Source organism: Zosterops lateralis (genome assembly GCF_965231275.1).
Source record: "Zosterops lateralis genome assembly, chromosome: 6".
Classification (NCBI taxonomy): Eukaryota; Metazoa; Chordata; class Aves; order Passeriformes; family Zosteropidae; genus Zosterops; species Zosterops lateralis.
Window position 1 is genome coordinate 30,772,753 of NC_139761.1, and position 70,445 is coordinate 30,843,197.

Genomic DNA, 70,445 nt, shown 5'->3' on the forward strand with positions numbered 1-70,445 from the left:
AGTGAAAGAGACAAGAATGTCTGTAACACATGAAGCTGCTCCCAGTGAAGCCCCACCACTTAACTTCTAAGAAATAATGTCAGTGTAAATCATGATGTGATGAATGCTTCACTGAAATGATTCATGCCATATGGTCTGAAGAGCTAAATGGGCACAGTTTATTTTTCAAAGAATAAGAAATATGAACTTGGAATATTCATTGCTTTGTCCTGCCAGGCTGAACATTTGCTGTAGCAGGGGCCAGACTTACTGCAGGTCTGTCTTTTTTTGCTCACTTAACATGTTGCACTAGTTTGTGGCTTCAATCTCATTCATAACTGAACAATGTCTACCAAATTATGACCAGCCTGCAGCCTCTTTTGCAAACAAATGTTCACTGGACACCTAAAGGCTAAATCATCTTCTCACTTTCCCTTTAAAAAAAACCCAAAAAACCAACAACAGAAATTTTAGATGTAATTAGTCCTCACAGTATAATTACTGTCTTGGTAGCAAGAAGACAATTAAGCTGAGTCCCCTGACAGAGGTGAAAGGTGCTGGCAATACCATGTGTTACTCAGCTTTCCCTTTTGTAAAACTGCTTATGTTCAATGCCTTTCTTTCCGTATCACTGTGTATTAATATATTCTGTGTGAGACTCCACTTAAGCAAAAAGAAATTTAGGTTCTTTAATAGTCATCATGCTTCTCTTGCAATGCACCACTAGGAAAAAGAGAGAAGCAAATTATTCATATCTATTTAGTGATGCTGAAAGGTGAGAGCACATCTCACTGAAATATTTACGCCTCACACCTACTACCTCAAAGGTAAATGACAAAACTCAGTAACTTAACTATGTGCAATTAAGTCTATAACCTTATAAAGCTAGACTGCCTTATTAATTTTATTCCAACTCAAGGACAGTGAAAAGCCACCACTTTCTTAGATGAGTACTGGAAAACGGGTACTAGTGGGTATGTTACAGTCATTGTGCAAGGTGTCAATGGCTGCCTGGTTCTGCCCTCTCCCACTCTTCTACAAAGATATGTCACAAGAAAGTAATTTGAGAGCAGTCAATTTTCAAGGAACTGAACTTTGTATTCTGCAGAATTTATTACTGTGCATAGTTCCTTGAAAGAATTCATCCTGGACTGAAAACTTTGACGTTACTGCTTCAGGTGGTTTGATTTGGTCAGGAAGATGTTAGAAAGGTGATTTCTAAATCAAATATTTATGATGGGATGTCAAGTTCAATTTCAGCAGGATAGCCAGTAAATGGATGGGCAGGATTCTTATAGCTGGTGGAGATTTGTTCAGGTTCGACGGCATTGATACCACATCATTCACATTGCAAATACTTCATTTGTGAAACTGATGTAATTAAAATATATAGATCAATGTCAACTTGCAGTCTGATTCCACAATGATGTAATGAGGTTCATACTGCCTGGAGTGGCTACTCCTAAACCATCCTTAAAGATAAGAACAAACTTATGGAAGGATTAAAAGCAATTGAACATTAGCTTTTAAACAAGCAAGCTACACATGTTTAAATGACAGCAAGTCTGAAGAACAGAACCTGTTTTTTTAAAATAGGTTAAAAAATTATTAGCATCCTTTTACAGATGGAAGCTGAACAGACTTATTCTCGACTAAGTTAAACTGATGAAAAAATATCTGTGTAAAGAAACTATTTCACTGTAACAAGTAAACCTGTTATTGATGTACTTAAAACTTAATATAAGCTTCTTATATCAATCTAAATACACACAGAGTGCTGTCTCTTCTCAATCATTTTTAAACTGTGCACGTACAGTACAACATTGCACGTAGGCGAGCTTGGATTAGGGGAAAACATTTATCATGTAGTACATTCAACTCCTTCTCCACTCCTATGATCCCCTCTAGTGGTCAATTAATTGTCTGCTAAATGTTTCTTAGTACTACAAATTACTTGTACCTCTCCTGCATTAAAATGGTGCCTGGCTCCATTCTGTTTGAATTCAAGAGACCTCATTTTTTATTCCTGTAGTGCATACGAGAAGGACAAAGCAATGAATCTTTTGAAATGGGCAGCTGGTGCATCTGTGGGCAGCTCATTTTTCCCTTCTAGGAGCAGAGAGCTTGTGCCCACCACATAGAACCCACTGGCACTCTGTTGGCAGTGCAGACCAGGAGGTGAGGGCCCTGCTGCACCATTGCCATTAGGCTGTCTGGGAATGCCCATTGCAAGCCCGGCAGCAGGAACTCTTATCAAGCAGTTTTGCACAGTGTAACAATTTGCGACTTGTCATATTCATTCAAGGAACTTCTTGAGGTTTACCTACCTCAATAGAAAACTGAGTCACATATTTTGGTTTTTAGCAAGATTACAGGCAACTTGTAATGGCAGATACTTCATACGAATTGGCAGAAGACCTATCCCCAAAATTCCCATCTTCACCTTGCTGCGCAGACAGACACAGCCACCATTTTCTATCAGTTCAAGCTGATCCAAGTCAGTGCTGATCCAGTGCTATCTTCATTTTCCAATCTTAGCTGTGCTCCTCTCTTTCTTCCCTGTGCTAGCAGCAAGAGTTACCTGACTGCGAAGGGAGATGGCTAACTGGCAGTCCAGTGAAATTCTGACAAAAACTGAAAAGCTGTAGGGCATTGGTGACCTAGCTGAAGTCGCATAGGCCTTCTCTTGGAAAGTAATGGCTGTGGAGTGCCAAGACCTCTTCTTTTGGTGTTCTCACTTGTGTGCTTGTGGCTTTATGTTTGTGTTTGTATATTGCTAACGGCATAGGGCAAAAGTAAAGTCCACACCCATGGGTATAGATGGTTACAAAACGTGTTTTAGCCAGCATTCTCACGATTCTTTTTCCCTTCCCCAGAGATGGGAAACTCAGGAATGGAGAAAGCTGTGGACTGCATGAATGGTAATACTATGAGTGGAGTGTAAGTATGTAACCGCAACCAAAACTGTCTTTCAATCGTGGGTGTCAAGAGACAGTTTGAGAAATTCAAACTTGTTCTCCTTCATACACAAAATATCTCTAGTATACAGAAAAGTTACAATTTTTCAAGAACACCCTGTGGAATTAAAACAGTGACTGATACACATGCTTGGCTATCCTATATATATGTGTGTGTGTGTGTGTGTGTGTGTGTGTGTGTGTATACACTATCCAAAGACAGAGGGAGAAATTACTAATTTAGGTATTTTCCTGTAATACAAATCAGCAAAATACTTTTTTTTTTTTTTTTTTTTTTTTTTTTTTTTTTTTTTTTAATATTTACAGAGAGAGCCGCTGCTGCCACCTACTTGTACCACACAGTATCTCTTAAATTACCAGGTTTCTTTTTAGTTTTGATAACGTTATGCTAGTTTCACTTCTAGTTGTTCCCGGTTCTTTGTCTTATCCTGCATTATTGACCGATAGGAAAACTTCCCAGTTTTGGAGAAGAGTGTACAGCGATGAATCACTCTGGGTGGCATTGAGATACAGCTTTTAAAAAGAAAGGAAAAGAGAATTGGTTATTTCCGTCCAGTTCTGGGTATCTTGTTTTCTCATTCTACTAACTGAATGTTAACACTTTAAAAAGAGCAAGAGTTTATGCTCTGAATTTCTGCTCTCACATGTGTGCTCTTTCATTTAGAAAAATTATGTTAACCTATTTGAAACAAAAGTCTATTGAAAGTTCAGTCATATGGTACAAGGCAGTTGAGAGCTGTGAAAGAGATGGCTGAGGTACTGACACTGATATGCACATATGGTCAATACAAGTGTGTCAGCCTTCAGGGTGCTCTTCCTTCCCCTGACTGCCATAAACAATGTTTTTAATTTCTAGATTTCTGTCTGAGGGTGTGGGAGGATGTCATAGCTGTCCTGATTCCCACTTTTTAAAGCTTAGCACTCAATATAGCCATGTCTTCTGTTAAACAGAAATAATTTTAAATAGTTGTTTCAAAAATTGTGGAGATTTCACACATTAAGAACATATATGTTGTAATTGCTTCCATCCAATTGTATGCCTTTCTGGTCTTCATCACAGATCCAGCCACTGAATTTTCTGGAGGTCCATATAAGAAAACACTGGTTAAAAGAACTTCAAAAGGGCTCTTGTGGTTTTACACCACAGGGAAACCAAGCAACACACAACCATTCACCCGCTCCCCCACCACTGGGGCTGGGGAGACAATCCAAAAAAGTGGGAACACACGTAGGTTAAGAAGAGCAAAGGCTAGAAAACTTGTGAGTTGAGATAAAAGACAGTTTAATACATAGTGCAGAAGTCGTGCATGCAAGCAAAGCAGAACAAGAAATTAATTCACTGCTTCCCATGAGGCGGCTGGGAGTATTCAGCCATCCCCAGGACAAGAGTCACCTGGGAAGACAAACGTCATCACTCCAAACATCCCCCCTCCCTTACTCCTTCCCCTCCCAGCTTTATATACTGATCATGCTGCCACATGCCTGGAATATCCCTTTGGTAGCTGCGGTCAGTTGTCCTGGCTGTGCCCCTCCAGCCTCCTGTGCACCACCAGGCCCTTCACAGGTGAGGTACGGGAGTACGAGGAGCAGAAAAAGCCTTGTGTCTCTGCCAGCTCTGCACAGCAATAAAAAAACCATCTCCGTATCATCAGCACTACCCCAAAACAGTCCCACACTAATCCTAGTGAGGAGAGGTCACTCCACCCCAGCCCAGATCAGCCCAGCAGGGCTGAGGCGCCCCACAATGGAGAATGAGGTGCCCGGGAGACACCGGCCTGCACCACCTCAGGCACAATTTATCCTTCTGAGAAGTCCCAGATATAACGCACAAGTACAGGCCTCAAAACCTGCTTTTCTGAACCCCATGGCAGAGGTGGCTCGGGGGAAGGGCAGCAGAGCTGGCTGCCCTGGCAGGGGCCGTGTCCGGAGCCCGGGAGGTGGCTGTAGCCGCTCCAGGCCGTGTTTCCCCGCGGTGCAGCGGGACAGGCGGCGGGCAGGGCTTGGGGCCGGGAGACAAACCCAAACCCCGCCGGGGGAGGCGGAGGGAGCCCGGCGCTCCCCAGCACGGGGGCACAGGCAGAGCCGGGCTGTACGGAGGGTGACCCCAGCCACCGGTGGCTGCCCCCGGAGGGGAGGCGGCCCCGAGAGAGGGGCGGGGGCAGCCGGGGCCTCCCCCGGGCGGGCGCGGGGCGGCGGCAGCGGAACGCGGCGGCGGCGGGCGCGGGTTGCGGAGGGGCCGCTTTGGGGCGGGCACCGCTCGGCGCGGCGCCGGCATGAGGGACATACCGCCGGGCCCGGGGATGGAGAGCGACATCCTGGACGCCCTGGAGGCCTTGGGGTAACCGGGGAGCAGCGGCGGGGCCCCTGCGAACGGCGAGGGGCCGGGGGCGGGAGCGAGGGGAGGAACGGGCCCGCGGCGCGGCGGTGCCGGGGAGCCGGGCCTCGGCCGGAGCGGGGGCAGAGGGGCCCGGGCGCTCCGTACGGGGCCGGCACCGGGCAGCGGCTCGCTCCTGTGCCTGCCCGCCCCCCGCGCTGGGCCTGCCTCGGGCGCTGCGGGACGGGAAGGTGGGCGAAATTTAATTTTCAGTTGTGTTATTCACAGTACTCCACGGCAGTCACTTATTACTGTTACTGAACACTTGAGTCCACACTTGAGTTCTTTTCTGTCAGGCGTGTGTTAAGAGATCAAAGTCTGTTTTCACATGCACGTGTGAAAGTGCATGTCTCATATGTTCTTTCAAGCTGTTTTGTTTATAGATGACCAATAATTTTTTGGTGTGTTTAAAAAAAAAAAGTCCGAGTTATTCCTTGACAAAAGTAACGTAGAAAGATTGATTCCTTTAAGTGCAGTTACTGACCAGCTTAGAGTAAAATAATTTGAAAATACGTGTATTTTATGTTACCCTTACTTCTTATTACTAATGTTCATCTGTCTGTGCAGGTACACGGGTGCCCTCTTGGAGGAGGAGGCCCTGAAAAAAGCAGCAGAAAATGGATTGTCTTCACCAGAATTTTTTGAGCTTTGCATTTGGTTAGGTTCCCAGATAAAGTCACTTTGTAATATGGAAGAAAGCATCACTGCAACAGATGGTATATGAATGTTAATTTAATATTTGCTCTGTGGCTTTAGACCCATATTGTTCAGCTGATAGTGAAATTGCAGTGTTGAAGTTTACAAGAAACCTGAAAGGTAGCCAAACTCAGGCTGATGATATTTGTGTATATGTGGCTCTTAGATTAAGATTAATTAACAGTCTTGTGTTTTGAAGACTGTTTCAAAAGGGAAAAAGAAGGTGATTTGGGATGGTTTTAGATATACTAAATGTAAAGACTACATCCATGCCTGTAGTCATGTTTTGATGGCATAAACTGCAGTGGTGGGTATTTCCTGGCTGTTGGTCCAACGCACTGTGGGGATACATGAGGGGCTTGGCAGTGCTGCCTCATTATTTCTGTCAAGTGCTGGAGCTTGGATGAGATTTTATGTTATTTATGTTTTTACCAAAAAAGTAGTGGAACTAAAACCAATCACTGAAAATAATGACTCCTGTCACTTCTTCGTAAGAAAATTAGTTACATTGACACACTATTTAGTGACATAAACTGTTCACTTCCTACTGATGTTCATTTGTGTCCCTGTCTAAACAGACTGCTGTAGCATTACCTCATTCAAAGTATGACTACAAGATACTATTAGAAAGCATGTCTGCTTGTGTGTGGGACATTTTTTAGAAAAATGTTATTGGGGTAGTAGGTAGTTAGTCTTTGGGCTGTTTAAATCTGCAATATAAGTGTATGTTAAAAAAATTAGATTGTAGCTTGATGTTTCTGTAAAAAGCCATTAATTATGCATTTATTTCCATAGGTGTAAAAGATGTAGAGAGCTTCCAGCTTGAAATTAGTGGCTTTCTGAGAGAAATGGCTTGTCCATATTCGTCACTGGTGTCTGGAGACATCAAAGACAGATTAAGAGAGAAAGAAGATTGTCTTAAACTCCTGTGTGAGCAATAATAATTTTTCCCATTTCTAATACAGTATTTTATGTGCATGCTTTATCATAACTGTACAATGTACACTGAAGACTTCTTTATGTGTTTTTAAGTTGACGTGTACAGTCATTATATACCAGCTCAATATGCATCAACTCACTTGTGCAAAAGCTGTTTAACAGAAACTAAAATTTCTTTTAAAAGTATGGTGCAACCTTCTGAGGCCTCCTGATCCCTCTCTTGATCCAGTTGTTCCAGCTCACCTAAACTGAGACCTTGCTTCCTGTGTTTGTGAGAGGTTTCAGGGCAGTTTGAACAGAAATGCTGCCCAGTTTGAAGGTGCTGAAAGCAGAATTGAGAGAAACAATGTCTCAGTTTAAGTTGGACTTGGACAAAGGAGTTGCAGCAGGAACCAGTGTGATAATATGAAACCAGGCAAGGATCTTGGGGTCTGGCAGCAGAAGGGAGTTGAACAGTTAAATGCAGTGTGTAGACTGAAGGTAGGAAGTCGGGTGAGAGGAAATTGAGGTAAAGAATAGGAAATATACTGACCTGTTCAGGAGACAACTGAGAAAGTCTCCTTTTTATCATGCTTATCTTACAAATGTATATACTGTAGCTGTATTGAGAATGTCAATGCAGAAATACTTAAGTGTCTCTAAATCTGCCATTATGATGTTTTTCTCTCTAGTATTTCTAAGCACAGAACTTCAGGCTTTAAAGATACAGCAGAGCAAGAAAATGAAAGGCTGTCATTCAGAAAAGCACAGTGAAATTATTCAGGAAGTGCAAGCTATTTGTGATGCACTGGGCCTGCCAAACTCCACATCTTCTGGTATTCCTCCCTTGTTAACCAGTGTGGAACAAAAGGTATGGGCTTTTACATCTTCTCTCTATTGCTAACTGTGAGCACTGTCTATGTAAGCATTCATCTAAGAGTTAAGAGCCCAGCAGCCTCACCCATAAAAGCCCTATCTGACAAGTGCAAAAGAATTTTAATTCTGAAAGTCAGCTTAGTGTTTCAAGTTAAACTCTTTTAGTTGTGAGGTGAAGTATTCCTGCATTTCCCTGAGGTTGCAGTGTACCTGATCAGACATACTTTTCCATGCAAATTCAAGGTAGAAGTTTTCCCCTTACCCATTCAAATGTGCTGTAGCAAGCAGAAAACTTGGGGTAATGACTGCTTGTGCATTTATATACCTGTAGTCATTTCTGGGATGTATTTAAATTGAATATCCAAAACTTAAATTAGTTCTTTTTAGTTTATTTCTTAATTGCAAGTATGAATTCATTGCTGGTATTGCCTTAGCTGCAGAAGAGAATGAAAATGCTTGAATTGCCAGTATTCAGGGAATAGACCAACTTAAACCTTAGTCTGCAAGATAGTTCTTTCTGTTGTGAACCTCCAGGTTCTAAGTCATTTCACTGATGTAATCCTTAATCTGATTTCCTTACTGAAGAAAGTAAATAGGCTCTTGAGGTGGAATTTGCCTTCTAATTCGTCAGCTAAAACTTTTGCTCTTTATCTCTCTCTAGTGTTTGGGGAGAGAGTGACTGATCCCCCCCTTAAGGGTGGAATAAAAACTCCCTTTGCTTCTGAGTCTTTGAATTTAATAATTTTACATGATTGTGCTTGTTTTTTTCCTTCTTCCTCATCAACCAGTGGGCAGTTGAATATTCAGAGATTTTGAGGAGAGGGCCTGTTACTTGCATGATTTTCTTGCATCTGTCTTAAGCATGACGAGACAGAACCTTTAGTAAGTTAATTTATAAAAGACATCACCCAAGTGCAAATGGAACTGCCCATTCCTACACTCAAGCTGTGCTTGATCTATTTAGTTCAGAGGAAATCTTTACATTCAGTAAATATTTTTGAAGGGATGAATAAACAATTCTAGCACTGTTCTGGGAATGAAAATGTCGGAGTTCCAGCTGATAACTAATAGCCTGATTCTGCTTATCTCTCTCAGTGTTAGCTGTGTTTATACTCATGTGTGTTTATAGGCTGCAGCCATCACCAGGGGCTTTCCTTGCTCAATTCCTTGCTTCACTTCTCAGGTACAGATTTAGTTTCATCCCGTTACAGGGAGAGGACTCCAGTTCCACAGTTGAGAGACACAAGACAGACCTGGAGCACCACTTCCTTCATACACACGTAGGGATACTGGAATGTTTGCTCTGAATTATTAGACACCTGGTGCCTGCCACCTTTTGCAAAATCCAGCATTTCCTATCAGACAGCATCACAGGCTTGAATTGTGCATAGTGTTGCCATCTCAGTTTGTATAAACTGTTACACTTCCAGAAGTACTAAAATGAGCCGAATTATAAAAGCGTTTTATCTTTAATTTTGGTGGTTTGTTTTTTTTTTTAATAGTGCTGTCTGGACTATTTTCCAGTAGTTTTTAGATTCTGTCAGTTCCACAGTGGTTATACCACTTGTTCTCATTTCAGAGCAGAGAGAGGTGACAAAAAACTTTATTCATCTTCTGTGACTCCAAATTAATAGTGTAATTTGTTCTCTGTGTGTTTCATCCTTTACAAAAAAAGAATTTTTTTTCTTACTTTGCAGGAGATTTCATAGAATTTCTGCTATGTGTTTACTTGTCTGTCATCCATTACTTTAATATAGGACAAGTTTGGAGTTATTTTGATAGATGACAGAATTAGAGATCTACACTTAAAGGTATAGCTTTAGAAAGGTGGTGCCACCAATTAAAACAATTAAAGTTCATTGGCTTCATAAACATTTTTTAAGAGCGTCATTTTGTTACTTTTTTTAACATACTCACAGAAATTCACTTGAAATAATTCATTTATTTTTCCAAATATTTTTTGTCTTTTGATTTAATTAGATTCTGCATGAAATTGCACTGTTGATATTTAGTATAATACAGACTGATCTAGTATTTTTATTTAGCATATCTTCAAATGTATCTGCAGCATTTCAACATGTCTACTCTTTGTCTCTGTCTAGCATCTTCAGCATTGTCAGTAGCTGTGGGAGTAGTTCTGAGAATAGTTTGGCTGTGCAGCAGCAACCTACCAAAGGCCAGATCACACATTGTATTTTGGTATGGAATATTAGAATGTTTATTGTTTTAAGTGATTTTTCCAGTTTATTTAGGAGACTAGTATGAAATCAGGATTGCTGTCTTCATTCAAAATGAGTTTTATAGTAGCTCAAACTTTGAATGTACAATCGTAGCAAGTATCTTTGGCATCTCCTGTAATTACCTAGGGTAGTGGTTATCAATATACCTAAGAAAATGAGAGATAAATTGACAGTATTGCAGCCTTCTACCACTCAGTATATCTTATTTTATTATATAGTACTGAAAATATAATAGTAATTTTTCAGTTGTTTAAGATGCTGTTCCCTTGTAAAGTGTATTTACAAAGGGAGAATCTAGGAGGCAGTCTGAAATTTAGTGCTAAAACCTCCATAAATTCTAAAGGAACATGGATGAAAGATTCAGAAAAGTTCATGCCAGTGTTATGCTTTGTAGCTAGTGCTTACATCTGGCTGTTATCCAGTCAAGATAGTGTGAATTTCACACCTAATTACAAAGTGACATTCTCATACTGTTTATTTGAAAAAGCTTTTAATGTGATATTATTCAAAAGACTTCTGAACTTTTTTTGCCCACATTATTAAAAGTACTCCACTACTTTTCACATATCAGTAGAATGAAAAGAAACTACAAAGGGCTGCTGAACAAACTAAGGCAAAATTAAGCTAACATAAAACTTAAGTGAAATGTGAGAATAATATTTTTTTAAATATTTGGGTATACATCCTAGAATTTATGAATATTTAAATTAATGTGTTTCATTTAACTGTTGATCTGTAGTAATTTTAGAGATGTAATGGTGCCTGGACAATAAGTATTAATGTAACTGCAGGGAACAAGATCTTAGAGTTGTCCTGTTCACCAGACATCAGGGTCAAACAAAAATGTATTTAAAGTTAGATAAACACTGAATTTATCTGCAGGTAATGAAAGAGAGGCTTAAAAATATTTTGTGCTTAAGATTTTAGGTGATCTCTCTGCAACTGTACAGTACACTTTATGACTAAGTAAGGCAACATTCTTTCCTCGAAGTGTTGCTATTTAAAATTAATAACATGACACCTTTCCGCAGGTCAAATTTTTCCAAAATCTCAAAAAACCCTGGAGGTGCATAAATATCTGATGTTTTTCTGTGCACAAGGTGTTAAATGTAAAAATTACAGCTTGGTTTTGATGGAAGATGAGGATATTTAATAAATACATTGAATATGGTAATGAAATGCAAGCTAAATTATGTTTTCAGTAGTAAAATTACAAAACAAATGAGAAATGTCACTTTCAATAAAGATATACTTTAGATATACTGTATTCTACTTTAACAGTAGAATAACTGTTTATTTTTATACAGCAGATTTGAATTTGGTATTTTTGTCTCAAGGAGATCCAACGGCTTATTTGTTTTCATTTTATATTTAGAGAGTGTGTGAACTCCCAAAGCAATCCCATAAATTCTTAGTGTTACCAAGGTCATTGATTACACAGTATGTCAAATAGTCAAATATACTTGTCTGCATCTAGTTTTAATTATTTGGTTGGCTTTTTACACCTGATTGTGTAAAAATGTTAGGATGATTTGGCTGTTACAATTTGGTTTATGTTTCTTTGGGTATGTTTTCACTGCTCTTTTTTTCTGGGCACTGCCTTTGTTTTTTGTTCCCACTTACATGTGCAGACTTCTTTCTGGGTTATGGTGGGTTTTTTTAAACTCCTGCATATCCTTCTCAATCCAGGGCGACTGTCATGTGTGGGAATATGGGTTATAGCATAGATTCTCACATCCATTATATTCTTGTCCTCTGGCAGAGCCTTGTGTGTCAGAGTTTCTGTGCTCATTCCTCTGTGACCAGTCATGGCTGGACAGTGTATTCTGCAGCTGTGGGGCACCTCAGCTTATTTCACCATTATAGCTGTAGGATTTCCCCATGAGCCCTGCTGATGGGAGTGAGGAATAAGTGGAGATTCACTCATCTGAATATGGCTTTACAGTATGTCAAAAACATAGACCAGTTCATCAGTGAAGAGATTCCTCCTTAACTGTTACTGATTAATAAAGCTGGACTGGATAAAAATTACACAGGTAGTCTCTTTAACTTTGAAAGAAAATGTTGCAGAAATTCGGGGGCAGTTTCTCAGTCCATAAAGGATTGTTTCATTTAGCTGCTCTTGTTTCTTTTAGTTCTGATTTTCATTGATTATCTTCCTTAATTGTTCTTTCTAAATTTCCTTTCACTTCTCAGTTCCTGGAAATCAGCAGTATGCAGCAGTGATTGACTAGTGATGGCAGAATGTGTGGCTTTTGTATGTGGAGCCCAGTGTTGCATTTACCTCTTAAGCTGCACACTTACAATAATTCACTGGTTTTCAGATCTTCTTTGACACTCTAACTGTAAATAACATTGAGAATTTTTCATTTTGTTGTATTGGTTTTTGTTTCAGCAGCTGGTCTCATTTTGATAGACTATTCCTTTCAGCCTTTGAGGTAATATTTGTGACCTCAATGGTGTATGAATAGACACCTCTTGCCCAATAGAATTTTTACTTTGTCTGCTGTTCATTCCTTCTTCTATACTGATTACTGATCTGTTCATCTCTTGCTGTCATGCTGATCTTATTCTATTGCTGATTATTAACTTTAGCTTTTGATTCTTCAGACATTTATTTAAATTCAAACATAGTTTGTGCTTAGTTACATTTGCATTTTGCAGTGGAATATGGCACCATGTACGTGCTTCAGTAAAAAAAAACAAACTTCTAAAAACATTTAGAAGACAGACAGCCTTGGAGTGTTTTTTGTAAAGAAAAAGGTTATAGAAAAGCAAGAATTATCAGAGAAAGTGGAGTGTTGGGGTTAGTATGGTATGTGGAACTGAACTTCACCCCTTATTGTAACTTCTTTTGGTATGAATGGAAAAATAATAATAATAAGGAGTATTATAGGAATTAGATTGCCACTGTTCAGGTACTACTAGGTTGTTTTTTCTAATAGAGTCAAAACAGTGTTTCCCTTAATTTGGTCACTGCACAATATATTTACCTCAAACTTTTTCTGGAATATTGTGTTTTTAGCCTGCCAGAGTGCTGCCTAGCGATGATGTAAAAAGAAAGAACAAAATACCTTGGTTTTTACACAAAATTTGAGATCGGATTTTTTCTTCATATACGCAAAAAAAATAAAAAAATTGAGATAAATACAAAAATCCTAACATATGAGAGTTGATTTTCTAAATATTTCTTTTAACAATCAACTAGGTGCTCTAGAATTTGATTTTTGACTTCTGGAAATTTTTTTTAGAGCAATCAGTAGAGATGATATTTCTGTAACATGTGAAGCTCAGAACTGAGCTTTGAGCCGTGCCTTTATGACAAATGTAATGTAAATGCCTATGTGCCCGCATGCAGTCTTACAATCCTTGCAAATATATCCAATGGCAGTCCCCAGTTACAGGTTTTGCTGTAGATCATGAACCTTAATCCTTCCTTTGCATATAAAAGAAAATTAACTCTAGTTTTACTCATTTTGCTTGGTTCCCCATGCTTATTTACTAAAGCAAATGAAGATGTAGTTCTCTCCATCAGACTGTACAAAACTCGGAGGAATAATAAATAATAAATGCATGCAGTCAACTCCAGCTGAAAAATCGGTTGGATTATGTTCAAGTCATGTACAAGTGTTGTGGACATTCATGGTAATGATTTTAGAAGAGCTTTGCTAAAGGAAGTTCACTCAAGAAGAGGAGTCGAGGTTTCTTGTAATAATGCAGTGGTGTTTGGAAGGTAGAGAGAGCATATTTCATCTCTAATCATTGAGGGCAAGAACTAGTGGAAGAAGTATAAGCAAATTTGATTTGGAGTGAATGCAAAAGTCTTAAACATAATGTTAGCTGGAACCAATTATAGGATTAAAATAAAAGGTAATGACATACCTATCATCCTGCCTTTCTTAATAGCACCCATCACCAGATTTTTTTGTAGCCCAGTTCTGTTGCCAACATTTGGCAAACTCCAGATTTCCAGTTGTTGTAGGTACAACAGGTAGTAGTATCTAAAATGAGTAATTTAGCTAGTCCTGCTTGCTGTATGCACTTAATAAATTTGCTGTATAACTATTGTTCTCTTAATGGAAAGAGAAGTGATGTGCCATAAAATATTTTTGTATAGAGGCTGGTCATATAAAAGTGTTCAGGAAATCTTTTTATAGTGGATCTTAAGCCAGAAGATGTGTATCTATTTTCATGAGTCTGCTAAAACAAATGTGCTGTGTTTAATCTTCCAAGTAGCAAAATGAGATTGTAACAAATTATACTGAAATAAATCTAAATATCATTTGTGTTCTGAGATGTATGTGTTTTTTTCAGATAAAGGACATTCTCTCAAAAGTTAAAAATAACTATGTGGGGAAATCGCTGCTAACAAAACCTCTGAACTCTGACCAAGTGGTAAAGAAAAGTTTTTCCATTTCTTTCAGTATTTAACAAGATGGTCAAAATAAATGCATATTGCTTCATTTAGCTTTGCCTTTTTACAGTCACTGCTCTGTTGCTGAATATTAATATTAAAATTCAATTGCTAAATACTAACAATAATAATCAGATACTTCCAGAACTGACATTATAAAACAGACCTTGTGTTGATTCGTCCATTGTTCACTTTCAAATCATTTTGTATATTCATACTGCTGTAGCATTACATAGATGCTGTGTAGTTTATAGTGGTCACCTCGGGACAGACATCTTAGTTGATGGATGAATTGACTTCCATAACTTTATATATTTGACTGTTTGAATTTCTTATTGTAACACTCCAGGAAAGATTGGAAAAAATCAATGATGCTCTTTGCAGTGAGTATGAGTGTCGACGGCGGATGTTGATGAAGAGGCTTGACGTGACTGTGCAGTCTTTTGGCTGGTCTGACAGAGCAAAGGTAAACTTGATGTATTTTTTGCTTCCTGTAGGTGGGAGTCTGCTACTGTTCCTCAGAGTTTCCTACAGAATATGTATACCATGTAAATATACAAATACACTTCCATCACTGTTACCTTTTTTCCAACCTGTTTCTCCAAGTTGTAATATCCAAGTCCTAGGTATTGAGGAAGGAGATGAATTTAATCAGATGGCACAGTCCATCCTTTGTGACTGTTTATAGCTTCACAATTAGAAATTCTAGCATCTTTTGTTGGGGTTTCTCACTTTAATTAAAGTTCCTATCTCCCTGTTTTCTCTTCTGTATCTCACACCTTCCAGTGAAGTAAACTAGGGGGGAACGTCAGCACTTCTCATGCAGATGCAAAAATAAGACAAACTTTGGGCCTTAACGTAGATTGGATGTAAAAACTGACTTTTGATAAAGTCTCTGAGGTTACAGTGACTGCCCCCTATCTTGGATTCAGTGCTACTAGATGAGCACCTGTGCAGTCAAACAGGTTATATGAATAGTAGCTTGTGTGAGAAAAATCACACAATTGCTTGTAATCCTTCAAGTCACTAAAAATTCCAAAGCACTTCTCTGTATTTGTTCTGCTGGTATTGCTTTAATTGTGATAATTTTATTTGTACTATTTCCTAGAACTCTGTATTATTAAAAAATAGTCATGATATTTCCAAGCTGGAAATAGATCTTGTTTGTATCCAAAAGAGTAGGTAGGATACATGAAGTTTGTAATTTGATGAAAACACATGTGAGAAGCTGGAGGCAGATGTTTTTGTTCATAAGCTGGCAAGATCAGCTTTCTTTCCAAAGGTTTCTTTAGAAAGCTTAACATGGATAAATCTTAAAACTTGGAAAGCTTACTGAAAGTATGGATTGTTACAAGTCTTGGTGATGTCACAACTTGTCATTGACACATGCAGGATCAGCTTCATGAAGTTCACAAAGTATCACTGGAAGCCGCGAGTCTAGGTGTAGTCTGTGCTGCATCAGAATAGCTCACTGTTTAATTTCTGAAGGGGCTGTGAAAGCTTTTATGCTGCAAGAAAGGAAGAGGGGGGCATTTAGCTCAGAGAAGCCAGGAGATGTCCCTACTTGTATAACTTCCTTACAGCTGTGCCAGTACAATTATGTATCTTCAAATTGAAACTTTGCTTCTAAAATGCAGTTGATGTGACTGATGACTAACTTAAGCAGACTAAAACTTTGTCACTTGCTGTTCTTCCATTCAAACAATGTGAAAAACAGTGAATGCCCTTTTGAAATAGAACAATAGTTTAAAAAGATTTTTGGTGACAAAGTAGTCAGTTGATTCATTTTCCTGTCATATAAAGGCTGTTGATGTGAAATATATGCAGTTACAGAAGTAACCAGGCTACATACTAATTCAAAATTACATACTGTTTTCAATCTTTTCTTTTTTTCCCCTATTTCTCTTGAAGGGATATTCATAACTTCTTTGAGAAGGTTTTGGGGATCGGAAATGTTCTGGCATTGATGTAATTTAGAGATTTTTTTTTTTAAGCCAGAAGACAAATTGCTGTCTTTTTACAATTTGTTTGCTTACCTTTTTTTCCCCACCATTTAATAGATATTGATAACGTTTCTCTGCTTTTGATGATGTGGTATTTTGGGGATTTTTTTTTTGGTTTTCTGTAACTTGTTCAGTCTCCAAGACAGGTAAGTTTGGAGACTGAAATGGGTTCACAAATGATGGAGTAATTCCCTAGGAAAACAGTCTTGTAAAGGTTCAGCACATATTGTCTGATCTAGCCAATATCATTTGTTTTATTTCACTCTGAAGGTCATTCTAGATTTTCCCAGAAAGTGTATTTATTTTTCTTTTCTGCTAAATAAATGAAGCATCAGAGCATGTGTGGAAAAAAACTAATGTTGTCCCCTGCTCAGCCTCACTCTTTCATGGCTTGCATAAGTGTTTTGCTGCATTGATATATTTTCAGTTTTTTTCCACAAATTTACCCTACTTGGAAGCTGCTCTGTTTTCATCATGTTTAGAAGCAATCTGTTGAATATGGTTATGTAAAGCTCTTGAGAGATCAGTATGGACTCCTTAAGTTTTAGTCTGTAAACATGTTGGAAAACATTAAAAGAATCTGTTTGATGCCAGTGGATGCAGGCCTTTGTTTTGTACTGGTGCTAAGTTTCAGCATCAATTAAACATAATCAGCAGTGCTTTCTGTGTAATAGCTCCACCAGCTGGAAGAGAACTGGTGATAACTGATGCTATGTTTTGCATATAATTTGTATTTTCAGAAGCTACACCTTGTGTTCAAAGTGAAACTTACTGAGACCACCACATGGTTGGTAGTCGGTCTGTTGGTGTGTTTGATACCTGGCAAGTAAGTTGTGTTTGCTGTTATCCTTTAGGTAAAAACAGATGAAATAGCACGGATCTATCAGCCCAAGCGCTATGCCTTGTCTCCAAAGTCCACCATTACATTAGCTCATCTTCTTGCTGCTCGTGATGATCTGTCCAAGATCATAAGGACAAGTAGTGGATCAACACGGGAGAAGACTGCCTGTGCTATCAACAAGGTATGCTTTTCTGGCATGTGATAAATGGACATGGGCATTTACAGACCTATCAAAAGAAATCCTGCAATTATACTGGTTTTGCTTGGCACTTCAGTTTCATTTTTTCCATTTAAGAAAGGAAGGTTTGCAGTATTCCAGTAAATACTGCAGAAAATCCTTTTTTTGTCTTCCTAGACTGTCAGTCATGCAACAGGATGAAACAGATAGATGAAACATGTAGATGGGGGGAACAGTGTGGGGGGTGTACGTGTGTGTGTAAATGACCTGTTGAGATCAGTGGAACTGCACATCTCAAGGATATATGTAAGCATTTATGGTATCAGTTCCTGGGCTACCTTGCCAGGATATTATTGTTTGGTTTGTAAACTCGCATCTCTAGTTCATCAGTGTATTATAAATAATGAAAGTTTCCATAGAAATGACATTTGGCTGCAAAGTAAAATTACCTGGTTTGGCTGCAGTAATGAATCAACATTGTGCTGCTTTCTTGTGTGTGATAAAAGCTGAAGCTTGCAAGCAGTGGCATGAGTTTCACCATTCAAATGGTGACTAAACTGCTTTTATTGATCCTGTATTTACAGATATTTCTAATGTTTTTTGCTTCATTTAGATACTCTTCAATATGTTTAGATCCTTAACATTCTGAAATTTCGTAATTGTTGTAGGATCTCAGAGAAAGGTGGGACGTTTTTCTTGAGAGGGCTTTAGTTGGAGTGCCTGGGACTGATCAGGGAATGTCAACATTGATCACACAGAGTTTAGGAAATATGAAAGCGACAACAAAAGGACCTACTCGGATGCATCTTTGTTCTTCAAATATTTGTTTTGTTTTAACTTTTGTTTAACTCTCCAGTGCAGAGTTTCTCTTTTTGTACATTGAGTAATAACTGCCATAGTCAAGGTGCCTTTTTTTTTTTCCTTTTCTTGGAAGTGTTACTGCAGCCTATTGCATATTTTGGTCATTCCAGTTCTTTACTGAGTGTCAGCAGTTTCTCATGTTAGGCATACTGGTGTTCCTTTGAGAATTGCACATCAATTTGCCAGTTTGTTTTTTGCTGGCTGATTGGGTTTAAACTTGAAGAGCTACATTATAAGGAGTCTTTTCTATATGAATATGCATGTATGTTTATATATCTTATATATGAAATATGTATATTGCTTATTGCAATACTAATACTTCAGGTATGCAGTTTTCTTCATAAAAAATTCACAAAAATAATATGAGCCAGCTAGCTGCAGTTTTTTCTGTTTTAGAGGTGAAAAATGACAACACTTTCAGAGTTGTGTTGTGGTGTTACAAGAACAGGAGATAGTGATTCTACTGTCAAGTACTGCACTGAGAGGCCAAATTTCCTGAAAACAGCAGGCAGCATTTCTCTGTCCACAGGAGAAAATCCTGTGTCACTTCAAGTTATTACTACTGTTTTTCAACCCTGAAAATGACCTATCTTTCCATCCAGGTTCTGATGGGGAGGGTTCCTGACCGTGGAGGCAGACCAACAGAGATTGAACCACCTCCTCCCGAAATGCCTCCGTGGCAGAAAAGACAAGAAGGTGGTGGAAGAGGAGGCTGGGGGGGTGGCGGTGGTGGAAGGGGTAACTGGGGGGGTGGAGGGGGTAGGGGAGGAGGAGGTGGAGGTTTCAGAGGTGGTGGAAGGGGTGGGGGTGGCTTCCAGGGTGGGGGTGGCTTCCAGGGTGGAGGTGGCTACCAAGGTGGAGGTGGCTTCCAGGGTGGCAGGGGAGGTTACGGTGGCAGGGGAGGCTATGGTGATCCCTATGGTGGGAGAGGAGGGGGAGGATACCGGAGATACTGAAGTACCATAAATCTGAACAGAGTAACTGGCAGAATATAGTGGTGTTTACTGGTAGTAGGAATTTAGATTATGTTGACTTGGGTTTAGGTTAGAATTAAGTATGACCATAGGAGTAATTTCATTAGACCAACTGATGTTCTCCCTGAGTTCTTTTAGTTAACTGAACAGAAGTTTTATACTAAAATCTGATGACTGAAGTCTTTGTTTTTCATACTGCTTATATGGTGTTTTTTATTATGTCATTTTATTTAAAATAAGTTTCAGAAAACTGAATAAAACCCTTTTTAAACAACCAAAAATATATTAATGGTCAGACCTCTCTAATTATTGCATGTTGCATATCTCCTCTCCTGCTCCAAAATGCTGTGTATAAAAAACAAAGTAGGCCTAAGAATTGAATGAAACCACTTTTAAAAGACTCAAAAATGCTGCTTTCAGGCTTGTTCTCTTCATCTCATTGTTTATCATTCATAGTTTTCATGTGGGACATGTAAATGAATTTTAATTTCAAATGTTAAAATCCTTAAGGCTTTGGTCAAAATTATTCAATTAGATTTATTTATTCTTGCAGAACTTCACATTATAGTAACATTGTGAATTAATACTCTACACAAATTAATCAAATCAGAGGGTTTTTGTGTTCATAATGTATCAGACACTATAATGGTCAGAGCATGTACTGTAAACTCATCATAGTGAGTTTTGATAGTGTCTTATTTTCATTTTATCTGCTTTCCGTTGTTGGTGTTTCATGAAAGAAAATTAAAATCAGATTGGGCAGAAAACCTGCAGCCATCATGTCTGGTATTAATTCCTGTGTATATCCTTGTGTATCAGCTTTGAGACACAAAGTTTGAATAAGCTCAGCTTCGTAAGAAAGAATGTGACATTTCTTGTTGCCTTTTTTTATTTCCCCTTGTATTTTTAAATTATCCTCTTCTCCCCTGCCTGCTCTATGTTTGGGAGCAGTATTCCAACTGCCTGGCTAATAAGTTAACAAGGCACCTCATGCAGCAGTTGCAGTTGCCTTTTCTCAGTGATTTCTTACTCTGCCAACCTAAAAAAAGCTCTGTCTTGACATGGTATGTGTGCCATGTATAACTAACATACACTGTTAGTCTAGTTAGGCTGTCAGACCATCACGGCTGTGACTATATGTAGACAGGAATTAAATTTAGAGCTGTCAAAGAAGTCAGTTTCTGCTGCCCAATATCTTTTAGATCTCCCATGTTGTGAGGCTGCTTCTGAGAATAGAGGTGGAAAGGGGATGATGCATGAGTATGTCCTCATGACAGCATTTCTCAGTGTCAGGTCACTACGGAGAGATTCAGGAAAGCATCTGATTAACCTGATGTGTCTGATGATTAAAGAGCACAGCAGACTTGAAGCACTTGTAATTGAAGGTGTAACTGCAGGTCCAACTTTAGGATTGGATTTTGGATTTATGTTCCTCCGTTACAAGTTTTTTCTGCACAAATTTCCTATTGGTGTCCATTAGTATGCTTTAAAGATTTTTTTTAGCCTTCATAAACATATGCATCATGTCCCGTTTCATTGTCAACTTCACGCATGAACATAAAGTTCTGTTCCAAATCAAATTATTATCTTTCAAAGGTTTTTATCCTGTTATTTCATATCTGATCAGTTTGCTTGAGAATGCTGCTTCTAATGTGATAGATATGGCTTTACCCAGGCTGTAGGGTCACAGCAGGTGCCTGACAAAATGAAGCAGAGATTTTGCTTGCTAGAACATGTTATCTGGGATGAGAAATTTTGCACTAATGGCTTAATGTTACCCAACTGCTGGCACTGTAGTTCCTTTACCAATTTTTTTTCAATGATTCTTACTGACCCAAGTCCTTGGCAGCCTCTGCAGTCTTTACAGGGAGGCCCCTCATGGGTCACGTTGGAGCACCGGTTCTCTTGGTTCTGAGCTTGGCTTTTGCCTAATGCTCTGGAATAGCTCTCGAACTGATGACATACCAAATGAGACTGCTGGCCTTGGAGTGAAGTGTTGGTCTGCAAAGGAATAGAAAGCAGTGTTTTGACAACCAAAGCCTTAAGATTAAATTCCGTTTGCTCATCCCAATGTTACTTTTTGCTACAAGTAATCAGCAGTCAAGCATGCGGCTTCATCAAGGAAATAACACAGAAAAACAAACAACTTACCTGTGCTTAAAGGTTTCATTAGTCTTAGGATGCAAATTTGAAGCAGTTTAGTTGGATTGTTGTAACTGCGGATGTGGATGTGCCTTGGTGTTTATACTCATCAGTCCATCCTGTTTGTAGTAGGCAGGATAGTTCTGAATGAAGTAAATCATCAAGTAAAGCAGGTACATGCCCACTTCAGTTCTAACAGTTAAATTCTTTCAGTATCATATTTCAGTTATATTTATGTAGGCAATGTAAAATACGGAAATAGGCTGGAGATTCTCTTTTTCAATCTAGCCATTTCAGTTTTTCTTAAATAACTTCAAAATGCGAACCCAGTAATTGAAAACAAAAGTAAGCACCACCATATTTCATGGAGGTATCCTTTGCTGTCCTCTTGTCAGAATGTATGCTTTTAATTTCTCAAACAATGCAATAACACCGTTGAAAGTAATTGATTTAAACCCCAAGCTTTGTCTTGAAAAAAAGAAGTATTTTCAAAAGTTCTGTTGCAAGTAAAAGATTTTCATATGTATATTTGTGAGCATTTTTGTGTTTATTCTCACTTAATGAATACCTAAATTAATATTGGTTTGTTTGTTGAAGAACTGAAAAAAAAAGGTTGGGGATTTTTTTCAGGAATTGAGAGAGACGCTTCTGTCAACAGCTGTAAACACTGAGGAATAAAGTACTGTACTTGAAATCAGTTGCATCATCTGTGTCTATTGTGATTGCATCTGCTATCATATGTTCCTCCTTTGTTTGTAAGAAAGAATTCCTGCTGCTGATTTACAATAGTGATGAAACTTACTTTTTATGGTAATGAAAATAACATATATTTTGACCAAAATGGAGAAGGCAATAGATAACTTTATAGAAAAATTTCAACAGGCAAAGTATGTCACAAGTCTGGGATTTTGTCTGGGGTTACTAAGGAATCTCAATTACATTTTATCTTACTGAAAAAAAAATTTAAAGGTGTAGCGATCTAGAGCAGATTTGCCATACCAAAAGGAGCTTCACCTCTTGCTGACTTCCCTCACTTGACTGAAGATAACTGACTAGAAGCCCATTTCCCCATATAAAATATTTTGAGGTTTACTGTAAGGTAAATAGCAACTCTTTAGGGTGCTGGAGTTCTGCCTGTGCAATAGGCAGCATTAGCAGATGCAACAGAAGCCTTGCTTACACTTGGATGCTGTGCTGTGAAATCTTTTCAAAATTAGAACTCTTAACAAAAGTGATAAACTATGATAATAAAGACTGGTGCTTTGTAATACTTGGAATAGTGAGTAGCAACACAGTGTTTTTACTGTGTCAACCACTAAAATACAGAACAAATAATCTGCAAACACCTAGCTGCCTGAGTTTTCCCAGGCACCATTCCAAGGCTCAGAGAAGATGAAGCTGGGCTAGAGACTGGTACTAGGTTAATGCTGCAGAAGGGTCTCAGATGGCAGTCAAGGAAGATTAATATAGGTTGTATAGATTTCTCTTTGATACAAAATCAGAGGCATGAAATGCAATTTTAATTTTTTTCTATTATAAATATTAAACCAAAATCTTACAATTTATATAAAATCTTTACAATCTGTACACTTTTCAATCTTCTACAACAGCATTAAACTTTTTCAAGTTGCCATAGAGATCAGTTACAACAAATAACAGATACTGCTAGAACAAAAACGTATTTCCAAAACATACATAAGCTAATCTAAAAGCAATTGTGTTTAACCTGAATATGAACAGTAGCCCTGCCCTGTGAATTATGATATTACTCAATCTATTTACTCTTATCTTTAAACAATCAGAATCCACGCTTGAAAAATAAATGGGGAATGGTGCTCATTCTTTCTGCCGTGTAACTACAGCTGGACCTAGAGAAGGAAGAGGTGTTTCCATTTCACTTAGCCATGGCAAGATAAATTTCAGTATCACTGTTTGATAACATGACTTCTAAACAGCACTTTTAATTGTGTCTTTTTTTCTTAACATAAAGCAGCTTGAAGATTAACTCAGGCAAGTGATTCTTTCATTGTCAGTTTTAACAGTTTACCTGTAGTCAGGTTCTGCTGTTAAGTCTTTCATGCACAAAAAAGAAAGTCCCAAAAGAAAAGAAGGGACTAACAGCACTTCAGGAAAAAAAAGGTGTGTGGGGGAGGGGGGAAATAACTGTTAGGGGCTTTGGGCAACCAGAGAACCTGAAGCTCTGAAGTTTTCCAGGTATCAACTGACTTCTTAGAAGCAGAAGTTTTCAGCACACATGAAGCACTGCACACTTGTTCCGTAAGATGTTCCTGCAAACATCCCTTTTAAATCTTATATATTGAACAAGCAAACTTCACAGAGAAACAGTAATTAATAGCACTTAGGACTGTACAAATCTGTGGTCATAACTCAGTTTGGATATTAAGGACTTAGTTACATAGTAGTCTTTGGGCCAGCTGCTGATGTTCAGGAATTTTCCTTTTAACTCCAAGGTTTTGTTCATGGTTTCCACACTCCATCATAGACAAAGTATATGTACACACACAAATTCTATTCAAATCCAGAATTTAGACCAACAGTGAGCAGTTATCCTGGCTGTACAACAAGACTTATGAGTCTTAGCTGCTCCTCTGGGGTATTTTTTAAATAAGTGAAAATATATTCAGCTTTTATTTTGTCAATAGTTGTAGAAACAGACTTTTATTTGCCTTTATACACCTTGCTGCAGTTCCCTGAATAGAGGACAAAATCAAGAAGCTCACAGAAAACGGGCGAACCAAGTTTGAAGACATGACCTGACAACCATTCTGATTGCTTCACTGATCAAAGTGCAATTCCATGTTACTTGTTAATAATTCAGGTTTAGTGTATGAGTTAAAAAAGCTGCGATCTTCAGAGCTGGTTTTTTCCTATGCATTTCAGTTATTTACAGTAATGTTACAGAAAATCTTCTACTACTACTGTTTTTTCCCTCTATTTATTTTTACTTATACATGGAGTTGCAAGCACAATCCAATTTCAAAACAAAAAATTTGGATAACTAAAATGGCAAGTAGTTTCAAATTAACTTTATAAATAAAGCATTCATGTACTTGATAAAGGCTGTAAATTGTGGATGGAATGTATATTTATGCCACTTTGAACACAGAGCACAGGTGCTATTTTTATTGACTAAATTTCAATCTATAATGAACCTGGTAACTTAGAAGTGTTGAGCATTAAGTGGACTTAGTTTCTGATGTTTGTATGTGTGACGACAAATATCTGATAAATATAAGAAAGTTTTATACAACTCTAAGTGTACAGATTCCCTTGAATGCAAATGCAATTCTCAAACTGGCTATTTTGACAAGTAGATTTATCAGTAACTTGAAAGACTCTTTTATTTTCTCTTGACAATATGTACACTTTGTGTCTTTAAGTTACCTCCCTTGCACCTTTTACTATACAAAATTTACAGACATAGGAGCACAGTCATCTTGACTCTTTTTGTAAAGTGCATGTGAAATCTAGGAGAGAGAAAATGGAGAAATCTTGTTAGGAGCTCTGAAATACAGTAGCTATTGCACAGGGATTGCTGTACAGTTTCCCTCATAATGTGGCTCTAAAGGCTCTGCTCAACAATGGTACCTACTTTGACATGAGAGCAATACAATCAACCTTGTCCCATATCTACTGTATTGGGACAACAAGTTACCCCTTAAGCCAAATAAGTGGAATTAAGTGTTCCAAGTCATAGCATGGAACACAAAAATGGAAGCAGTATTCAATACCAAGTCTCTAGAGTCTCACCTCTGTTACCTTAATAAAGGTAAAGTGTTTGAGCAGCAGAACTTCTAAAGCTCTGAAAGATGTTTAAAAAAATTGTCAGTTTATCTTAAAGTGTAAGGATCAATCAAATATCATTGGCTTAGCTACTTATTTTAATGTTCTTGTTAATTTTTGGAATTCAGTGTGACCGTTCACTTCATGGTTTTAATTGGTTTCAGCTCCAAGAAGGATTGTTTTTCTTAATGTAGTATTTCTACAGTTTTACTTACTCAGCTTTATCAAACATTTGTTTAACTGAGTTTGGGCCAAATTTGAGGTGACACAGTCTTATGAATAGCTACTTTGTCAGAACATTTGTACTGTAAGGTGTGCTGCTGGCAGCCAAGCAAGTCACTGGAAAATCAATATGGTCTTCAACACAAACAGAGACCTCAGCAACACTCTCAGTCTTTTTAAAAGCAAACCCAGAAGTTACTATTTTCATTGCACAGATAATGCTAAATTACCTTACAAGGTCAAAGGAATGATTTTATACCTTTGGGAGTGCATATTTAAAAAATGTGTTGAGTAAAGACAACATTTCTGCTTAACATCCTTCAGATTCTCTCTCCATTTCACTTGGTAAGCAGCTTTATCACAGCCCCTCTTTCATTCTTCAGTCTTACATTCTTCCATTCCATAGCAGGTTTTCCTCTCATCTGCTAGGAGCAGTCTCTGTGTTGTAGACTGTCAACTACATGGTTTCTTTTCCGGATTGTGAGAGATTCAATGGTTTTATGTGCCTGTTCCAGTTGGATCTTTAAACCTTCATTGTCTGCCTTTAGAATATTCCTTTCCTAAACAAACAAACAAACAAAAAAAGATAATTGTATTTTATAGTGCAATTGTTCAAGGACTGTCTGGTTGTATATTTAGGTTGACGGCCATAAACATAAATTGGTGTGGCTCTCATCAGAACCAGTAACTTATCTAAATATTTCCACAGTCCCTGCTCTATCCTTTGTGTATACTCTCACAACTTTCCATCTGAGTCATGTCCACAACCTGCACTTATCCACCCTCCACTGCACCTCTCATAACAACAGTAGTCTGGGAAAACAACAACACAGGTCACACTTTACCACTCTACTGCTGCAGAAATTGATGTACCAGAAGTGAAGCCATTAATTTATAACATCATCTGCTGTTTAGCAATTGAGGTCAGAGTCTGATGAGGGAGCAAGGGCAAGTGTAAATTATGGGATGCACATGAATGAGACATTTTAAAGAATGCATTTTTACAAGTTACATCCATGTTTCACATCCTTGTTGTATTGAATACACTGCAGATTGAAAGGGAAGTGGTTTATACTGGAAGATTGTCTTAATCTCTGTCTTAATTCATTTTTCATAAAACATGAGTTCACTTTATCAGCAACAAGGGGTATTTTGAAAGTTACTGTCATCATTCAAAGATTAGACTGTGGTCCTGTTGTTGGACTGTTTCCATGTTGCTTTGTCACAGAATAGTGATAAATATTGAGTAAAAAGTATGAAAATAAGTCTTTGTTCCTCATAATTATAGCTGGATCCATCCATTAGTTGCACTGTTGGGATTGTAATAGTCTTTAATCTGTCTGGAAAGGTGTTTCTACAAACCTGAATTTGGGCCATGTTTGAAGTGACACAGTCTTATGAATAGCTGTTTTGTCAGAACACTTCAGAGTAAGCTGAGACACAACTGGGCTGATGCAGGTGAAATCCAGTAACAAGCATCATGTCTGCTCACAGCAAAATTTCTTGGTGGCACTTACACTTGTCAGCTGAACAAAAGCAGAGCTCCCTGCTATATTCTGTCACTTAGGGGAGCAGAGGCCACCAAAATCAGGAAGAAATTCAGAACTGTGTTTCTCATTTTATGGAGTAACATTCTGTCCTGAGTGATTGGATTATGTTCACATTATAGAACTACCAGGGATCAGTGTGATCATAACAACGGCTTCAAAGCCCTACACTAGCACTAAAATTTGTCATTTAAATGAAGCATTGCTGGAAGTTAAAGTGGCTAAGACTTTATGATGCCACTCATGGATTGTTTAATTGCAATTAAACTGGCAATTAATTACACTGGAGTAAAGTGACACCTTCCCACCCAGCCACTCCCCTGCACATCAACCACTTGACCATACTGTTGTGTAAAAAACAGATTTGTTCCATCACGTATGTACCTGCTCGAGTTCCTGGTATGAGGGTTTATAGCTGTGATGCTCCTCCTTAATTTTCTGGCTGGAGTCCTTGTTTTCCCATTTAACAAATCCCTTTCTGCGGCCTAGAAGTGGGCTTGGAAATGTGGATGCTGGAGCTGCCTGGAGATAAGGGTTTTCTGGCATCCTGTGTTCCTTCTTCTCTCTCCGCTTTCGAGATACATCACCAGCCAGCAGTACAGGATCAGTCTGTGTACTTTTATGGATCACAGCTGGTTTCAGTCTCACTGAGATTTTCTGAGCTGAGGAACCCATGAGCATAATGGTTCGATCCTTGCTGTCTTCACTGTGCTCCACTACTTCTCCATTAGGAAAGGTGAATGAGCCTTCTTCTTGTCCTTTAAAATATATATGGTAAATTCAGGCAAGATCTCCTCCCAGTAAAAGAAAAACAGGATGCATGATAATTAAATGTGATTTTAATAAATTAAACATTTATTCCTTACTAACTTTTACATTCATTGCTCTCCAAAACGGGTGTCACTTCATTGAGAAGTTTCTCAATGTTGTGTCTCTTGAAACAACTCTTTGCCTTGTCTCAGTAACATAAATATGGATCAGTAAGAAGAAAATGGGTGTGGCATCTCAAGGTCAGCTTGAGAAAAAGCTTATGGGTAAGAGGTGGTTATTATATAGTGCTGCAGCCATTTCAGACACAATCACAGAGATGCACATAGTATCAAGAGAAAAGAGGGATATTGAGCTCTACATATGTGCTAATAGGAAGCCTAAGGTGGAATCCAGCATTATGAGTCTTAAATACAACACAAAAGACTGATAATGAAGGCAGCAGGAAGTAGATTTGAAAAACATTACAGGCAAAGAGCAGGAAAGAAATTAAAAGAAAAAGAATATGCTGAGACTTGGAACATCAAAATAAAATATAAAATAAAAATAAAAAAAAAACCCCAGAAGAAGCCTGTTGTTTTTCAAGGACAACGTTCCTTTTTTGGAAGCCTACATAGTAATATACAGTAAGAAAATTTTATACAGCTTGTTTGATATAAAGAGAAAAGAACAGAGAGGTGTAGATTTTTCATTTCTGGTTCTGTGAAAGACAAATCTACATTCTTATAGATTCAGCTACTGAAGTGGAAAAAATACAGACAATTGGTTGTTGGTTTTCCTAACACAGAGATATGTAGGAAAACTGACTTTTAAAAGTCCACATTAAAATTTGTGTCAGCATTGTAACAGTGCAGTAATCAATGTTACAACTTGCTTAAAAAGCAAGACTTGCTTGTCACAATGTGAGAGAGTTAAGGAAACCTGTCAGGTCTTCATGTCATGGCATCTAGTTCTCATGAGCATCTGGAGAAGATTTACTCATTTTTTGGTGGCATTTGTGCACCATACATTGTGTAGTGTGACAAGAGATCTCCCAGAAAGGGAGTCCATCCTTACTCAGTCTAGAACAGGAATGGTGTTACTTGATACAAGCTAATATACATCTGGTTCTAGTTTCTATGTTGATATAACACTGCAGTTAACTAACAAAACCTAAAACGATGCTGTGTAACTCAGATTTAAATGAAAAAGGAGCAAGGAAAGATTATCTACATATTTTGATCTTTTCTCACCATGGAATTGTTCTTTTACTCCTACTGGGCAGAGGCTTGAAGCAAGAGCAGATGTTGGACTGCTGTCTGCAACTGAAGTTTTGGGTCTTCTCTTGCACTCTATCACAACCAAGTCTTTGCATTGCTTGTGACAGTTCATTCCACAGTCTGTAAACAAAACAATGTTTATGTGATTCGGTGGCTCTGGTCTAGCATCTAAGCTAAGATAGCTCTCACACAACTGCCTTCCTGGGAAGCAAGGAGCCTTCTTTGGTGTTCTCTATGTGCATTACCTGTAACAACGTACATCTGTAAAAGACCAACAACATCCCTTTGCCATATATATCTGAAACTCCTGTTCATTCAATACTAAGTACGAAATGGCACCATTCAGTCACAAAAGTGCTGTGACTGTAGGAGCTGCAGAGAAAGCTGATACCCGTATGGGAAAAAAACTACAAAACAGATGTTGGTAATGTGCTACACAATATTCACAGAGTGGTGATGTTTGTGTCCAAGGGCCTGTTCCCAAACCCTCTGAATTCAGTGATGTCTTGCAAATATTAGAGCTGTTAGTTACAAGTCTCTTCATCTCTGCATTTCTTGTGTCATAGATTCTTGAATCAGTATTGTCTTCCCTGGGAGGTCAGATTAAATGAGCCCACAGATATAACCATGGATATCAGGATGGTCACAGGTTTTTGTGATTCACTATCAAGTATGGATTAAAATTAACAAAGTATAAAGTACTTTACCTTTGCATCTGTATCCTTGTTTAATGACTCCCCACAGCTGAAATTCAAACAAACAGAAAGCCTATATATTAATAAATTTCTCTGCATGTTTGATACCTCCAGATAAAAAGTAAACTAAAAGCTCCACTCTTTTCTAAGATCTGAGCACTTACAGAAAATTTTGTTTTCCTATGCTTCTAGTCATAAGATCAAAATAGAACTATTTACCCCTTTAGCATAAGATAAATAGAATATTTTATGTGTGTCAATGACAAACAAAATATCTTGAGCCAGTCTACTGAATACATCAGCGGATCTGGCAATTCCTCAGGAAGCTGTGGAGCTGGAGTAGATGGAGAATTCTTCTGTCTCAGCACCCTTGTCTGATCTCAGCTGAACACGAGATTGGTTGGACAGTCAGTTTTATTAAACGTTCTGTGCCCACAGGCATGTCATGTCTGTATCAAGACATGAGTTCCAGCAGCCCCGTGGAATGGAAGGCTCTGCATTTGGAAGTCTTGCCTGAGACTGTTTTTGGTGACACAACCAAACCCCATAAAGTATGAATCATATTTAAACATATTGGCACTGCCAAGAGGGGAGTGAAGGGTACCTTAAACATTTACAGAGACAGAAGTCTGGTGTTCTATATAACTTCCCTGATGTTTTATATAGATCCATTTCTGTATATGACACAAGGCAATTATGAGATAAAAAAGGCATAATTCCAAAGAATGTTAACATAATTTACTAAAAAGTAAGCTTACAAATCCAGCACAGTTGTCGCAGAAAGTGGGCCTTAAGTAAGTGGTCTCTTGGAAGTTGTGAGCAAAGCCAAGTCCTAATTTGGAATAGATTGAGCTAGCCCTCATAAAGTAAGCAGTTATTTCATCCCTGCTAATCAGACCTTCCCTGGAAATAAACAAGAAAAGTTGTTTGTGAGACATACATTTTGTTATATGCATAAGGAGAATTAAACATTTTTTTCTTCACATTTTATAATAACAATAGTTTAAGGGCAAAAAACTAAAGTGACCTCAGTAATCTTGCCAGTTGCTTCCAAAATATAAAGAAGCTTATCCAGACATTTAAACTGCAGACTGACAGGATAAATGGAATATCTGCATATGTGATGCAACCTCAAAACTACTTCATAGTAAACCTCTGAATAATCATTACTGTATTTTTCCATGCTCTAATATATTAAGAAAAATGTTCCTAATTTTATCAAAATATACATTTGTCAATTCTCTACTGTTATGGAACAGTTTTATCATAGGAAAATTCTTCAGTAGTATATACTGAATATTATTTGAAGAATGTTTATTTTCTATTGTCTGTTTTTCCTTCTAAATCAGCTTGGATACCATTGCTGTAAACCCAATGAAGATGTAATTCACAAGACATTTAGAAGATGCTTTTGTCAGTCATGTTTTCACTTCTGTCTGTGCCTGAAGAGGATGCTTTTAATACCCTAATGATAAAACACTATTTAAACACAAAACCGCCTAAATCTCTCCCAAAACAGATGCTACAAAGTTGATAAGAAGGTACTCACCAGTCCTTAGCCATTACACAAAATGAGAATGGGAAACTGGCAGCAATCTTTTCAAATTCTTCCTGCGAAATGTATCCATCCTGATCATGGTCATAATTTTTGAAGACAGACTGTGCAAGGTAATAGCATAATAGTTTATAATGAGGATGGTCTGAATTACCACTTTTGAAAGCCTCCACATTATTTATGGATTTCCTCTTCTGTCTTCTCACAGTGTCTATTAAACAGTGCAACAGTCTAATTGCTTTTTTTGCTTGAGACTAAAAAAGCCTTATGATTTCTTGATTTGCAGCAAAACATAGTTAAGTCAACACAGGCTGGACTAAAAGTTTCACAACACAATGACAGCTGTTTTTACTTCTGCTTTCAGACCATTCTGTCCAGGCCCACACAGACAATTTGTACTAATGCTCTCAATTAGTGCTCTCAATGGTGGTTTCTGTGGCCAAATCAGTGTAGCTGTCTAGCTTACTTTATCAGGCCAGTGTTATGAGAGAATCAGTTACATGACAGAATTGTCAGGCAGACACCTGTTTCCCCTTGTGGAATGTATTACTGTTTGTCACTGGCCACAAGGCAAGGAGCACACCTAGAACAAATTTAGAAATATATTCCAAAACAGCGTGTATCAAAGGATGCCTCACAATATTAGAAGTGCTTAGAAAGAAAAGAGATAAAGCAAGGCAAGCAAAGATGAACCCTTCACCTCTCCACCTCCCCCAGTTTTGGAATCAATCACCTTACTTAGTAGTTCCCCATAAAGCAGAGAACCCAAAAGAAAGAGAAGAAGCAATTGCTGCTTGTAACAAAGCCACTGAGAGGCCTCCTGTCAGACTGCATCATTGACATGACGTTGGAGGTTCTGGTAGAAATGGACTCCCTGGCTCCCAGAAAGAGTGCCTCTGGCAGAACACAAACCAGCATTCACCCCTCCTGCTGGCTCTTGGCCCACTGAAGGAATTTCCCTCCGTGCCTCATGGCCACTGCTGCTGCTTACAGGTAGGCAAAAATATCTGTTTGTGAGGACACAAGTCCCATCCTCATATTTTCTCATACCTTGAGATTAAGACTACAAAGATTTACAATATGAAGTACATTGGCCAACCTTACTTACATCTACCATCCTCTGAACGTGTTTGCTGACAGTTTTTGGATCAGGTTTTGGGGCCACTCCTGAGGCCCAGTCTGCAACTACTGGTGGTTTCGAAGGTGTCATTGGCTGAAAAAAATTGAAAAGAACTTCATTAGTACCACATGGAAAGATTTTCAGTATTATGCTTCTTCCATTTGTGGCAGTAGACTATGTGACACAGGAGTGCAGAAATGACCTGTTGGACCTATGGTAATTACATGGTGCTTAAGCTCTTCCTTGAACTGTTCAAAAGTGCAGTCATTCCTTAAATTGTCACAGTTCACTGACAGCCCTGTAAAATCACCATCTTTTCCATATTTATAAAACAGGAACAAAACTACCACATAACACTTACGGGTTTCATCATTTGAATCATGTAAGAATTCTCCATTTGAAAAAAATAGTATCAACTGCCAAGATTAAGACTGATGTCACGTCTCTACATAGCCTTTGTGTTCATATTATAAAACCTGATATGGTGTCAAATCTGCCATATATTCCATCCTAGGCTTTATCATTGACCAAACAATTTGCTCTTTAATGGATTTCACTCAGTCTACAAAGCTAAAATGCTTTCAATTTAACATATAATAAAATAAAATAATAAATTGAATGCAAGAGATAAAATTTTCTTTTAAAAAAATCCTGTTTTTAAATTAAAATCACCCATAAAAGCCCTCATTTTGTTAAGAATCTGTAAAGGCCCTTACAGCAGCTCGGTGACTTCGTGGCTCTCGTGCATATGAAAGTTCATAAATTTCATCTTCTGTGTAGTAAAGATCAAGGGACAGCTGAAAACAAACACATTAGTTTAATCTCAAAATGCTTACTACTACTTTACAAACTTGTTATTAGAGTGCATTCATATTTTTTGTGCATTATTTTCTAATTTAAATTACATCTTGAAATAAATTGAGCTGCACAGGTGTTCACAGTGATTTGAAATGTGTCCAATTCTACATTCCAGACTGTTATTGTCATTATCTGGAAATCTGTAACATGGACTATTGGGAGTTCAGAAGCTCCTGCATTGAAATGAAGTATTCCTTCTCATTTATGTCTTATCATATATACCTGCATGAAATTATGACCAAAATTCTACATATTTGTAATAGCCATTTTTATGAAACATTATTTAAAAGAAAAAATAATTAGAATAATTTCAAACAAAACATTTAAAACTTTTTTTTTTAAGTTCTAAACAGACTATTTAAAAATATCAGGAAGAAGTAAGAAGTTCCCTTCACACAGCTGTATTTCAGGCCCTGGGTATGTGTGCTTAATTTCACACAAGAGAGCTCCCTGAGAGAACAAATAACCTCAGGCACATAAGCATTTTTATCTATTAGCTTTTTCCTGAAACAGGGCTTGTAACCAGAAAGTGGAAGTGGACTATCTGGTTTTCCAAGATGACATACTTGTTAAGGCTGAACAAAGCTGAGAAACAAGACAGGGAGATTTATTATTTTAACAGAAGGTAGTATTTTAACTTACTAGGAGAAGCCAAAACTATTGTTTTAACAATGTTCTAGGTAGCATTAATTTTTTTAGTAGCATCGCACTGACTAGATATGACTGGGAGTGAAATACATCAATTATATTTGACTAATGTTTATGTCAGACAGTTTCTTAAGCACCAGAAGAAACTTGGCTAGAAATGTGGTATCTTGAGGGAATGAACTTTTGTGTGATTTTGTTTTCAACATAAGGAATCTTCCTTATTGAAAGTACAGAGAGTGCATACCACTATAGTGAAGCAGAAAGAAACATTTCCTTCCCTTATAGAAATAATTGGAAGCATACTGCTGAACTGGCACCTCTACCCTTGCTGCCAGATAAATTAGTAACATCAATTTTTTCTCTTCTATTCCTGTATGTTTCCCCTTCAGGGGAAAAAAAAAAAATCTTACAATCTTATGTTTTCATAACTGCCTAATTAATTAATGGTATTCTCTATTTAGTTGTTTGATAGGTATATGAAATTTTTAATTGGATGTATTTATCGTATCTAACACACTTACTGTCAGCAAGTGAACAAGGTCCATATTAGCCTCCAGGGGAAGTGGCATTTCCTGGAGTTGTATCAGCTCATCTATGTGGTTATACAGAGAATACAGTTTGTATACATTAATTTTTTTGTCCTCCAGGTAGTCTGGCATACCCTCATAAAGGGATATCAAGTCTTTCAGGTGGACCCCAAGGATTGGGATCTTAAAGTTACTGCACTCGTTATAGGCACGTCGGTAACTATCATAATTTCTGTAAGACGAAAGCAATTCTGTCATTTCATTAAACACCTAAAAATAAAAAGAAAACCAAAAAATCAGTGCTGGTTACTGTTTCTGGTTTTGTCATACAGCACAAGAGCTTCCCATGTTATTGTTAAGGAATTTATTCAAAATGACTCATGAAAAAAATCTTAAGACTTCAAATGAAATCCAGGTATTCTAGATTTCCTATATCCATAAATTAGGTACTAATATGTAATTATAGATATTTAATATATAGCCTAATCCATAATTCTGGTCTCCTTACACTCCCCATTTAGTCAAATGAAAAAAAAAATATGATTCTCTTGAATCAGGGGAATCTGTATACAGTCAATGTGTAAGCACAGCACAAGCTCTCTGACATTCATAAAAGCAGCCATCTTCACATTAAAATGTGGAATTCGTTCTCTAACTTTCAGATCACCAGCTGGAATTGCTGGAGAGGTCCTGGCAGAGAAGTCCTATGCTGCACCATGATCCCATCATGGTGTGATCAGAAGTCCTATTATAGTTCAAGGCGGCACACCTATCCTTTTAAGAAAAACATTTTCTATGGAAATTAACTAGAAACAGTATCTTGGGTTTTTTATAAAGGCCAAATTAATCTTCAGTCTAGCAGTATAAATATTTCCCTTGTTTAAAATTATATAGGTACAAAGTTGACTCATTAACATAACAAAATCAATGGACCAATGTTTTCTCTGGGAAGTTCCTGTCAAAGTTCCTGATCTGTAACCTTTACAAACTGTTTGACATTGTTAAACCTCAAAGTGTGTTTTCAAGTCACTAATTACCAGACTTTTTTTACCTGCTTTCTATTAACACCTGCATACAATTTCTTGATACAAAAAAGTTATTCAAATGATGTGCACACATGTAGCCCTTAAAATGACAAAATTTGACAAATTTTGCTTGCTTCGAAAATAAGCTTTCTAACTGATTTAACAGATTCCGATAGCTGTAACCATTTCCAGTGGGAGGTCACACTTCAGGTCTTTACTCCAAGTTACTGTTCATTTAAGTTGATCATACTGTGATCAAAACAGGCTTTTCAGATACCTTTACAGACCCTTTCAGGCCCCAAAAAGGATAAGGTATCTTATTTTCTTAAGTCTCTTAAGAAGCCACACAAAGACTTCTTAAGAAGCATTGCTAAAAAATATGCCTTCCTTCCCTTTTTTGAACGGTTATCATCGGTATTTCACAAGAATTTACCTGGAAATTAAAATAGATTCCTAACATTCCACCATACTATGTGTGCATTAGGGCTAAATTTGTTCAAGTCTAAATTAAACAAAACTTGTCAAATGGAAAGATCAAATGAACAAAACCAGTCCTTTCACTCAAAGTGCAGAGCTCTGTCCTAGCTTTTACAGACTAGGGATGGTCAGTGTTACTATGAAAGGCAATAGTTTTGTTTTCATATGTTGTAAGACCCAAATTCTCTGTTTTCATGTTTGAATATTATTCTGTACTACTGCATGTAAATGAAAATGCAGCTCATCATGTCTGAGATTAAAGGAGAAACCTTAGAGTATCTGTTCAAGACCTCCAAGAAAGGTGGGGGTGCAAGGAGTGTAGGAGTAACTGGTGTAGAGATGAAATAACAAATAAAAACCCTTCAAAACCAAAAAAAAATTTGTTCTGTCTTTCCATCTTATCCAACAAAGTAAGGTTGTGTTTAGTGCATGCAGTGACAAAAAAGTTAAAGGTTCTCTTATTTGTAAAACTTAGAGAAGCAATACTAACCTTAATTACATCATGAGGAACACATGAGCTTGTTTCCTTGAGCCTGGAAATGGAACTGTGACAGAGACCTCCTATCACTGCCATTAATGTGTTGAAATTCTGCAGCTGGTGGAGCTTCTGTGTTGACATAAAAAAAATCAGTATATTTTAAAGGTTCATGTTATTCAGTGTGCACCCCCGAATTTTAATTTCCTCTATTGTCTTGCTCTGAAGTCTTACAAGTTTGTGCCATTTGACGTCATCTATTTTGGTAATGAGTTGTGACTTTACTGGGTGTAACATGAAGTTATTCTACTGTTATTAAGTCAAATATTAAATTTTCAGATACAATAAGTCTTAAAGTACTTCCTCAGTACTTCCCCTTCTTCCCACAGTGTACCACAACTAGGAAACATTGCCTATTATCTTGGTTATGACTGCAGTTAAATTAGCATGCAAAGAATATCAGTAGGACCATAGATCTCATTTTATCCAGGAAGGTGTTTCTGGTGGAATGCTTCTAATTACAGCCAAAGCCATAAGAGTCACTCATGCTTTGGAAAGCCTCACAGCCACAGCTGGGAATCTCACATGGTGATTCAAAAGCAAGTCTAGTTTAACAGTTAAAATTATTTCTTCAGAATGAACATGAGGAAGTCCTGGTGCCATTGTAATACCTGAACACTTTGCTGAATTGGTGCACTGTAATACCTGAACACTTTGTAATACCTGAACACTTGCTAAGACAGCACACATACACAAATACACATCTGGTGGTATGAACCAGGAGACCAGGACCAACACTCCCAGCTCACCCTACAGTAGTAGCACGTGAAGAGCAGACAAAAAGGCTCTATCAGAGAAAGACAAAATAAACACCAAACATGCCAGATTTTAACTGACCTGTGCAACATGAATAAACTTGATGAACACTTCGGCTCGAAGCTGTGGTGTTGGTCTGCTGAGAACCATTAACTGCACCCACTGAGAGATACCATTGCAAAGAGAAATTGATCTTTCCATTGTTGGATTCTCTTTCACACTACTATTCACAATGTAGTTCTGATAATCTGAGAACTTAAACAAACAAACAAAAGAAACATAAATGAAAATTCATGTAGTTTCATATGCCTCATGATCTGTGTGTAGACAGAGGTCTGTTTATCAAATGAAATATAAAATAAGTATTTTATACCTTAAATTTCCATAAAACTGAAATCTTTCCTTTGTGAAAGCTTTGTTGAATTCAAAGCAGAAGCTTTGACTAATTGAATTAAATGAAAGCATCTTTTAGCCCTATCTCAGGAGCCTTGGCTCTTATAAACCCGAGGATGAGCAGAATTTGGGATTTCCTCCCAGCCTCAGTGGCTTCTTAGGTTCATTGGGTCTAGACTTTTATAGGGAAGGTTAAAGTGAATTTAAATTGTAATCTAATAACTCAGTAATAGTTTAAGGGAGTTCAGTGTTCAGTTTATGTATTCTGTAGCTGGGGCACACTTCTGAATTAAGCTACACCAATAGAAAAAGCAAGTTCAATAGGATTAATATGAAACTGAGATAAAACCATTAAGAATGAGGGCTACAGATTCCTTAATACTTTTAATAGAACTTGAGAGATTCTCTTATTTAATCAAGGCAATCTAAAATTATTCAGTAGAGACCTGTGACACACTTTTTTTTTTTGAAAGCCATTCTTACATTAAGATTAAAGAAATAATTTGCTTTTGTTGATGCAATTTTTATCCATTCTGTTGATTTATCCATTAACAAAAATACACAAGAATTTGAATTATCAGAAAATATGACATGGAATGTTTATACTCATTCCTTACTATGACCACAAATACTAAAATCTTACCAAAAACACTCATAGCTGTAAGAGGTATACATTCCTTTCCACAGGAATATCTGGAATAGCATTGATCTTTAAGCAAAAGTCATAAAATGTCAGGCTGTTGTTTGTTTCTTACTGTCCCTCTCTCACTTTCTTGCAGCTTTATAATTTTTTTCCATCTGTTTAATAAAAATTATTAGCACTTTAAAAGCAGATATGACAGGAGACACCTCTAGATTTGTCTTTGTCAAATTAAAAATGGAAAAAAATATTAGTAATTAGTAGAGCTGTCCATGAGATTACATAATACTTACATTGCAATTACTCTTTGAATTTTAAACCCCAGCCAAGTTTGTCTGGATCTTGAATTTTAAGTAACTACTTTATACAGATAGATAATTTTTCAATATCTGACTACATAATTATGGACTTCATAGTAATTTCAGTACAACTATGAATCCGTTTATATTTTTTTCAGCAGTCATCTCCTTCAGAAAAGATTTCTTTTAAATGCTGAAAAAATTAATCTCTAAAATGCTACTAGAAAGTTTTGAATTATTTGTGGTGCACAAATTTATTAATGAGGACAGCTATTACAAGCTTGTTAGTGGCAGATACAGTAAAGAAGTTTAGGTACTTAAATATTGCAAGAGTCTGTTATTGTGATGGCTAACTTAAGAGCCTCAACAGCAATCCAGATTCTTACAAAAGACTGTGGCCTCCCTATACTTTATGACTATAGATTAAAATATTTTCCAAGCACCTCCAGTCATTACTCTGTGAACATCACTCCTTGTGTCTTAAGATTTTTCTGTATGCTGCATACACGATCAAATATTCCTTTCTGACTTTTGAATGCCCAAACATTTAAATAATTATTTCAGTGACTAGTGACACAGTTGGTCATTTTCAGTCTTTCTCCCAGTGTATGATGCCAAATGAAAACAACAAAGGGATTCTGTGGCTTAAGGCATCATAAACATATTCTGCGAAGATTTAATTAATATAGCTAATTATTAATTACATATTTTCTGACTGAAGTCTTGGTAAGCTCAATTTATACAAAGACATGCAGGTATTCTGCATATAAAATGTATATGTGTATGTAACTGTTGGAACTCCATGACACATCTCACACTGACTAAACCACCCTTGTTATACTCATTAATTACCTTACATCTGCACAGAGGTTTTCAAAATGTTAAGTTACATAAGCTTTGCATATTATTACTGCCTACAGGCAGCAATCACTGCATGACTTCGGTTCTACAGCGTTTTGAGTTTAACACAAAACACAGAGTCACGTACTGTCAGCTCAAAATAAAGTACATTAAAACACGACTGAAATCTTCCACCATCTAGTGAGAGCCCCTTTTCTTGCATAGGTTCAGCTTCATATTGTAGTGCTACAAAATACTCCAACCAAAAACAACTAAATAACAGCAACAGCAAAAAAAACACTGAAAAAACCACTTTGCTTTCAGTCTTATGACACAGACTTTGCAACCCTCCTAGATTTTGGTCTCTAACATTCACTTCTCCATGTGTGAACTGTATCAGGTTTGAAAAGAGGTAATGTTATAGCATAAAATGATGCAAGTTAAGCCAAGGTGCACAGGGAAGTTCGCATCTTATCAGCAACAAACATACTGAGAAAACAAATCAAATGAAAGAAAAAAATAAATTAGATAGATCTTTAAGAATTGTTTGTGTATATGAAAGCTTGTATAAAAAAATATGTTTATCTCCCCTTATATAAAAAAATGGCATTTTCTGAAGTGCTTTCTTATCTCTAGTCTTTATTTTGTATGCACAATAAAAAAAGGCAAGCAGAGTCCAGTGGCCATCTTCAGTGCAGTCCATCACTCACTGCACAGGATTGCTGCACTGTTCACTACAGCCACAGAAGGTTAGCATTCTAGGAGAATATTCCAGGTTTCCTTCATCCTATGTCAGCCTCATTACTGATTTGAGTCAAAGGATGATGACATCCCTTGTTCTAACAAAACAACCTTCTTTGGAAGAAGATCTTGGATTTGGAAGAAGGTTTACTTCTCCTCCTTCCAACTGATCTTGCCTCAACTCTTCCATAGGTGAGGTTCATTCTCTCACTCTCATATGGTTGTAGCAGAAGGATATCTAAGTTATCTAAGAATCTAAGTTCCACTGGCCACTTTCAATACTAGTAAAATAAGAGAGTCTGGAATCAGATTCAGCATGTCCAACATCTTGTATGGCAGAGTTAATCTTGTAATACTACCTCTCTGCCATATTTTCTATGTCTTTCCCATATTTGGTTCATATAAATAAATAAATAAATAAATAAATAAATAAATAGATGAAACTTACTGATATTCTTCTGAAAGACTTAAACTCAAGATAGGTAAGGTGGTCTGACAGCTCCTCTGGCTCAAGATGATCAAAAAGGAGTGAGACTTTCCGTTTCTTACTGGTGTTGGCCTTTACACGCTGTGTCAGCTTTCTAGACCAATCCCTAGAATTTCTTTTAAAACACAATTAGTCCAAGTTATTTACTGAAGAGAAAAATTTTCCTCTTTCCCTAAGTGAGAGATAACATTGTTTTCATGCCTTACTGCAGTAAAAAATGAATTATTTGAATTTCTAAACAGCAAACTGCTTTCATGCATTAGAGATTTTATGACAAAATATTATTGTTAGTCTTTATTGTATTGATGTAGCATCTTAAGTACAATACAACTATCTTGCTAAACAGCATGAGAGTCTATATAATTTCTGCAATCAGTTCTAAATTTTCAGAATAGCTGCCTGTAACTTTGTTTTCATTGAACACATCCAGCACTCCTCCATTTAATAATTCTTAGATTTCCTTGAGCAGCCTCTGAGTATGAACTGTCCCCCTTTGCTATTGACCCACAGAGTAATAAAATTTATTTCAATTTGAAAAGCTAAATATCCTCTTTCATAACCAGATACAAAATGTATGCCAAATTCCGCTCTGCTTTAGCCTGTGCATTTCCAAACTGACACTTGTTTTGTCAGCTGTACTGTTCCACAGAACTATCTCACTCTCATGTAACAGGGAAAGATGTCTTCCCAAGAAAGAACTATGTGATCTACAGCTCTAGGATTTATTCTTGTCATGATAAGTATTTTATAACCAAAATCATCTCAACAATATCAAAAGTCTGACAATGTAATAAACTATATCCTCGCTCATCTTTGTTGCTAAAATATAAACACCTTTTTTACCTCATCTGTTACCCAACCAAATTGTATTCCCCCTTTTCATTGATTTCAAGTGATCTTGCAAAACCCTTAGGCACTGACAAATTTTCTAAGTTCCCTGGATAGAGTAAAACCTAGCTGTCATAGAGAATCAGCACAAAGTCTACACTGCAGCTAAATTCAATTGAAGCCATTCCTGAAAGGCATTCTGCTCCTCTACAGAATGTATATTTCATCTGTAATGAAGTATAAATTCTTCTAAGGATAGCTAACATGTGACTTACAAGCCACATGATATTCAAATCAAGGCAATTCAGAGCAAAAGTTTGTTTTCCAAGTATATTGAGACTTTGACACTCACATTTGAGATGTGTCAATTAGACGACAATGTAACTCCTCACCATTAGCTCGAACCACCTCTTGAAATTCCTCCATAGCTGTGGATAGTTTAGAGTCCATTTTGAACATGATCCAGAACTCTGTAATCCAATACCTATTAAAATTAAAGTGCGCACAGACACACACACGCACATTAAAAAAAAAAAAAAAAAAAAAAAAAAAAAAAAAAAAAAAAAAAAAAAATTGATCCAGTTAGGCTGAAATCTAGTATGACCCTGACCCTCTATGGCTTGGACTGTTCCTGTGCTCAGTTCAGGTCAGCTGTTCCAGATGTGTCCCCTCCCAGCCTCAAGCTCACCCCCAGCCCACATTCTGGCTGGAGCAGAGTGTGAAACAGAAGGCATTGATACTGTGCCAATCACTGTTCAGCAACAGGTAAAACAATGCTGAGTTTTACTCACAGATGCAACACACAGCATTACAGAGGTTGCTACGAAGAAAGTTAACTCCATCTCAGACAGACACAGTACCCAGCACTATACATGTGAAAAACCTGTGCTTGTTGGAAAAATAGGAATGCACATTCCTACAGATCCACGTATGCATGAATTTGCCTGGAAGCAAAAATGTTACCAGATCTCGCACAACACTAAAGTATTCTGACAAAACAACTAACAGTCTGCCCTGAGATAATAGAATCATCACAATTTAAAGCAAATTCTACTTTCCCGTTACTAGTAATTTCCCCCTTTGTGTAAAAAAGAGGTATCATCAACCTACTAGAGCTGAATATATTCCTTCTCTTCTGTTTTCTTTAAACTGAGATATCAAACTTTACTATACTTAATAGGTAAAATTAAAAGTGTTTCAGGAGCATTGTAAGTGATGAAGTAGAATTACTAAGGAGAATTACCTACTAAATGCAATTAAGCTTTGCTTAGTATAAAAATATCTGCAACATCACACTTAAATTTTAATAGACCTATATAATAATATTAGACACACTTCTATCATATCCTGAGCACTGTCAATTTTCACAGACATTTAAGATATTCATATAGAATCAGTTCAAAACTGTGACCTGGCAACTCATGCACTGATTTTAATAGATCCGCTAAAAGTCAATTGGACCTTTTTGTGTAAAGCTGCTTAAGTGAACCTTGAAAAGCTGAAGCACAATGTTTTTCTCTTTAATGTCAATTTCAGATATGCAATAACATATTTATATTTGTCACATGGATGACTGCAAGCTAACGACTAATAGCTACCAACCAAGAATATACTTACCTCACAAAATAGCATATCTTTACACACAGCATGGAAGAGTTATTCTCTAAAGCATTAAGATAGGTAGAAAAGTGTTAAGGAAAACCACATCCATTCACATATGATGTAAAATGTAACATGCTTGATACTTCCCAACCTGTAAGCACTAAGAATCATCCTGTCGGTGTCAAATATTTTATCACATTAGGGTTTTACATAAGTATATACAAAGTATATCCCAAGGTTGTTACCAGAGTTTATTGCAACTATGACTATTATGAGTAATATTGATGCAGTTGCCAGAGCACTGAGTGGTGTTAACCAGAGAAGGGATTTGGTTTTCTACGTTTCTTTGCAACATGCCTCACAATTTCTCATAAAACTTGTGCACTGACGCATGTCGTTAAAATTTGAAATATTCATACCAAATTTATCAATCAATGCATTTATGAAGGAATCCTTTTCAGTTAATTCACTGCATATTTAAAAAAAAAAAAAAAAGAGTTATTATTTTCTAAGTATAACCAGTCATAGACAAAATGTACCATGCCTCTCCATAGTAACCTCACCTTTCTAGCTACACAACAGTTTTTATTTGACTTGCTCTGGCAACTGAAACAAACAACCATATTTGTAGTCTATTAGCTGTTTAAAACATGTTTTGATATTGTAGCCAATGTCTGTTGAAGTAATGGAAAATCCATTTTGAAAATGTATTATGCATGTCTTGATTCTTCTGAGGGAGATGACAAACATATTTTCAGGTCTAAAAAGCATAATTCAATGAAAATACCTTGTGGATCCACTCACAATCTGATTGCAATTAACTGCAGCCTAAATCTAGCACAGCTGAGGGGACATGCCACGTGCCCTTTAAGCATGCTTACATATAGGCTGACTATAGAACTGGTGAAGCCTGAGTAAGTTCCCAAATATTTTTAAGGGCCCCTCTCTGAATGTCTAAAATTAGATGACTTATGAAGAACTTGTAACCACCTAAAATCACTCTCATAATTTAGGGAATGGGAAATGGTGCAACTGGAACACTTGCAAGGTTTTGCAAAATACAAGAGCCCAGACTACCTGATCCATTCAAAACTGTCTTTAACTTTCAATGTCTTTTACACAGAGTTAAAAACCAAGATTGCAAAATAGGCAAGTCTAAGAAAAGTTTGAATTGCTTTTCTATTTGTAGAAAACGTTCCATCTCAGAAAGAAGATGCAAGCACTGACTTTGCTCCATTTTCCAAGAGCCCATGAGCCTAAGTGAAATGCAGCACTACACCACATATAAGCTGTAGCTTAGCACACTTGATCCAACACCAGCAATTAGAGAAGCAGCAGGACAGAACTGCTACAGACAGTCAATGCTCCAGTAAAGCTCTGTTGTGCTGTTGTGAAGGATGCTACTTGCAAATACCTGGAAGATACAGAGTTTGAGGAAAGAAAGGAATATTAAATTTAATTGTACCAAAATTGGATAGAGATTCTTAGCATGACAGGTCTCCATCCTGTATTGTGCTCATCTAGTTAGGAGTAAACATTTTGTAAAGCTAAGAAGACAGGTAATATAGTCCACAATTAAAAATTCCAAAGAAAGGCCAGCGTTGTGAATGTGATCTAGTAGCTACATTGTGAAAAATCTAATGAGCCAGAAACACACATGTATAAGTCCAGGCACTCAACTCAAAATGGGAACAAATAGAAAGGAAACGTTTGTGAGTTATTTCAGCAATTTTGAGTGTGTGTAAGAGAAAGATTTTTTGTTGAAAATTTTCATATCTCGATGATACAGTTTTGTTCTTTGGTCTTTGACTTAATAGTAGACAGAGAGAGACACAGATCTAAAACTTAGGCTAATGTTCACAGTACCTAATTGAGGTGCCTACATTGATTAACACCTGCTAGATATTCCCTCCACAGCCAACAGAGGGTGATTTATCCTACTTCAAACCTGATTTGGAGTTTCATCTTTTCCTCTGTGTATAACAAGCTAAACCTGACAAACAAAAAATGTCAATTCTAAACTAAACAAAAGCACACCATACAGCCAGAAACTGTCAAGAACAAATATACAATTTAATTAGTGGAATACTAAGATACCCATAGATTAAATATCCTGTACTTACCCATTTCAAACTTGTCAGGCTATCAAGTTACCTTAAAAGCAGGTGGAGATTACAAAGGATATAGATCAACAAGTTTCTGAAGCATGTCTGCAGAGGAGATGAAAAACTGATGCATGGCCAGAATTATTTTTAGCAGCTGGTTGTTTTGACATGCATTTCCTTCTAAATCTAAAAAACAAAAAGGATTATTCATATTAAAATCTTGCTATAGCTTCATAAACAATTTGCAACAGGCTTAATCCTAATTCTAATCAGGTCTGTTCATGTATGTTATTTCAAAGATGGCAGTAACTAACTAATTTAGGGAGTGCATCATTTTTCTGGTGAGAGCCATGTAACAACAACTATATTTCACTACTGTGTTTGGAAGACCCTTAAAAAAAAAAGGGAAAAATAAAAAGGCAAGCAAAAAAGCAACTGTGTCTCAAAAGTAGTCAGAATACTCAGATAATTATACAAAATTATCTAAGCCCAGCAATGCACTTAAATGCTTAGCTTCAGGCATATGAACATAAACTTGGAAACAAATCATTGAACTACAGAGGAAAATAGTTCAGTTACCGATCCGTATCAGTTGGTCATCGGTATGACTACACCCATCAAACAGAACAGCAATATTTTGAAGTGTCTGTGAGCCTTTTTGTACAGATGACACACATAACAGCAACGTGCACACACAGGATAGTATCACAGATGTGCATAGATGCACATGGAATGAGACATAATATATGCTAGAAACCCAGAGGTTAAACTGGGCATACTCCCTGTGGTGGACCTAAATGTACTGGCACATCAACTTGAACTATGCGTTGCAAGGATTTCAGCAGAAGAAGGGCTTTAGAATACACCTGTTTTCTGGGTCTTGTGGGGGTTTTGTGCATATTCCAAAAAGATCAAGGACATGAAATGTAGCAGAACACTCTAAAAAGTTTCCATTTCTGCAACAAACAGTAGTGGAAGTGTGTGTAAATATTAACTGACAATGTACTCCCACAGCCAGTCATGAGAAACCTAAGTAACTTGAACTGGAATTTGACATCTTTTCTAATACAAAAGAAAATTTATCTTTTCAAATAATTTTAAATCGATTAACCTCATAGGAATAACTGTAGTTATCTCTTTAAAAAGCAGTAGCAGGAACAAGATAGAGAAGCAAAGCACAATATGGCAAAATGGAAGAGGGATGTGAAACAGATTTCCAGCATATGAAATGACATCTACTGCTAGGGAAGGCAGGGAGAAGGCACTTTAACTTGCACATCACCAAAATGGAACATTAAACTTAGCCCATTTGCAAAATAAGATAATCCACATTAGTTACTAGGTGAGAATTTCCATGCCCTTCTACAGGAAGACGCCAAATGTATCCACCCTCAGTGATATGGGCCAGGGAAAGTCCGCCTGTCCTACAGCCCCATGAATGAGAGCAGTATAGACCCCAAGTAAGAGGAAGTTCTTAATCTGCCTTTGCTACAAGTTCTCAGTTTTACAGCATGAACCAGGGTTTATGTGTTCCTTGTTCGTGTGCACACATAATTTCATTCCTTACTGAAAGAATCCTTCTGAGATACAAACTGCCTAGGTACTACAGCATGAGCACTGAGGGTAAACCGCCAAGTTATTCATTTAGAGAAGTGGGAAATTTCCAGAGGAAAGCTGAGACATCAAGAATCAATACTTATTCAGGCCTTTAGTACTTGGCATTTTGTACTCTTTGAGTGTCTTCACAAAGAGTAAAATTATTTTAGGCCTTGCACATAGAGGCCTGTATCAGTTTTCATCCTTTGACAAAACTTGGTGTTCTGCCAGAAGCTCCATCCACTAGCTCCTGTTTAATCAGAAAAACAGTTCAATATATGCTTAACTTGAAAGCCAAATGGGTATGTGCACACATACTATTGAGAATAAACATGTTCTAAGTGCTTAATATAGATCATTTCCAGACAACAAAGACAAAAAATAACACTCTCTCTCCCTTAGCGCTTTCATTAAGTGCACTCCAAAATCTTCTGCAATGACATAACACAGGTATCACTTGGCTCCAGGTTCCCATTTGAATTTTTGTTTTCTAGGTCTCTCTTCCATTTAGGTTTTTCACGTCACACAGGTGCAGAGAAAAACAGTATGTTCTGCCTACTATTAGTAATTAGGTCAACACATGTATGGTGTTTTCCTGCATAATAAAAGTGTATTTATGCCTCATCACATGCAGACCTAATTGTCTTGCAAGAGAGATACACTTCATTAAAATGACATGCAATTATTTTGCACACATTAAAGCAATACTAAGTTTGGGGCTACCTGTTCTCTCATCCAACTAAAAGGCTCACCTTCACAAAAAAACCCCAAACCCATTGTATGGGATTTAAAAAACTTAAAAAACAAACACTCTGCAAAAAGAAATCTAAATGTTTCCAGTACAGCTGAGCACTGAACAGCAAGCCTGCATGGCTTGTACCAGCACACGATTTACAATGGTACAGCATCTTTGTGCAAATGGTGGAGCCAGTAAGAGGGCTGTCCTGGCTGTGCTGCAAGCTGCCTCTGAGTGCCTCTGCAGCATTCTCCTGAACCCCCAGCAGTTTGTTTTAAAACTCCTTTTCACTTCCGTTTGTACACCCGCTTCTAACCACACAGCCTACTGAGCAAAACCACCGAGTGAACACTAACTCAAGCGGGATGGGTGTGTTTCAGTTAGTCAATTTACATTAAAGAAAGCTTAAAATCACTGTGTAAGCCTTAGCTTTGTCTCACTACAGCAAAATACAAATAACCAACTGGTTGCATGCTTTTCTCCTGTAAATTCCCTTATTGTACTAAGATTTTTAATAAATATACTCTAAAACAAAAAAGAAAGCAGAAGTTGAATATACTTTTCCAGCATTCTAACTCTATGGGTGACAGCACAACGACAGTTAATGATAAGTATCTTACGACCTATGTAGTAGCACAAAGCCACTAAAAACTCCAATTACAAAAGTTCAATTTCTTATGTGAGACTCAGAACACACGAGGGTAAGAACATTCTAATCTAGGCCCATCAGCCACTCTTTTGCATGATCCAATGAGTCACTCCTCATAATCCGTGATTTAGAAATAGCTTAAGTATCGCTTGTTCCTTGAATGCTTTACAGAAACAAATTACTCAAAAGTCAGTAAGGCTTTAAGAGCAAACTACCTGCTTTTCACCAGGTTCTGATGCCCATGAGCCTGTGGTAAATAACTTAACAGAAAGAATATGTTCAGTAGAGAAGCTCGCTGTACTGAGACACTCCTCCGACGCATGAATGCATAAGGGAGTAGTAAGAATGCCACGGATGTCTTAACCAAACTGAATTTTGCAAGAAAGAAAAGTTAGCTCTTCCAGGTATAAGAGGCCTTTATTTCATAAGCAGGTTCCAACTTTATCACCTAGAGTACAATTTGAAATGAATCAGAAGTGAATCACAGAGCACTGACATCACATGATCAGTGACTAAGCTGCTGAGAACACGAATAACTTCTTGTAAACTCCCTTAAGTCTTCCAGCGGTTATCAAAATGTAGCACCAAAAACAACATAGTGCAAGAAAGTATCAAGCAATTGGCAGAAGTTAAGTGCAGAGCTGAAAGTCGTGGGTTGCTATTCTGATATGTTATATAGAATTCTTCAAGACTTCTGCAGATTTTTTTCTAGTAGTTTAAAGAAGATGGTGTGGGGATGGTGCTATAAATGTCTGCAAAGATCATTAAATCAACATGCGGTCTGAAAACGGAGAGAACTTTTGTTCTTACAGTCTCAAGGTTTCAAAGACCTTGATGAAACATATAGACATGTATAAAATACCCAGATACATGTAGAGAGTACACAGTAGTGTTTAGTGGCTGAAATGAAACAGCCATAAGTCAATCCATCTGCCCCACATGTGAGATGCAGTACTGCAAGATAACTTTCAAATGGCTAGAAGCAACCAAAACTAAATGAAATATTTAATGAGTATTTTACCCTGGAAATTCCCTTTGCAAACAGGAAACAGTTAGTTTCCCTTCAGCTTAAAACTTATGCAACCCATAGTAGCCTTCTCACTCCAGACTTACTACTTCTGTGTTGGAATTTGATACCCTGTAACTAGAGCTAGTCATTTAACTCTCTTCATTAAATTGAATACATTTGGTCAGAATCAGATTCATAAGAAGCCACCACCCTCCTTATCAGTTAAGACACCATTATTGAGGGTCAGCAAGCAGATTTAACTTAATTTAACTTAATTTTTTAATGACAGCTGAACACTCACTTGATGGCAGGTATCAGGGCTAGGAGCCAATATATTCTATTTTACTGCTCCAATATAGAAACAACGTTCCCAAAATCATGCTTCAGAATCAGCTTAATTTTTTCTTAAAATTCTACAGTGATGAGGACTTCACAGCTTTAGTAGGTGACTTATTCCAGTGCTTGAGTTTCTCTATCATTTAAGAGTTCTCCTTTCTGTCTAATCAAATATTTCAGGCAACCTGGGCTGCTTAAGCCCAGACTCCAGCAGACAAAAAAATTTCTTTACCTTAGCAATATATTTTCTCTGTTTAAGGGTTGCATCCCTCATCTATTTTCTGAGCTAAGAAACATCAAATCTGTCATTTTTTTATTCCTCAGGGGCAAGGTTTTCTAGCTCTCCGGTCAACTTTGATGTCATCTTCTGAACCCTTTGTAGCTCACACCATTATGAAGAAAACATGATTATGGTACTACAGAGGAGAGTTTAGCACCAGAGAGTTAGAATATTATTCTATTATCCTTTACAGAATACCTTTATATACACCTACATTTTAATGTAAGTAAATGTGTATGTATAATGTATATACAGAAAATATGAAAGAACACACATGCCTTTATGCACACACTTAGAGCCTCTGCAGTGATACAATATCATTAATTGTAATTAGTGCCATTTTCAGTTTTGAAGTCCCTCTTCACAATGAGATCCTTTTCTGCAAAAATGCTGTATATGAAGGATTTTACCATACTGTTTTTACAACTGATTACTCAAGTAGAACTTTGTACTCAACCTTAGTGAATTTTTCCTTATTTCAAATCATTATCTTAAGTACTTAATATCTTTCAGAAATAATATAACTTAATAAGAATGTCCTTACAAAGGTGACACAGTAATTAGGTAATAGAACACCTTTTTTTTTAGTTTTAGTTGCAGCAGAAAGCAGGTGGAATATTGAGCTCTCCAACTGACATTTAATTCTGTACATGATGATGGTATTCCCCCTCGTGCCACAAGAGTGACATGATGTTTAGCAGACAGTGCCAAAAAACTAAGGGAATTGCACTAAAGTTTTGGTTTCGTTTGTTTGTGATTGGCTTACTGTCCAGACATGCTTGCAGCTATTAAGTTTTTACATAAATTTATTTACACAAGTAATTGGTTTTAGGAAGAAAAACTCCAAAACTCAACTTAGAAGAAATCAGTATTTTCCTGAAAGAATGCACTACTTTGTGGTCAATCCTGCACCAACAGCTCTCTAAATAGGCCAAGTAAACACACATGTTAGAAGAAACTCCATAAACCTGGTGTTCCTTCAAGTCTACTGCCTTTAAACTCCCTACAGAACAGAGGGGGGAACCCACTCCTGTTCTTTCAAATACTCATAAACGATGCAGATACATCCAAGACAAAAATAAGGATAATATGCATCCAAAAAGAGTGGTAACACTCTTTTGTGTGAGGGTAGGGAACATGAGGGGAGAAATCTCCAGGGAAAATCATTACCCTCTCTCAGAAACAGCTTTTGGAAAGCTACATCTTGCAGAAAGAACACTAGGTGGGTAATTTGAAATGAAAACAAGGAGATAAAAGCTCTTGTCAAAGGCAAATGGGATGATTTTCAGAAATTAAAATGTACTTTGAGAGAAACCAAATGCAATGTGGGTGGAAAGCATTCCATTAGCCTTGGAAATTCAGATGAGGTACACAGAAGAAGATAAAAAGTTTGCACACACAGACACATACCACACATCATTCTACAGCATATTTAAAATATAGATTTTAGCAAATTTAGATGCAAACTTTTAAACCAAATAGTCTTTTTCTCCAAAGCCTACAAAACATAATTCAAGCATTCAAGACTTTTTCCAAAGCTTTAAGTCATGATACTGGAGCCATGAGAATTTTTTGAGCTGCAGGCAACTCTTAAATAATTCAAGTGTAATGCTTGGCAACACAGCTGTGCTAGCACAGACAGTGATGGATAGGAAAAAACAGACTCCCAGAACAGAACCAGAAACTTCTGAGGCCAGTGTCCCTGTCTGACCACTGAACCCAGATGTGTGCTTAACCCCTTACATTGCAGTGTTTTACAACAAGCTTCCCTCCAACTGCATGATTGATCCTGGGGCAGCCAGGCATCACATCCAAGGAAGCGTAAAGCTTTCCCATCCAAAGGTTCAAACTGCAACAGACGAGCACACACCAAGCTGCTCGCCTCTCGAGGGCTTGGAGAAGTTGCAGATCTCTTGGGTTCCACTTCCTGACCTCAATTTTCATTATTGCTGTATGCTCCAGCTCTAATACCACTCTAATATTCCTCACTTATCGTTTCACTCACCTACCTAAGCCTCCTAGTCTTGGTTTTAACTTTAGGCATACTTCTGGAACCGGTGTTTACAGACCATGGCAAAGTGACTTCTAACCCAGCAGCTAAGGGGGTGCCTTCTCACACTGTCCCACCAGCGAGGAGGCTTGAGGGCACAGCCAGAAGTGCTGACCCCAGCTGACCAATGGGATATTTCATGTCATATCACGTAATGCTCAGCATTTCAAAACAGGCTGCAAGTTTGTCAGGGCTGCTGTTGCTTGGGAACTATCTGGGTATCAGCTGGCTGGTAAGTAATATTATCTGTCCTGGCATGGAAATGGCATGAAAATACTAAGTTTTTACTCTAAAACATCACTAAATTTCTCTAAATATAAGAAAAATAATGTTTTGCATTGCTAAATAAAAGTTATAGGGATTTTTTTTCTGAAGTTATATTAAGAGGCATGAAGGTAGAATTTGCAGTCATATCCCTGTAGTAAATATAAGTAAATAAGAGACTGCTTTATAAAGAAAAAAGTCTAAGTTCTCTTAATTTGGTTTTATTGCTTACTTCTTGGCTTTGGAAAATTATATGGAAAAAAGTAAAGTCAAATTTGCTAAACAGAACTATATAATATACATAAAAAATATCTGAAGTTTCTTTTCTTTGGGAATTTTTTTTTCCACAGACATCAGGTTAAAAAAGAAATCACTTTCATTTTGGTACAACCACAATTAACTTTAATAGTTAGCTAAACAGCACTTAGAATTCTCCAGAGCAGTAACTACTTTGCTGTTCCCACTATGTCATGCTTTCTACAGAGCAATAATGACTCCTCTGTTCCCACAATGTCATTAATTGAACATTAACATAGTTTCTGTTGCCAAGCAATACTAAGGTTTCTGCACTGTATTTGACCAAATAGCACTCAGATTACTTAACACACAATGATCAACAGCATTTTCACAAAGAACAGCATCATGAATAAAAATTAACTTCTTAAGGAGGGAGGGACTGGAGACCTCAACATTCAGCCCAGGCTTCAAGAGCAAGGGAGAGAACGCTGCAAGTTTGTGCAGCATGAGAAAAAAACAAATTATTTTTCAGGCAAAGGCAAACCTGAGAGGAAAAAAACAAATGGCCATAGTTGCATTCTGCAGGTGTGCATATGCCTTGAAAGAATTTATTGCCATTGAATCAGAATTCTATACTAGAATTTGTTATATAGTAAATTTGATAAAAGGATAAACTCAGTAATTGAACTGTGATGGTTTTAGTAGTTAATTGTATGTTTGAACAAGATTGGAAGAACATATTTATGTTAGAAGTAGAGTGGGTTTTTCCAGATAACTGATATGGGAAAAACTGGATAGTTTTCATTTTTTCTGTATTTTAGAGGAGAAAATGCCTACATCTCTAAAGAGTGAACTCTAACTTTCCAGTTTTGTTGTTTGTAAGTTGGATGCAATATGTAGCTGACTCTCAAAGAATTCCTAAGTCTCAGTATTTTTTTGCATGATATTGATATGAGCAATATAAAAATATTATCAGTTCACATAACTACACAATTCAATAATGTAATTATTTTTTATTCCAGAAAATGTGAACTATTAACTTGTACTGTGTTAGGTAGATTACACCTAAGAGGGCACCAGTACCAGCATCTCTGTGAGATTTTTGATTTCTATCAAAACAATTCTGTGATATCTTTCACCCAGATTAGTCTGGATGTAGTTTCCAGCATTTCTGAAGTTTGTTTACAAACATGTCACTTTATCACAAATTGAGGCAAAAAAGCTATTTTAGCACAGATCAAACACTGCAGAACATCATCACAACCTACTCCTAGACCTAGCTGCCTATGACTATTATGACCATTAGAAGTTGCAAATTGCATTAGTTTCAGATAATTCTATTAAGAGCATTGGTAATCTTTGAAGTTGTAATTTTCCACTTCCTTTAAGTCCTCCATGTGTTAAAATTGACATATATGTATAAACAAGCAGCTCCACTGCAAACAGTTTATTGTGAATGAGATTTCACATGGAATTAAGCTACATATCTTAGAAATATTTTTGTTGCTTTCCTAAAGCCCTTTACTTACATCTCTTTAAAGAAACCAAACACAGGGACACTGTACTGTGATGTGCATTTGAAGATGATACTTCTTGATTTCTTTTTAACTCAAGTGTCTGAATTGTAGGATAAGCATAGGTCATCCATATTCTACAGTAAACATACTTCCAGCACTCAAATATAAGAGGCAAAGAGTAAGATCTTGTACTCAGAGGTTAAGGACAAAATCATCTTCATAACAATAACATCTTGAGCTCTCATGGAATTTTCAGCTTTTAAATTATCCTCAGATTTTTTTAGAAAGACGTAAGTGTTTGAATAAATGATGGCTTTCAAGTGCACTTTTGGAATTGTTTCTTAGGTAATTCCAGGTAACATTTCAGGACTTTGCTACAGACAAAACAAGGAGATATCAAATTGGCACTATGTTGAAGACAAAAGTTGTCCTGATTGCAACAGTCTTTAAACATTTATAAAAACAATTTAAACAAACACTTTGCATGGGCAAGGAAAAGACCCTCTGACCCTACATGGTTTATAAGCTTGAATGCATGTTAAAATAGCTTATTGGATCTTTGAAAAATGTGTTTATTTAAAAAAACAAGCACCCTTAAACTTCACTCTAGATTAAAAAAGGTAGATTTATAAGATAAAAATAGACACAGTCGAAGGAAAGAAACAGGGACCTCTTACCATGCACTAACATTTTGTGAAGTTACCAAAAAAAAAAAAAAAAAAGGAAAATTTTCTAGATTAGAAATTGACTTCACAACTATACTGAGAACATATTCAGAACTTCAAATTCCCAGCAGCATGAGGATACCCCATGGTGATAAATGTCATGAACATTTAGCAGATATAAAGTTAACAAATTAGATATCCAGTGAAGTGAACACTGCTAATACATATTTCCTCTCTGATCTGAGAGAGGAAACATTTTCTGAACTAAATATATGCTATGCATTTATGTAGTCTCACAAAGATTATTATAAGAACTAGACAAAAAAGGATGCCTGTGCTACTAAGTGTATGCCTCCTGTGTTCTACTGACCTGCCAGCAAACTAGACTCTACTGTGCTGGTTTCAACAACAAAGCTGATAGATTAGGTGCCTTTACAACTAGCAACAAAAGAGCCACGAGCCATATTGACTTTCAGAGAACTGTCTGCCAGTCAAAAGTACATTTTTTGCAGGCATTTTATGTTCTACATAATGGAAAAAAATGGAGGGGATTAAAGTCACTGTTCTATGTAAAATTCCACTGTAGAATCACAGTCACAAATGAAGATTTCCTCCAGAATAAATTATCTCCCTCCTGAAGCTGTCATATTCCAGGCCAAGATCTATTAACTACTTCTTTGCTTCCCTGAACTTACAACTTAAGCCATTTTGTTGCCAATCGAAAATCTACTTTTAATTACCTCTTTCTGAACTTTTTGTTCAGGATTAATATCTGAGGTAGAGGTTGCACTGAATCTAAACTTTCTGCAGCTACTGTCTTTTCTAATTTTTTAAATGATTTTGCCCTACCTCCTGCTCTTCCTCTCTATGCATTCTCCTCTCTTCTTTCTTTCTCTTTTCCTCCCCTTCTTTTCCAAGGCAATTGCATAGGATGTTTGTGCTCTACAATTCTTCTCATTAATCCAGATCATAGCAGTAACACCATCCTGTAGCTACTTACAGTGTTGGGAGGTCTCCTAAGACATGTTTCGGAACATGTTTTAAATCACTGACCTGTACAACCAAATCTCTTCTCTTAAAACTGGTGAGAGTGGTTTCAAGTCTCTACAGATCTTCTCCTAAGAAAGGACCAATATTCCTTTCTAAGACACTTCCTACCTTCAATCTCTCACCATGCTATTTTTGTCCCCACTCTTGCCTTCACTTACATCCTTGCTTTTTTGTTGCCTTCACTTTTGCCAACTCATTTGCAGGATGATTCATCTTCGTCATCCTGATTCAAACTTCCATGGGACTTGAAGAAACCTCTACTTTTAGCATCTCCTCATCATGCCGATGAATAAACACTGGTATGATGCTGCTCTTTCAGATGTAGTGACCACCTACATGACTTCAAACCACCTCTTAAGACCCTCACTGTTTCTGTCACGAAGGCACATGCCTGTCCTTCATCAGTACAAGCTAAAGAAGACCAAGTTTAAGAGGTGAAAGAGCACACACACTAATCACCCCAAAACAGGAATTAAGTTAACTGCACTGACTAAAATTTTGGATTAACTTGGCTCTCTGGACAGTCTTTCTACAAAACATCTTGGAATCCATTTACAATACTGCAGCAAAGTTTAGTCGTCTCACTTTTAATTCCAACTTAGCATATCCCCCTCCTCCTTTCTTCTCCTAATCCATGTTGTAAGATAAACTACTTATCCTTGTGCTCTTCGCAGCTGTAAGTGTGTATTGATTCTCAATACCTTCATGGTTAGACCTTCTTGTGATATTCTCTGCATATACAGCAAAAGGCTGCCAACTTCTCCTTACAAACCATTGTTGACAGCAGCCTCTCTTCCACACTGTTTGCTTTTTCCAAACTTGTATAATTGAGTCATAGACTCAGCTGCATCCATTACAGAGGAATTGTATTTGTACAGATAACATCAGCAAGTGCAGTATAATGCTAACAAGATGCAGTATGTAGTCTGAAACATGACACATCACCATCTCTATCTACTGCCTCTTATTCTCCTTAATAGACAGCAAATGAATCAATGACTCTTTCCAGAAAGTAAACTTCAAATGTACAATGTCTTGGGGGAGGGGGGCGGTGTCTGACTTCATAGAATAATATACAAAACATTACAGATCAGTGTATCCAAGACTGAAGACATAATCTCAGCCTAAACAGAACTATTAGCATAGAGGTTAGAAGATTTCAGCACTATACATGAGAAGAAACTTGCTCAATCATTCAGATTTCTTGTAATCATTCTGCAACTATGCTTTTTTCCCACCATTTTTCTCCCTGCTCCCAACCCTCTTCAAAATCTCAGATTAAAGTTTTTTTCATCTCTTCTTTTATTGGCATAATAATGTGAATTAATTTTGCGGTGGTTTTGGTGATACCTACAACAGCCTTCTTTAATGAACTTTATTATGCAGGTTATCTAGTGTTGTAACAGTTGTATTTTTATTTAAATATCTTAATGGGAAGTTCCAACATAGCATAAGAACATGCATAATTTCACAGAAGATGTATAAATACAGACACTACTATGAATTGTCCAATTAAGGGTCTAAACCTCTGCAGCACACAACATGATTTTAGCAGTTCTTAGTGAGTTATAATGATGTTTGCTGATGCACTACAATTCACCTTGCTCTACTTATGTACAGCTTGCCAAGGGTGAAGAAAACCCTACCTAGTGGACTATAGTAAATTTTCTAGCTGAAGTGTGAAACCCTCAAGAAAGACAAGAAAGCTACATGCACGTGTAGCTGAACTGCACAGGTACACTTGCTTTTCTTAGCCACCTTAGTCCTTTTAATATAGTGATGCTCAGAAATCTCAGAACACCTAAGCATGTCTATATTGCTATACAGAATATTAGCCAAAAATAACCTCCTACTCAGGGTTCCACCTGCACAGCTTTAAATCAATCACTTTAATAACTATACTAGACTTGTATAATGTTATATTTATATTATTGTTTTTTTCATTAAAATGTGGAGACATTAATATTGGTCATGTAGTCACAATATTACAACTACCTGAAGGTCTTATATTTTAGATATCATATACCTCTCCTATTGAACTGAAACTTATAAAAATATCAATCAACATTTGTTGAGGAATTAGGGCTTTATAGCAGTTCAGTGTCTCATAATAATGAATTGGGAAAGAAAAGAAGCAAAAAAGAAACAAGACATTACTGACAATTACATGTTTCACCAGCTTTTCTCAGACATGCATTCCACTGTAAAATTCGATTAGAAGGCTTGAAAGTTAAAAAAAAAATCGTTTTAAACAATGTGAAAGATTAGTCATTGTTTACACAGTATTTATGCTCTGTACCAGTAGATCAGCACGATGTGTTACTATTTAACTATATAGATAATTATTTTAGAGCTGAGTGGGTGTTCGAGTACATTTATCTTTTAAGGACTACATCTGGAACTTTGCCACATATACTTTGGGAGTAGCTCAGAGCACTGAAAGACTCAGCCTTAACCAACAGATGTGCTACTTAAAAGCAAATTATTCAGAGTCACTTTAAGTGATTTCAGTAATAACATATTTTAATAACATTGAATATAAACACATTTATTAATGAAAAAGTTGGAAAAGGAAACTAGGGATACACGACTTAGGCAATGGTTACACTTATCCATATTTCAATTCTTACTGTAAAAGGACAAATGCATAACCGATCAGTTTAAAAAATCCAGTTGTGATTTCTGTTTGGAATCTTTCTCTTTTATAAAGAAACAACTTTAAATCTATACTGATAATGCAAAATCAATCCAGTGTTATCTCACCTAGCTTAAAAATTGTCCTTGTTGTTTAAAAATGTTTAATATGAACATGATGCTTACACGCATTACGAGAATGTTACTGCAATATGCGAAAATATCATGATTACTTGCTAAAGTTTACAAAATTGGTACTTGAAGGAACAACAAAACTACTCTTAGAAGTGTAGATGACTGGAATTTGTCAGGTTCCCTCAAGAAGAAGCAGTAGTTAACGCTGATCTCCCAGCATATATTACACACTTCTGCAAAAACACATCCACTGACCAAAAATGCAATCACCTGTAGCCCATACAATTCTCAGTTAACACCTTTCTACTCCACCAATAAATCAATTTATTCCCTACTAAGGGATTTAAACAAAGCCAGGACAGAAACAAATTAATATGACTAAAAACCTCCAGACACTCACCAAAAGAGTGAATGCAGGTTTCAAGAAGGTCCTCCAGAGTGGCTCCTTTGGCCAGGTGCCCCAACGGCACCATCATGACCTGAGTGTGGTTGGAGAGGCTGGGACAGTGGCTGCTCTGCTGCAGCTCCAGGGCTGATTCAGGGGCAGTGTTGCATGCTTGGGCAGGCTGCCTAGAAGAAAGCACAACAGTGAAGTAAATACAAGAAGATAGAGTGGCAAATATTACACTGCATGGGAAAGGAGGAGAGATTTAAAGGACAATTAACTCCTTCTAGTTAGGGTGCTGAAAGACATAACCCTCCCACTTAATATGTACACCAAAGGGACTGCTCAGTAAGTGACTTTTTTTCTGCTAAACATCAGTTGCAGACCACATGGTTATAGAGCTCTCTGAATGGTCTGTCAGGATTAGCAGAAGTCTTGCTGGAGAGTATGCAGTAACCTACCACCAGATGTTTCTGTGTCCACCAAAAGTAAAGGAGAAAAAAAACCCCAAACTATTACACACATTGGAAAACACCAGACTAGCTTTATTAATTTAATTTGAAAAGTCACTGTTAAGTAAACAAAATAGAGGAGTATTTCACAATCAAAACAAATATATTAGTTTGCATCTATTCTATACTGTTATCTATTATCTCCTATTAAGCCGTTTCAAAATAGTACACATGAACAAATAAATGTATTTAATAGCAATTGTAAATGAGACCAAAATAAAGCACATATCCAATTTCAGTCTCGTGTTTTGACCATATAATACCTTCTACTTCAATAATGAGTATGTTTATGGATTAAAGGCTATTCATTGCTTGCATACAAATTCATATTTCTGTATGAAATAGTAAATTGGAACAATATTGTATTGATGAAAAGTGATGAAATGTATTTGCCTGCAAATACCAGGAACCACCGCACAGTCTGACTGAGAGTATAACCATACAGGTCACAAAAGAACAACAAGCACTGCTGCTTCAATAAAACTTGGGTTGATTTCAGGGACTCCTGAAATTTCAGGGATTCTTTGGGTTTATTTCAGACACTCCACAGCCTTCCTAAACAAGTGACTCCAGCATCTTTAAGCTACTACCTGAAGCTTTCACACAGCTTTTCTTGGAACACTATGCAAGACCCTGTTATAACCGGCTGACAGTGCCAGGAAGCAAAGGCATAGAAATTCCCCCAGTGTGTGTATTACACACGGATAGCAGAGGTAAATTCACAGACCTCCTGCACGAAGTTAAAAATGTGCATCCCTTATGAAGACAGACAGGACCATACCTAAGCCTGTGAAAGTCCAGCCTTGTCCTTACCTTTCCATTTTTCTTGACTGCTGGGAAAGCCACGAAACTGACCCCGGTGTCATTTACACCCCAACACTGATCCCAGGCCTCCACAGTTTCAAATTCAGGAGAACACACGCCTGACCCTTGAGAGGCAGCGATCATCCCTGGGCTCCTCTGCAGGCAGGCTGACAGTAGCTGACATGCAAACGTCCTCTTCCCTTCCCCCTTTCTCTCAATTTCCCTCTTAGCTTTGTGATCTGACTTCCTGTTCTCATATAGAAAGAGCAAGGGCCTGATCGGCTTTCAGTGTTTTCTTTTTACAAGGTTAAGCCCCTCTCCTAGCTTTATTCCTCCTCTTTCAACACAGGGCGGAGGATCCCAGCGAACAGTACCAAAGTAGGAGTTAAGGCAGAAGATATTTCAGGCTTTGGCAACACCGGAGGGAAAACCTGAAGTTTCCACACCTTAAAAAAGTTTACAGTAATGCTGTGGCCGACTTGGACAGGCAGAGCTCAGCCGGTGACACCTGTTTTTTCCTTAGAACAGATCCTCTCGCAGCAGGCACCGACACGCGAAGGGATGACCGCGGGACCGGGGGGCAGAGGGGGGATGCCCGCCCCGCATTTCCACTGCACGCCCGTGGCGGTGGGGCGGACACCCCAGACATCCCAGCCAGTGCCGTCCCCTGCCGGGCTGGCCCGGGCCAGGTGCCGCTTCCCGGCCGGCGGTGACAGCGGCGTTCCGGCCCCTCGCCCGGTGTTCGCGGCCCCCAGCCCGGCGGTCCCGGGGTGACCGAACCCCTCCCGCTCCCTGACACCGTCACCTGCGGCTCTTCTTCCCCCCGCGCTGACCCGCCCGCCCGGCGTGCACCGGCATCCCCAAGGGCGAACCGCAATCCTGCCCCGCACAGCCCCTCCCGCGCCTCTCTCCTCTCCCCGTCCCGCTCGGGAGGGCCCCGCAGTGCCGGCCCCGGCCCCGCCAGCCCCCGGTACCCTCCGCCGCGAGAGGGGCAGACAGAGCGGCACGGCAAACTCACTGGTTTTCTCTCCGCTTGCCCAAGGTGCCCATGGCGGCGGCGGGCGGCGGGCGGAGCGGCCGGCGGGGCGGAGGAGGCCGTGAGGAGCGGGGCCGTGAGGAGCGGGGGGCAGGAGGCCGTGAGGGGCGGCCCGGCCCCGGGCATCGCCTCCCGCCGCTCTCCCGCTCCCGTCCCGCCTCGCCTCGCCTCGGGAGAGTCTGACACCCAGTCAAGTAGGGCAGCTCCGCCACCCGTGACGAGCGCTGGCCAAGATCTTATCGGCAGGAGGAAGTGCTGAGCCGGGGCTGCTCTTCTCTGAAGCCGCCGGCTTTACCAGGTACCCACATGCGCGCCCGGCTCTCACCGCCCGCCTCTCAAGCCAACACAACTCTTTTTTTCCACCACGGCACCGCCCCGGCCCGGTGGGGCAGGACCTACCCTCCCCTGTCCCCTCCCTCCCTCCCTCCCTGAGCGGGCTGTTTGTGAGCCGCCGGGAGCTCTCGGGCAGGGCCCGGCTCTGGGGCCGTGCAGCCCTCCCTGGGGACACCCGGCTGGCTCCCCCTGAGCCTCCATGCTGAGCATCCTCTATGGGCTCTACAGAGTTCCTTGCCCTCCCTGGGGACACCCGGCTGGCTCCCCCTGAGCCTCCATGCTGAGCATCCTCTATGCACTCTACAGAGTTCCTTGCCCTTTATGCAATAATGCTAAAAAGAACTTTCTGCACATTTATTTGCTCTATTCCTCAGGTGCTGACTGGTCATTCTGCAGAAATTGCAGAAATCTGAGCATTCAATAATGAAAATTAAATAAAAACCGTGTTCTTCAATCATGCAAAGGACTAAGTGATGCTAATTAGGTTTTTGTAAGGAAAAAAAAGAAGTCCTCATGGTCTCATTTTGAGTATCACAACTTCTGTGGCCCTTCCCTTGTGTGTCTGCTCTCCCTTTTTAAATAGGAAAAACAACTCTCACTGTCCTTTACAACAATAAGCAATAAAGTATTTTTTATTATATGCAGTTGTGTTGATAAATATTTTTTCCAACTGCTTAGTAATATACTATGAAAAGAATTGCGCACTGAGTTTCTGGGCAGAGACAAATTGCCATAAAATGCACTAATTCCTGTTGTTTTTTTTTTTTTCTTTTCTTTTCAGATAAATCTTACATTATGAAGTGAGCCAGCACAGTAAAATTTAGATATTTCTAATTTTTAATAACTTAAATGTTCCTTCTGTGTGCACTCTGGACTGCCTCACAGACTTTAAAAATAGTCATCAAGGAGTCTAAAATTTACTTTAAGAATTATGCCCAAGTTTATCATTAAGTGTATGTACAGATAATTTGCAAGCCACTGATTGGCATCAGTCTTTCACTATCAACTATGTATCATTGAAACTTAGATTTTGTTGTTACTTTTAATCAAGAAAAATTTAAACAAAAGCGGACTAAAATTCATTCTTCTAGTAAAATTTAGAAAAAGCAATGAACATATATCTTGATGATCTATAAAATCATCAAGAGGTCTGGTGAATTAGGAAATGTTACTAACTGGTGGCATGCTTCTGAGTAGATTCACACTGATTTGTGTGGCTTTTAGGCTCAGTTCCCCTGCCTTTCTATTGATTCAAGATTTTGATATTTTGCTATTTAGGAGAATGCTGAAATTCTGATCATCTGCCTACCTTGCGTGAATTTCAGAAGCAACACTCAGTGAGGCAACATGCAGTGAAATGTTGTGATATTGCAAACTGAAATCTGAATTCTGTATCAAAAAATCACATTTAATTGTGGCATCAGAGAAAGACAAAAGTTTTTATTTACTATAACTGAGTCCAACAGCATTGTTTTCATAACTTTTATTTCCCTCCAGTAGTCCATAACGAAGTGGCTTTCTTTCCTTTATGGTCTTCCAGAATAAACATGTTTGTTCAGTTTTGATTTGGTTGCTTACATGTACATACATTTACCTACTGATTTTGCTAAGAATAGCACAAAACACATAATTTCTTAAAACACGTGTGTATAAAGTATGGATAAATAAGGTGAAAAACAGCTGGCACCCTTGAAATAACTGTCCAGAAACTCAAGATACAAAAAGGAAAAGCATAACAATACTACTAAGAATGCTTCTTTTTGGTTCACCATCTGATTTAAGAGAACAAAATAGCTACTTACACAGGATGTAGATAACATCATCCCAAACTCCCTTTGTAAACATTTTCCAAGGAGACAGTGATTAGCTATTTCCTTTACAGGATATCTCTTGGTCAGCAGCAAGAGGCTAGACATCACTCTCTAGAAATATACTAAGTATTGTTTAAACATTTTAAAACTGGTTTCTCAGTTAAATTGTTGTGGATATAATAGTCCCTTTGAAAGTATAACAGGATGAAAGTTGGGCTCACAGGAGTGTTGGGATTTGGTTTTTTTAATTTAATGTTTACTTAATTTTTTTCTAAAATTACACTGGTCCTTCAAGTTGGAAAGAAATGTAGATATGGTTTCCAAATGCTTTGTTTCTGGAAGAGCTGCTTCAGAATTTCCAAATTGAGTGGACAAAATTTAATTTTGCTGCTGTGGTGTTCAATGTCAGTGATAATAATTTTGCCCTTGTTATTGGCAGTGACAAAGTCAGTGGTAGGGATTGTATGAACAAGTAGGAGCGACAGCGCCTGCTGACTGTGAGGTGAGAAAAAATTAGGAGTAGTCACAGGGGTTTCAGAGGATGTGGGTGTGGTAAGTGGTGTTTCTCTGCCCTTTCTGATTTCATCTACAGGGCAGGAACCTTTTCCAAGGGGAGTTCACCTTGAAATGCAAGGTTGTGCTGATTTGAACTGAGCACTCAATTAAATGCTGAAAATGTAAATGGATGTGATATGCCACATGGACAAGCCCCATTCTTCTCTACTGAGGGACTCTCCTGTTCCATCACTTTAAAGGAAAGCTTCTTTGCTCTTCTCACCAGGTTTTGCTTGCCTCTGTTTCTCTGGTATGCTCATTATGTGAGTCAAATGGAGAAGAAAGGGAAAGAAGAAGATAGGGAAGGGGATGGAAGAAAGGAATGGAGAGGATAGGGTAGGGAGAGCATCTTCCCTCAAACCCATTCCAGCAATTCGTCGAGCCCATGGTTCTGGAGGATCAGAAGGAAGCAGAACCAGGCTAAGAATGTGTGATTACAGAAAATAGTGGCTGCCAAGGGCTGGCTCACTTCTGCTTTTATTGGTACAAGAACTAATAGTGAGTTGACCATTATTTGAAAGGAAAAAGTAATCTTAGTGTGGGCTGCAGAGGGTAAATTTACCAATCACATGTGTGCATGAAGGGAAAGATTAAGCTCTCTGAGACTCCATGTTTCACTCACCTGTTCTCTTGTTCTCAGTTAATCTGGATACTTATGGCTACACCTGGAGGCTTTTTGTTCCACCTGCCCAGGAGGAAGGGTAGTACACTGAGTAATTTAATTGATGCCTTTTAAGTTGAGGAGAGCTGATATTTCATTATATATTTGCAGCTATTTAGAAAAAAAAATCCTGATTTTTTTTCAAAGCTGTTTACAAAGCTTGTTACCCATCATAGTACTTAGTTGAACTTCTGTGTTGTCCTTGAAGAATATCATCAGGATAGGGCAATACACTGGTCAGAGCCTATAGGTCTTACAGTTGTGGTGAAAATACCTTGAAGAGGTAGGGCAGCAAAACTGTTCTCAGACCCTTGACAGGAAAATACTTAAGATTTTTGTTGACACCATCAAACTTATACTTACAGGAAGGGAATGTAAAACCTCAGTTTCCTAGATTTGATAGACACTTTGAAATAAATGCTGTTGGGAACAGGATTGGGAAAATTAATGACATAAATAAAATTTTAAGTAAGCAGAGAGAAAATGGATATTGGTGGTCCATCATGGCTAGATGTGAAATGAATAGAGGGCAATGTCAATTATTTAGACCTAAAATGATGTAAATTTTCCTGAACTCCTCACATCCTTCCTTTTCCCAGTTTAATATCTCCTTACCTTTTCAACTTTAAAGCAATGTGTATTGTTTCCTGTTTTAAAGGACCACTCAGAATAGCAATATTGTTAAGTATTACTGTCACTTTTCTGGATTAGAAGCCCCTGTCTATTGTTTGTTTCAGTTTTATCAGGGAAAATAGCTGTAGCAGTACTGAACAAAACATAATGGTGAATATATACCACTATCAGTGTTCGGTTGCATATAAATAATTGAATCATTTGAAGGTATTTAGACAGCAGTTCAGCAAATTCAGTGTATTCACATTTAAATACACTCTTATTGCAAAATGCCAAATAGGGAGCTGAAAATTCATATGCTGAAAATGGATCTGGTTTAAAATACATTCCCTAGCTCCTCAAGGGGCAAGGGTCCTTGTAAAGCCTAGCCCAAGTAGAGTTAGGTTCAGGAATTTAGTCTCTAATTATAGGTGTCTCTGAATATCTAACTTAGAAAACAATGCACATTTGTCAAGATATGCCAAAAAGTTTTGGTGCTAATATTTCTGCTTGTCAGTCTACAAGAGGGTTAGGCAAAGTATCCAAAGCTTTTTGTAGCCTCAAGTAGAAGGTCTTTCAAAATTGCTAGTTTGCAGTTTTTTTATTTTGCTTTTTCAATCACCTGTGAAAAAGGTGACAATACCTTTCTCTATCCCAGCTGAAACCAGGACAAACACTTCTGAAGCTTTTTAAATTCTGTGGTATAAAAATGAACAGTGCAGTCTTATGACAACCTGAAAGTAATAATACACTACTGAAAGTTAGAGTTTCAGTTTCTGCCTGAAGAGTGGTTGTTTGTGTGTATTCTCTCTACCGATCTACCTGTCCTATTTTATCTCTTCTTTGGAATTTTGAAAGGAAGATCTGTTAATATTTGCTCAGGATGACTCACAGGTTAAAAAAAGTGTGCTATTTCTTTGCCAAACACAAGCACGTTTTAAAATTTGTATTTAAACTTAGTATTTTCTTTAAAAGTTCAGAAAATGAAGAGCAGGGGAAAACATTGTCAGTAAACTGTTTGACTAATGAGTCAGAGTAACTGAACTAGTGTTCATAATGCAGATTGGTTTATGTTGCTTTTAAGAGCATGCCACACGTTATTATTCTCAGCATTAGTTACAGAATATTACTTAAGGCTGTAGACAAAAAAGAATTTAATTTGTAGTTCCCTAGTAGAACAATGACAATAAAGAAATCATGCTTAGATGGACATGTCAGATTCTATCAATATTCAAATCACTATTTTAAATGGTGCAAAGTATTTATATTCAGATAGGAAAGTTGTTTAAGTGCTTTTTTCTCAGTCTGTGGTTGTGAGAGTAAAAAAATAGTTTAAACATTTAAATAGAATACATCTGTAGACCTCTTGGCTTTTTTTGCAGAATAAGTGGCAAAAAATAGATAGTAGCACACTGCAGGAGTAATTGCTGTTTGGGTTTCACAACCTCATACCTCTTTAAGCTAGCTTTGATGATTTCACAGGCATCCAGAACATAAATGCGCTCAGTACTGAGGATTCAGTTCGAGCCCCCAATGGGAAGCATGCATGTGCCATACTGACTTTATAACATTGTTCATCCCCACTAGAACCTGGGCAACTATCTAGGTGTGCTAGGCCATTTCATTTTCATGCAAATTTCCAAGATTATGCTGTACTAACCATTGTGGTGATGTTCAGAGAAGCAGACATAATTTTAATATTTAACATACTTCCATAGGAAGTCATTCCTTTGGAGCTGTGTAGATTGCAGAACATGCTTAGGTATATGAAGAGTTATTTAATTGATTTTTTTTTTCTTTTATTTTTGTGTTTTCTTTTAATTGCCTGTATTTACTCATGTGTAGTATGAATTACTTAGCAGCCACCTTTGCAGGCATTGTTCGTAGCTCTCAACCACTTTCTTCATTAACCTTATTTTCCTGTTCCTTGAACTCTAATCTCAGTGGTTTTGGAGACATTAGGAATAAGAGGAAATTCAGGAAGTCACTCCAGGTATTTAACAAGCTTATCTCAATCATGAGCCTTTTCTTTCTCATTTTTGTGCCATTTATGTATAGCTCAGAACATGTTGGTTTGTTGTGGCTTTTTTTTTTTTTTTTTTTTTTTAATTTATCTGTTTTGCAAATACCTCCTTTTTTTTTTTTATTTCTTTGTGTCTCATCTATCTCTGGCTCTCACAAGACAAATTATTTTAAAAAGTAATAGTCGAAAGCTCTTTACAATTGGTTTATGGAATATGTTTTGAAAAACAGCAAAACATTCCCAGTATAAAAAGTCCTTGTGCTACCTTTTGAGTGATCAAACACTATGCTTTTTGCAAGCTTAATTCTTTCAATATTTTTCATACTTTGAAAAATTGTTCCAAGGAGTCTTCTAACTTGAAGCTGTTTAACTTTGCTAAATCTTTGTCAGTTTATTTTATTGTAATTTCTGATATTCTGGCAATTTTAGTGTAGTTAATCACACAGAACCTGAGGTAATTAAGGAACTACCATCATGGTTATTTTACTAATGAACAACTGTTCTGCAGGACTGATCTCTTATTCCATGGACTATTTTGTCTTTCAAAATCTTTAGATCCAAGCTGAAATTTTTAATATCCTGACATAGCTGCTTCCTAATTCTGGTGGCATCTAAGCTCTGTTTCTGATCAGGCTAGTAAGGCCCTAACAATCAAAATTCACTGGCTACTTGGTCCTCTGGATACGTTACTTGAATCTCCCCTTCCCAAGGAAGGGTTCTGGTAGTTGGCAGAGTTCATGTTTGTTGTGTGCATTCCCTGTGCACACAAGGATTTTTTTTCTAGTTATGTAATAGGAGAGTGAGAGCATCCTACCCTAAATCCTGGCATTTAAGACATTCAGATAAGATTTGGATTTTTACAAACAGTTGAAGGAATTGAACGTAGGCAGCTCATAGAATGATATCATGAGTGTCAGAGCATTCTCTATGAGTGAGAGCTATTAGGGCTCCCTAATATGAGTATCCGAGTGCTTGAATTTAAATATATTACAAAACCAAACTCTTAACTTCCCTTCCCTTTGAAGGGAATCTGCCTTCAGAACAAATTCTATAACCTCAAATTAAAGGAAATGCCTCCTTCCAACGAAGACTTCTTCTGCACCTCAAATTATGTTCTAGGATATAATCTATCAGAAAGAATGACCACTCACTGTGTTCATTTGCTCCCAGCTCAAAATGCAGTCTGTGGTCAATCTGAGTAACTTTAGGTTCTGGATTCTCTTCCATGGCCAAGCACCTAAAGTGGCTTCTTACTGCTCATAACTGTTAGTCAATTCTGTGTTTCATGGTTAAGGTCATGAAAGAAAGCTGTGGAAAAGCAAAATGCTGATTTCAACGTAAGAAGCTGATGCAAGTATCTTAACTAAGCCAGACTTCCTCTTTAAAATATTTCATCATAATCCAATAAACACGTCTCAGGCATTCTGTTGACTTATGCTTTCATCCTTCCTTGGTTACATCACTTTTTCACATTGCAGTTGTATTGCTGCTGTTTGAAAGTACCACCCATTTGAAATGTGTAATCACAGTGATTGCACAATTAGCTGTATTCATTACTATAGCAACAAGAATAAAAATGTTCTCTAGCCCATCCTATGTAAAAAGGTTTCTCACTACATTTTATTCTTATGCTGTATGACACAATGGAAATTGTGTGCTTTGGTTTGGTTGAAGGCTGCTCACAGTGTGGCGAGGTGATCCAAATTATACTGAAATCCTTGTTTTAAAAGGAGAAATAAAATTTCTGACCCGCTCTGGAGTACTCAAATGAAACATATGTACATGTTCTCCATCCCATCCTCCTGGCAGGGTATCTCACCAGCAGGACAGGGAGCAGTGCTTGTAAAGAAGCAAGTTCCAGCATGAGACACGTGCTCAAACTGAATATTCTAATGTTAGAATTTAAATCATTGTCTTCCTTGAGCCCCAGTGAGGCGTTGTCTGTGCTGATATTTTTTCTTAGATCTTGCCTCATTATGGCATTTGAGATCTGAGAACATAAATATTCTCCATCATGAACATCACTTCATCCCTGTTTTCATCTGCTTTTTCTTTCTTCCTTTAAGTACAGCAGTGAAGCTTTCTGCTGCCACCAGTTCTACACTCTGAAGGAAAATCTGGAAATCCAATACCATCCATCCATGAGCAGTTATTCTAGTTCATTATTTTATTATGAATAATACTGTATTTGGCTTTTTTCCTTTAAGCCTCAGTTCATAATGTTGCATTGTTTTATGAGGTTTCATTTTGTTTTGGGGGTTTTAATTAATGATTTTTTTAATACAGAGGAAAATTCTAAAACATAACTGAAGAAACATGGTCCTGTTAATATCAAAACTAAAGTAGTAGGATTTCTGTCAGATGAATTTTCATGCTACCAGGCTACAGCCTGGCACCTACAACTGTCCCCCTATTTTCACAACATTTGTATAACATTACCTTTGAGACCAAGACTTTTGAATTACCTTATATGTGGGACCAATACTCCGTGTCCAATTTGCTACAGCTTGCCAACAGGTTCAAAAGTTACTACCAGAATGTGTGGAGCCACCCATACACACCCACTGTGATTGCACAAGTTTCATTTCCTTAGCAAGCCAGACTGAAAACAAGAAACCAGAGAATTCAAAACCGTTTCTCCTAATCCAGTATAATATCCACATTCTAGCAAGTGAAAAAATTGAGTATTTAGTTTCCCCTGTAAGCCATAGGTGTAAAAAGCAGCTTTGTTCCCTGCTTATCAGGCTTAAATGCAGGAAATCCTTTGTTTGCTATTAGTCCATTGTGTAATTTTGGTCAAATTCTCTTCTCCCTCATTTCATTTCCCTTTTTGCCTGTTTAGAAACAGTATGGTCAAGGAGGAACAAGCAGTTTGTCCATGTCTTTACAGTGCTTAACATGCTGATGGCCATGAAAGGCTTCAAAAATTAATTCATAGAGCAACGTTCCTTTTGTTCATTATTGTATAATTAACCAAAACAGAAACAACATTCAGTCACCAAAACACACAAAAATAGAGTTATTCATGACATGAAGGGGCAAGGAGACCAGCTTCAAATCAAATCAAATCAGCTTCTCCTTATGAAGTATTAATCTAAATTACTAGTTTCTTCTGCTCTTAAGCACCCTTCCTAAGGTTCTTCTCTTAAGCAATCATTTATTTGACTATTTAGAAAATGTCAGGATCCTAGGAAGGAATTACTGCTTGGGTTTTTTTGTTGTTTGTTTTTTTTTTTTTTCTTTCTAAATTGCTAAAAACTACATTGAGAAATTCTATCTGATTTTGATGTTACTGGTGGTGCAAGAGCTGATAACTGATGTAAATTTTTTTAAGTTCAAAAGAACTACAC

At 37.7% G+C, this 70,445-nt stretch overlaps 2 protein-coding genes across 2 annotated transcripts; one reads left to right on the forward strand and one right to left on the reverse strand.

Moving 5' to 3' along the window:
- Positions 1 to 5,192: 5,192 nt before the first annotated feature.
- On the forward strand, positions 5,193 to 19,615 carry FAM98B (family with sequence similarity 98 member B). Its single transcript, XM_083863435.1, has 8 exons — positions 5,193 to 5,295; positions 5,899 to 6,047; positions 6,823 to 6,957; positions 7,638 to 7,816; positions 14,376 to 14,456; positions 14,825 to 14,941; positions 17,333 to 17,500; positions 18,961 to 19,615. Exons 1-8 carry the CDS (start codon positions 5,231 to 5,233, stop codon positions 19,312 to 19,314), a joined length of 1,248 nt encoding a protein of 415 aa, XP_083719561.1. The 5' UTR covers positions 5,193 to 5,230; the 3' UTR covers positions 19,315 to 19,615.
- A 5,458-nt stretch (positions 19,616 to 25,073) lies between these two features.
- Positions 25,074 to 60,299, reverse strand: RASGRP1 (RAS guanyl releasing protein 1). The gene is made up of 17 exons (XM_083863696.1): positions 60,074 to 60,299; positions 58,764 to 58,929; positions 45,286 to 45,391; positions 43,116 to 43,178; positions 41,851 to 41,982; positions 40,632 to 40,785; positions 37,352 to 37,525; positions 36,470 to 36,586; positions 34,472 to 34,747; positions 33,161 to 33,241; positions 32,433 to 32,537; positions 31,319 to 31,428; positions 30,528 to 30,672; positions 29,782 to 29,818; positions 29,048 to 29,194; positions 27,432 to 27,805; positions 25,074 to 26,060 (listed from the first exon to the last, which is right to left on the reverse strand). Exons 1-17 carry the CDS (start codon positions 60,206 to 60,208, stop codon positions 25,926 to 25,928), a joined length of 2,457 nt encoding a protein of 818 aa, XP_083719822.1. The 5' UTR covers positions 60,209 to 60,299; the 3' UTR covers positions 25,074 to 25,925.
- Positions 60,300 to 70,445: the final 10,146 nt, after the last annotated feature.

Excerpts from the sequence above, each read along its gene's own strand:
- FAM98B (XM_083863435.1), top strand. The coding sequence starts at position 5,231 with ATGAGGGACATACCGCCGGGCCCGGGGATGGAGAGCGACATCCTGGAC. Across the intron at positions 14,942-17,332 it reads GCTGGTCTGACAGAGCAAAG|GTAAAAACAGATGAAATAGC; the intron begins GTAAACTTGATG and ends GTTATCCTTTAG. Across the intron at positions 17,501-18,960 it reads CTGCCTGTGCTATCAACAAG|GTTCTGATGGGGAGGGTTCC; the intron begins GTATGCTTTTCT and ends CTTTCCATCCAG.
- RASGRP1 (XM_083863696.1), bottom strand. The coding sequence starts at position 60,208 with ATGATCGCTGCCTCTCAAGGGTCAGGCGTGTGTTCTCCTGAATTTGAA. Across the intron at positions 43,179-45,285 it reads CTTCAGAAACTTGTTGATCT|CTATCTTAATGCTTTAGAGA; the intron begins ATATCCTTTGTA and ends ACACTTTTCTAC. Across the intron at positions 40,786-41,850 it reads CTAATTGACACATCTCAAAT|AAATTCTAGGGATTGGTCTA; the intron begins GTGAGTGTCAAA and ends GTGTTTTAAAAG.